Genomic DNA, 72,089 nt, shown 5'->3' on the forward strand with positions numbered 1-72,089 from the left:
ATTACAAAAAATAAAAAACCCTACCATTACAAAAAAAATAACAAATGAAATTATACAAAAAATAAAAATTATTCCTATTCTAATACTCTTTTTTTTAATAACAAAACACCCCCCCCCAGAAAAAAAAAACCCTAATCTATCATAAACTACCAAGGGCCCTTAAAATGACCTTTTGGGGGCACTTAAAAGGGCTTTTTTGTAGGGCATTGCCCTAAAGTTAACAGCTCTTTTGCTACAAACCCCTGCCCCCCAAACCCACAAAATAAAAATAAAGTAAAACCTAATCTACCCATTGCCCTGAAAAGTGCATTTGTATGGGCATTTAGCTCTTTTGCTGCCCAAGTCCTAATCTAAAAATAAAAACCCACCCAAAACGAAAAAAATACATTACACAAAATAACAAATTATCAAAAATAATAAAAATATTCCTATTCTAATACCCATTTAAAAAAAAAAACACCCCAAAATAAAAAAAAAACTAATCTAGAATAAGCTACCAATAGCCCTTAAAGGGCCTTTTGTAGGGCATTGCCCTAAGTTAAACAGCTCTTTTACCTGGAAAAAAATACAAAACCCCACTAACATTACAAACCCCCACCCCCCTAAACTCACACAAAAAAACTATCTAAAAAACCTAATCTACCCATTTCCCTGAAAAGGGCATTTGTATGGGCATTGCTCTTAAAAGGGCATTTAGCTCTTTTGCTGCCCAAACCCAAATCTAAAAAAAAAAACCCCACCCAAAAAACCCTTAAAAAAACACTAACCCCCGATGATCCACTTACAATTTTTTTAAGTCCCGCTTGAAGAATCTTCATCCAGGCGGCGAGAAATCTTCATCCAGGCGGTGAGAAGTCTTCATCCAGGCGGTGAGAAGTCTTCATCCAGGCGGCCTCTTCTATCTTCATTCAGGCGGCAAAGTCCTCATCCAGGTGGCGAGAAGTCTTCATCCAGACGGCCTCTTCTGTCTTCATCCAGACGGCATCTTCTATCTTCATCCCGGCAAGGCATAGCGGGTCCATCCTTAAGACATCCGGCGCGGAGCATCCTCTTCATACGTTTGATATAGTATTTGCGATGCGGAATGGCCTTGGTTTAGGGGTTAATAGGTAGTTTAGGGGTGTTTAGTGTACTTTGTAGCAGTTTAGTTATGAGTTTTATGTAACAGTTTTTTTGCGTAAAACTCATAACTACTGCTTTTAGATTGCTGAATGGATCTTGTTGGTATAGGCTGCAACACAAGTATTTTAGCCTGACCGCAAAACTCGTTATGGCTGCGCTATGTAAGTCCCATGAAAAAATGTCATTTTTACGTGTGCGGGACTGACGTTGCGTTACAGGCTAAAAGGCTTGCTGTACAGCTATACCAACAAGAAATTACCATTTTTTTCAGCGTTAAAACACGAGCGCAAAACTTGTAATCTAGCTGACTGTAAACACAGCCAGCAGAAGAAAGTACACTCACAGTGAAAGATAGAAAAGAAAAAGATCTAAAATGTTCATTTTCAATTGTCCTTTCTAAGTAGTGTACTGAGATAAGAAAGTGATAAGATATCGAGATCTAAATTGTCAGCAAGCCAAGCCTATTTTGATGGGCTGTGGCCCCAGCTATTTCTTTTTCCAAAAAAAGCACAAATTAAAATTTCTCATGCATTTTATACTTTACAGTTGGTATAACAACTCATGTGGAACACATTCAAGGGAAAAAATATTTTACAATGAACTGTCCCTTTAAGTTTATTTAATTTTAAGTTGCTGCTTAGCTGCTCCCATGCATGGAACCTGAGCACTATTCTATACTCTAATACAAAATATTTCCAGTATTTTTCTCCTCAGAGAGCAGCTTAGGTTCATATATGCAGACCTGAATGTCACTGTTTTACTGGTGACATGACACTTGTATTTATAGGGGTTAGTCTGTCACTCAGGTTTCCAGCTTGATAAAGGTCAGTTGTTTCTCACTGAAATATTACTATTTATTCACTTTATATATCAATAAAGAAGAAACTTTATTTAAAGTGAAGGTTTATTATCTTCTCTTTCTATATACAGTATATATAAATATATATATATTGTGACCTTTGCAAAGTCATTTTATTTAGTTTTGGCTTTTAAAAACCATACCATAGTCTTCAATCAGACAACATAGGTTGTTTTCTCTAACTACGTAAAAACTATCTTTATGGAAATCTGATATATACTGTAGATGTAACTTGTTATATATTTGGGCCAAATGGATAGGAAGGCATACAAAACTCTGTATTTGTGGAGTTACAATTAAAGGGAGGTTAAAACATTTTTTTTTCTTTCTTTAATCTAAATGAGGGCATTTTACCTCCTTAAAGGGACACCCTACCCCGTCAAGAGTCCTACCGCATTTTAAAGTCAGTAGTTAAGAGTTTTATGGTACAACGCCGTAACATAAAACACATAACTAAAGTGCTAAAAAGTACACTAACACCCATAAACTACCTATTAACCCCTCCAGCATCGCAAACACTAAAATAAAATTTTTAACCCCTAATCTGCTGCTCCGGACACCGCCGCCACCTACATTATATTTATAAACCCCTAATCTGCCGCCCCCAACGTCGCCGCCACTATATTAAAGTTATTAACCCCTAAACCTAAGACTAACCCTAACACCCCCTAACTTAAATATAATTTAAATAAATCTAAATAAAATTACTATCATTAACTACATTAGTCCTATTTAAAACTAAATACTTACCTATAAAATAAATCATAAGCTAGTTAAAATATAACTAATAGTTACATTGTATCTAGCTTAGGATTTTTTTTTATTTTACAGGCAAGTTTGTATTTATTTTAACTAGGTAGAATACTTATTTAATAGCTATTAACTATTTAATAACTACCTAGCTAAAATAAAGACAAATTTACCTGTAAAATAAAACCTAACCTAAGTTACCCTAACACCTAACACTACAATATAATTAAATAAAGTAACTAAATTAAATACAATTACCTAAATTAAATTAAGGGCTAGATTTAGAGTTTTGTTGGTAAGGACCCGCGTAGCTAACGCCGGCTTTTTTCTGGCCGCACCATAAAAATAACTCTGGTATTGAGAGTCCACAGAATCGCTGCGTTAGGCTCCAAAAAAGGAGCGTAGAGCATTTTTAACGCAACTTCAACTCTCGATACCAGAGTTGCTTACGGACGCGGCCAGCCTAAAAAACGTGCTCGTGCACGATTCCCCCATAGAAAACAATGGGGCTGTTTGAGCTGTAAAAAACCTAAAACCTGCAAAAAAGCCGCGTTCAGCTCTTAACGCAGCCCCATTGTTTGCTATGCGGAAACACCTCCTACGTCTGCACCTAACACTCTAACATGTACCCCGAGTCTAAACACCCCTAACCTTACACTTATTAACCCCTAATCTGCCGCCCCCGCTATCGCTGACACCTGCATTTTATTTTTAACCCCTAATCTGCCGCTCCGTAAACCGCCGCTACTTACATTATCCCTATGTACCCCTAATCTGCTGCCCCTAACACCGCCGACCCCTATATTATATTTATTAACCCCTAATCTGCCCCCCACAACATCGCCTCCACCTGCCTACACTTATTAACCCCTAATCTGCCGAGCGGACCGCACCGCTACTATAATAAAGTTATTAACCCCTAATCCGCCTCACTAACCCTATAATAAATAGTATTAACCCCTAATCTGCCCTCCCTAACATCGCCGACACCTAACTTCAATTATTAACCCCTAATCTGCCGACCGGAGCTCACCGCTATTCTAATAAATGTATTAACCCCTAAAGCTAAGTCTAACCCTAACACTAACACCCCCATAAATTAAATATAATTTTAATCTAACTAAATAAATTAACTCTTATTAAATAACTTATTCCTATTTAAAGCTAAATACTTACCTGTAAAATAAATGCTAATATAGCTACAATATAAATTATAATTACATTGTAGCTATTTTAGGATTAATATTTATTTTACAGGCAACTTAGTAATTATTTTAACCAGGTACAATAGCTATTAAATAGTTAAGAACTATTTAATAGTTACCTAGATAAAATAATTACAAAATTACCTGTAAAATAAATCCTAACCTAAGTTACAATTAAACCTAACACTATACTATCATTAAATTCATTAAATAAAATACCTACAATTACCTACAATTAAACCTAACACTACACTATCAATAAATTAATTAAATACAATATCTACAATTATCTACAATTAAACCTAACACTACACTATCAATAAATTAATTAAATACAATTCCTACAAATAACTACAATTAAATAAACTAACTAAAGTACAAAAAATAAAAAAGAACTAAGTTACAAAAAATAAAAAAATATTTACAAACGTAAGAAAAATATTACAAAAATTTTAAACTAATTACACCTACTCTAATAAAATAACAAAGCCCACCAAAATAACAAAATGCCCTACCCTATTCTAAATTACTAAAGTTCAAAGCTCTTTTACCTTACCAGCCCTGAACAGGGCCCTTTGCGGGGCATGCCCCAAGAAGTTCAGCTCTTTTGCCTGTAAAAAAAAACATACAATACCCCCCCCAACATTACAACCCACCACCCACATACCCCTAATCTAACCCAAACCCCCCTTAAATAAACCTAACACTAAGCCCCTGAAGATCTTCCCACCTTATCTTCACCATACCAGGTTCACCGATCCGTCCTGAAGTGCTCCTCCGATGTCCTGATCCAAGCCCAAGCGGGGGGCTGAAGAGGTCCACGATCCGGCTGAAGTCTTCATCCAAGCGGGGCAGAAGAGGTCTTCCATCCGATTGAAGTCTTCATCCAGGCGGCATCTTCTATCGTCATCCATCCGGAGCGAAGCGGCAGCATCCTGAAGACCTCCGACGCGGAACATCCATCCTGCCCGACGACTGAACGACGAATGACGGTTCCTTTAAATGACGTCATCCAAGATGGCGTCCCTCGAATTCCGATTGGCTGATAGGATTCTATCAGCCAATCGGAATTAAGGTAGGAATATTCTGATTGGCTGATGGAATCAGCAAATCAGAATCAAGTTCAATCCGATTGGCTGATCCAATCAGCCAATCAGATTGAGCTCGCATTCTATTGGCTGTTCCGATCAGCCAATAGAAGCGAGCTCAATCTGATTGGCTGATTGGATCAGCCAATCGGATTGATCTTGATTCTGATTGGCTGATTCCATCAGCCAATCAGAATATTCCTACCTTAATTCCGATTGGCTGATAGAATCCTATCAGCCAATCGGAATTCGAGGGACGCCATCTTGGATGACGTCATTTAAAGGAACCGTCATTCGTCGTTCAGTCGTCGGGCAGGATGGATGTTCCGCGTCGGAGGTCTTCAGGATGCTGCCGCTTCGCTCCGGATGGATGACGATAGAAGATGCCGCCTGGATGAAGACTTCAATCGGATGGAAGACCTCTTCTGCCCCGCTTGGATGAAGACTTCAGCCGGATCATGAACCTCTTCAGCCCCCCGCTTGGGCTTGGATCAGGACATCGGAGGAGCACTTCAGGACGGATCGGTGAACCTGGTATGGTGAAGATAAGGTAGGAAGATCTTCAGGGGCTTAGTGTTAGGTTTATTTAAGGGGGGTTTGGGTTAGATTAGGGGTATGTGGGTGGTGGGTTGTAATGTTGGGGGGGGGTATTGTATGTTTTTTTTTACAGGCAAAAGAGCTGAACTTCTTGGGGCATGCCCCGCAAAGGGCCCTGTTCAGGGCTGGTAAGGTAAAAGAGCTTTGAACTTTAGTAATTTAGAATAGGGTAGGGCATTTTGTTATTTTGGGGGGCTTTGTTATTTTATTAGGGGGCTTAGAGTAGGTGTAATTAGTTTAAAATTGTTGTAATATTTTTCTTATGTTTGTAAATATTTTTTTATTTTTTGTAACTTTAGTTAGTTTATTTCATTGTAGTTATTTGTAGGAATTGTATTTAATTAATTTATTGATAGTATAGTGTTAGGTTTAATTGTAACTTAGGTTAGGATTTATTTTACAGGTAATTTAGTAATTATTTTAACTAGGTAACTATTAAATAGTTCTTAACTATTTAATAGCTATTGTACCTGGTTAAAATAATTACAAAGTTGCCTGTAAAATAAATATTAATCCTAAAATAGCTACAATGTAATTATAATTTATATTGTAGCTATATTAGGGTTTATTTTACAGGTAAGTATTTAGCTTTAAATAGGAATAAGTTATTTAATAAGAGTTAATTTATTTCGTTAGATTTAAATTATATTTAACTTAGGAGGGTGTTAGTGTTAGGGTTAGACTTAGCTTTAGGGGTTTAAAAATTGATTAGAATAGCGGTGAGCTCCGGTAGGCAGATTAGGGGTTAATGTTTGAAGTTAGGTGTCGGCGACGTTAGGGAGGGCAGATTAGGGGTTAATACTATTTATTATAGGGTTAGTGAGGCGGATTAGGGGTTAATAACTTTATTATAGTAGCGGTGCGGTCCGCTCGGCAGATTAGTGGTTAATAAGTGTAGGCAGGTGGAAGCGACGTTGAGGGGGGCAGATTAGGGGTTAATAAATATAATATAGGGGTCGGCGGTGTTAGGGGCAGCAGATTAGGGGTACATAAGGATAACTTAAGTAGCGGCGCTTTGCGGTCGGCAGATTAGGGGTTAATAAGTGTAGGTAGTTGGCGGCGACGTTGTGGGGGGCAGATTAGGGGTTAATAAATATAATACAGGGGTCGGCGGTGTTAGGGGCAGCAGATTAGGGGTACATAAGTATAACGTAGGTGGCGGTCGGTAGATTAGGGGTTAAAAAATTTAATCGAGTGGTGGCGATGTGGGGGGATCTCAGGTTAGGGGTACATAAGTAGTTTATGGGTGTTAGTGTACTTTAGAGTACAGTAGTTAAGAGCTTTATGAACCGGCGTTAGCCCACAAAGCTCTTAACTACTGACTTTTTTCTGCGGCTGGAGTTTTGTCGTTAGATTTCTAACACTCACTTCAGACACGACTCTAAATACCGGAGTTAGAAAGATCCCATTGAAAAGATAGGATACGCAATTGACGTAAGGGGATCTGCGGTATGGAAAAGTCGCAGCTGAAAAGTCAGCGTTAGACCCTTTTTTGAGTGACTCCAAATACCGGAGTTAGCCTAAAACCAGCGTTAGGAGCCTCTAACGCTGGTTTTCACGGCTACCGCCAAACTCCAAATCTAGGCCTAAATTAGCTAAAGTACAAACCCCCCCACTAAATTACAGATATTTAAACTAATTACACCTAATCAAATAGCCCTATTAAAATAAAAAAGCCCCCCAAAATAAAAAAAAACCCTAGCCTAAATAAAACTACCAATAGCCCTTAAAATGGCCTTTTGCGGGGCATTGCCCCAAAGTAATCAGCTCTTTTTTCCTGTAAAAAAAAAATACAAACAACCCCCCAACAGTAAAACCCACCACCCACACAACCAACCCCCCAAATAAAAGCCTAACTAAAAAAACCTAAGCTCTCCATTGCCCTGAAAAGGGCATTTGGATGGGCATTGCCATTAAAAGGGCATTTAGCTCTATTGCTGCCCAAAGCCCTAACCTAAAAATAAAACCCACCCAATACACACTTAAAAAATCCTAACACTAACTCCTGAAGATTCACTTACTGTGAGAAGTCTTCATCCAAGCCGGGCCGAAGTCCTCAACAAAGCCGGGAGAAGTCTTCATCGAAGGCAGGCAAAGTGGTCATCCAGACGGGCAGAAGTCTAAATCCAGATGGCATCTTCTATCTTCATCCATCCGGTGCGGAGCATCCTCTTCTTCCGAAGACTAAAGCTGAATGAATGTACCTTTAAGTGACGTCATCCAAGAAGGCGTCCCTTAGATTTCGATTGGCTGATAGAATTCTATCAGCCAATTGGAATTAAGGTAGAAAAAATCCTATTGGCTGATGCAATCAGCCAATAGGATTGAGCTCGCATTCTATTGGTTGATTGGAACAGTCAATGGAATGGAAGCTCAATCCTATTGACTCATTGACTCCCGGTAAGTCGATCTTCAGGGGGTTAGTGTTTGGGTTTTTTTAAGGGTGTATTGGGTGGGTTTTATTTTTCGGTTAGGGTTTGGGTGGTAAAAGAGTTAACTGCCCTTTTAAGGGCAATGCCCATCCAAATGCCTTTTTCAGGGCAATGGGGAGCTTAGGTTTTTTTAGATAGAATTTTATTTGGGGGGTTGGTTGTGTGGGTGGTGGGTTTTACTGTTGGGGGGGTTGTTTGTATTTTGTTTTACAGGTAAAAGAACTGATTACTTTGGGGCAATGCCCCGCAAAAGGCTAACTATTTAATAACTATTCTACCTAGTTAAAATAAATACAAACTTGCCTGTAAAATAAAAAAAAATCCTAAACTAGATACAATGTAACTATTAGTTATATTGTAGCTAGCTTAGGGTTTATTTTATAGGTAAGTATTTAGTTTTACATAGGAATAATTTAGTTAATGATAGTCATTTTATTTAGATTTATTTAAATTATATTTAAGTTAGGGGGTGTTAGGGTTAGACTTAGGTTTAGGGGTTAATAACTTTAATTTAGTGGTGGCGACATTGGGGGCGGCAGAATAGAGGTTAATAAGTGTAGGTAGGTTGCGGCGACTTTGGGGGAGGCAGATAAGGGGTTCATAACTATAATGTAGGTGGCGGCGGTGTCCGGAGCGGCAGATTAGGGGTTAATAATATAATGTAGGTGTCAGCGATGTCAGGGGCGGCAGATTAGGAGTTAATAAGTGTAAGATTAGGGGTGTTTAGACTTGGGGTTCATGTTAGGGTGTTAGGTATAGACATAACTTTTATTTCCCCAAAGGAATCAATGGGGCTGCTTTACAGAGTTTTACGCTGCTTTTTTGCAGGTGTTAGACTTTTTTCAGCCGGCTCTCCCCGTTGATACCTATGGGGAAATCGTGCACAAGCACGTACGACCAGCTCACCTCTGACTTAAGCAGCGCTGGTATTGGAGTGCGGTAATGAGCAAAATTTTGCTCAACGCTCTCTTCTTGTCTTTTAACGACGGGTTTCTGAAAACTCGTAATACCAGTGCTGTAGGTAAGTGAGTGGTGAGACAAAACTGCTCGTTAGCCCTGCATAGCCTCTAATGCAAAACTTGTAATCTAGCCGTATGATTATTAAGTTTTATATACTTCTTACAAGCTTATCGATGTTAAACCCACTGCAAGATGCTTCTGGTATGTAACTATAAGTGATAAAGAATAAGTATTGGGCCTAGACTGTCCCTTTAATGGCCAAGCATATTTTAAACATTAAAGAGCAATGTTTATATTTGGTCTTTGACATAATTGTTTTCTACAGCCTCCTTCGCTGGCTCAAATAGATGGCGTCATAATTAGGCAGGGAGTTAATTTGCTATCTGTAAATGTACCAAGGCTAGGGTTGTAACTGTGTTGAAATGTACAGTATTTTACACCACATATACTTTTTTTATTAGATTTAAAATATAAATAAAAATCTTTATTTTTTTTCATGCAAAAAACATATATTTTTAAACAGTGATCGTTCAAATTCATTATAGAACTGTTTAGAACTTAATATCCTTTTAAAGGGATATTCCAGCCAAAATTGAAAACCACATGGGTGCATTTTGGTATTGAATAAAAGCAATTTTGTAATATACATGCATTAGCAAAAATGCTTCTAATAAAAGCTATAGCTGTTTCAAAAGTGTATTTAAGTATGCACCGTGCACCAGCATTTTACACACAGCACTTGCTCAGAGAGACTAAGGTGCTTGTACCATCTGGTAATGACTCAATTTGTTAATTGCTGACATGATACAAGCCCCAGTGATGATCTGAGCAGCTACATTATTTAAAAAGTGGGTGCAGTGACAATATGTAGATATGCTTCACATGCACATGCAGAGAAAAATGCTAACACTAAAACAGTGATAACTTTTACTAGAAGCATGTTTGCTAATACATGTATATTGCAAATATCTTTCTATTCAGAGATGTAATTAATCTATGTGCATTTACATTTTGACTGAAATGTCCCTTTAAAGGGACATGAAACCCAATTTTTTTCTTTCATGATTTAGATAGAGCATACGATTTTAAACAACTTTCTAATGTACTTCTATTATCTAATTTGCTTAATTCTCTTGATATACTTTGCTGAAAAGTATATCTAGATAGGCTCAGTAGCTGCTGATTGGTTGCTGCACATAGATGCCTCGTGTCATTGGCTCACACATGTACATTGCTATTTCTTCAACAAAGAATATCTAAGGAATGAAGCAAATGAGATAATACAAGTAGATTGGAATGTTGTTTAAAATTGTATTCTCTACTTGAATCATGAAAGAACATTTTTGGGTTTAGTGTCCCTTTAAGTATGTTCCTGTGGTGAATTATAGGTGAATTATGGCCTAGCCTATGAGCCCAGCTGTTTGTAGTTCACATTCATAAGAGCTGACTACAACAGTGCAACTCTCGGCAGGGCCCTGTACCCACTTGACCCCTGTAAATGTTATTTTGTATACCACCTATGTTCATAGCGTTGCGGAATCTGTTGGCGCTCTACAATACCTGATTATAGTGCAGCAGATTCAGGAAAGAGGGGGGCATCACTTTTTGACATCACTTGCCAAAGTCCTCAATTATTGCAGGTGCCTGCTTGCCAATGACACCCTAAACATTGGATAAGGTGTTTACATTTTTTAGGTCCTATAGCCACTTAAAATATAACCACAGACTGAAGACTATACGCTGCATGCTGCACCTCTATTTTTTTTACAGTGCAGGCATATGGAAAATAATACTCAATAGTGTCAGTGGATAAAGAACAGTCGACAATTACCTTAGAGTTCCAGTCAGTATAAGCGCAGTAAACTGTGCTGATTTTCAGCACATGCTGATTCTGTTTTTGCTACTATCTGCATATAGGAATCTGGCTTCTTTCAAGTGGGCGCACTTGACTAAGCACTGATCGTTTATGTGTCTGCAAATGTTTAAACAAAATAGATACATTTAAAAAAAATGTACGTGCATATGATGTTTAAAAAATGCTATAGTGACTGTATTAGTGCCAAGTGAAAAATAAAAAAATGTCATGCTACAACCTGACGAAAAAATATTTTAGCAGCGCTGACCTAATCTAACGATGACTTTGATTTAGTTTAGTAAGTCATATTAGCAACAGCGCACTATTGGATGGTACTCACAGACAGAGTAAAGAATAAAAAAGGCTCTTTTAACAGTTTCAATTTCCTCTCTCTCTAAAATGATCCACCAAAAATAGTATGACTAAGAGGACTAAAATCTGTGGGGGGATAGGGGCAGCAGAATTTTGAGTGCCTAGGGCAGCACAAAGCCTAAATACACTACTGGTTGATGCCTATGGCTGAGCACTGGTGTTGTTAAAAGGGGCAGATGGTGGAGTTGGCTACATTTGTATAATGGATTGCTCCCTGTTGTGCCCCACTAAAAAGTGAAATTCCCTCTAAAACTGTGTGTTAAAAAATAGACAACCTAACCCTTTAGAAAAGCTTCAGAACTGCAAAAGACATATTGGGCACTATTTATCGCAACTGCTCAAGCATTAACTGCTCTAGAGTAAGCTTTTTAAAACATTGATATTGGGTCAACGTATTCACCCATAGACTTCAATAAAGCGCTAAAAGTGGGGGGAAAAAGGAATACCCTATTCTGAGGTAATCCTTCTAGCGTAAATTGTGATTACACTCACACGTTTGCATTTACTTTCAACTTGTAATACGAGCGCTCCTTCGATCGCATGCAAACAGCCGGTATAAACCCGTTATCGCTTGAGCAAATAGCACGCCACTCGTAAACTGGCCCATTATAAGTAATTTTCCTTCTTTTTAATTTTAAAAGAATTAAAACATTGTCATGCCCCACTAAAAGCATTGAGGGTCTTGGGCAATGTACGTACTGTGCATAATAAATAAGTCCTCACTGGTAATTTACAGCACCTAATTAACTACCTGTAACCCAATGCGCTCAAAATGTTCTCTATTTCTGGTTCAAAGAGTCATCCTTCTTCATATAGTTTATAAATTGTTGTCTAAGCTGTCTCTGTCTGCTTCTTGATAGGATTTAACATCATCTTCATTTTTTTAAATTTTTCTTTACAATTATAATTTTTCTCTGTCATTACAGTCAGTGGATTTATTACCACACAGATACGTTTATATCACTGATAGCTTAAAATATGCATTATTTATGCAAAGCATTGAAAACATTTGACATTTGTCCCGCACATATTTGCCACTTAATTACAAGTCTGCTCTGTTTCCACTGCAAAATGCAAATTCTCAGTACTAAAGTCTCTATGCAATATAATGCTGCACAGTATGAAGTTTGTCTAATATTGCACAGTATGACTCCCCCACATTTGGGAAATCATTTAGTAGAATTATAGGCTTTGAGAGCATAGCTACTTAAGAGCAAATCAGGTCAAAAAGGCATTAGAGTGTGTGATGAGAATACGGGGATAATTTATCAGTTCAGAAACATAAGACTACTGTGTCAAATGCTAACAGTTAAATCAAATATTTGCATAATAGTTTACTTTCAGAAGTCAGATTGTTCATAGAACACTATTTGTTTTGAACAATGTATGCAGAGGGTTATAGAGAGCAATCCATTGGGGAGATTCAGAAGGTGAGTGTGTAATTCATTTCAACTCTATAAACTGAATAAAAAAACAGTTAAGACAAACAAGAAACGCTTGTATATAACTATTTCCATATCAAGAATCATTTGTTTGAAGTTGCTAGAAAAAAAAAGTACTGAGAAATAAAAAAAAACATCTAAATTTTCTTGAAAGAGACTTAGAAGCAAAAAATGAAAGTTTCATGATTCAAATACAGCATGCAATTAAAAAAATCAGATCAGCCTTGTCTGCAGAGCAATTTGTTAAAATATAAACAAAAATATACAAAGTATGATACTTATTTGTTAAAGTTACATAGAAACTTTCAAAGTGTAATACGAATTTGTAATATCACAATCCTAAATGCACAGAATTTAAGATTGTATACAGAATCTAAATGCATTAAAATAAAAAATAGAAAGTGCATAGTTTAAATGTAACAAAAATTAAAGCACAACATATGAACAGTAAAGTAATATAAAATATAAAGCACAAAGTTAACAAAACTCTAATGTCATGCAGTGGTATATTGCACTGAGCTTGTCTCATTCACACACAGAAATGAAGGGAACACCCCTTATATAAGTATATCTAAATGTGATTTTCTAGAATCTTGTCAGAGATCTTGCAGTTCTGGAGGATCATTTCAGAACATCTCATATGAACAGAGAGCTTTGGACCATAAGGATTTCTGTCTGAATGATGAAACTTTAATTTGAACTTCCTTTTCTTTTGAATGTATGTAAAAATGTGTATGCATGAATGCATATGTGTGCATTGTGGGTCTAAAAAAAAAATAATAATAATCATATGCTTAGAGGCATTAATGCACCCTTCTCCAGAATAAAGTCAGAAGCTTAAAAGGATATTTCAGCCAAAATTGGAATCCATATGGATGCATTTCAGTTTAGAATAAAAGCATTTTTATATACATGTATTAGCAAAAATGCTTCTAATTAAAAATAAGGTTGTTTCAAAAGTGTATTTAAAGGGACACTGAACCCAATTTTTTTCTTTTGTGATTCAGATAGAGCATGAAATTGTAAGCAACTTTCTAATTTACTCAGAGGAGTATTTATGCCTAATCCAACAAGGCCGGTGCCTATGGCGACAGATTTGGGGGGGCGGCACAGTGGCACTTATATGTTGGCAACTGCATATCTTTATTTTTTTCGCTAAAACTTCGCAAAACCGACTTTTGCCAAGGTCACGTGACGTCACGTGACGTTTCCTTAGTTCCGCCCGCCTTCCTGTCCGCCCGCCTTCCTGTCTGCTCACTCACAGTTGCAGCACTTGGGTGGAGGAAGACACGGACGTGATCTCCCTCCCAAGGCAGTGAGGAGCGGCTGTGAGTGGGATCGCAGTGAGAAGGATCGCATTGGACTGGACCAGAGAGGACCCAGCGGGCAGGCAATAATAGTAAAAACACTCACTTTGCTCAGCTCACTCATCATGCCTGTGACTGTCCTGCTGTTATAGTATTGTGCAGCATATTGTGCAGCAGCTTTATTGACAGTTAAGTCTGTCAGACAGTCACAGTTATTATTAGAACTACATGTGGAGTCCATTTTTTATTTTAAAGTCCACTAGAGTAAGACTGATTGATTCCCAAAGCCAAAGCAAAATAATAGCTCTTAATGTTTAAAACTTCTGAATGCTGATTAAATGCAGTGTACTGTATTTTCTTATATATACTACATACACACAATTCACTGTATGTATTCTATTAAAAGATGAAAGTTATACACATGTCCTGCGCTTTAGTAGCAGGGGGTAAGTATGTGTCTTCATATGTGTGTGATTTAAAGCAAGGCAAATAATATGTATGTAGTTGTGTTGTACCCAGATATGCATGTGCTTTAAGAGCAGGCTCTAGGTAAGTGCCCTGATATGCTTGGGTTTTAACTGTGCAAAGGATAGGTATGTGCTCTCTGATGTGTGCATTTTAGGAGCAGATAATAGGTATGTATGTGCCCTCCTATGTGTGTACTTTAGGAGCACGAGGGCAGCAGGATTCTGAGTGCCTAGGGCAGCACAAAACCTAAATACGCCCCTGAATTTGCTCCTATTATCACATTTTCTTCATTCTCTTGGTATCTTTATTTCAAAAGCAAGAATGTAAGTTTCGATGCCGGCCCATTTTTCGTGAACAACCTAGGTTGTCCTTGCTGATAGGTGGATAAATTAATCCACCAATACAAAAGTGCTGTCCAGTGTTCTAAAAAAAAAATCTTAAATGCCTTCTTTTTCAAATAAAGATAGCAAGAGAATGAAGAAAAATTGATTATAGGAATAAATTAGAAAGTTGCTTAAAATTGCATGCTCTATCTGTATCACCATGCACCAACATTTTAAACACAGCACTTGCTCATAGAGCCCAAGGGGCTTGTGCCATCTGGTAATGAATCCGTTTCTTAATTGCTGACATGATACAACCCCTGGTTTTCTAAGCAGCTGCAGTATTTAAAATTCTTGTGCATTGAGAATATCTAGCAATGCTTGCTAATACATGTATATTGCAAATATGTTTCTATATACATATGTGATTCATCTATGTGCATTTAAATTTTGGCACGGAATATCCCTTTAATAGTGTTGTAACAATAAATCCAATACTGATTTACACGTCTAAACTGATATTTGTTATTGAGAGAGGATAGGGGTATTTGCTATGCTGTAATTTACTACACATACATTTTAAATTAATTTTTAGAAAATGTGGACATTCTGTGTATTTTTTTCCAAGTAAATATATATATATATATATATATATATATATATATATATATATATACAGGGAGTGCAGAATTATTAGGCAAGTTGTATTTTTGAGGATTAATTTTATTATTGAACAACAACCATGTTCTCAATGAACCCAAAAAACTCATTAATATCAAAGCTGAATAGTTTTGGAAGTAGTTTTTAGTTTGTTTTTAGTTATAGCTATTTTAGGGGGATATCTGTGTGTGCAGGTGACTATTACTGTGCATAATTATTAGGCAACTTAACAAAAAACAAATATATACCCATTTCAATTATTTATTTTTACCAGTGAAACCAATATAACATCTCAACATTCACAAATATACATTTCTGACATTAAAAAACAAAACAAAAACAAATCAGTGACCAATATAGCCACCTTTCTTTGCAAGGACACTCAAAAGCCTGCCATCCATGGATTCTGTCAGTGTTTTGATCTGTTCACCATCAACATTGCGTGCAGCAGCAACCACAGCCTCCCAGACACTGTTCAGAGAGGTGTACTGTTTTCCCTCCTTGTAAATCTCACATTTGATGATGAACCACAGGTTCTCAATGGGGTTCAGATCAGGTGAACAAGGAGGCCATGTCATTAGATTTTCTTCTTTTATACCCTTTCTTGCCAGCCACGCTGTGGAGTACTTGGACGCGTGTGATGGAGCATTGTCCTGCATGAAAATCATGTTTTTCTTGAAGGATGCAGACTTCTTCCTGTACCACTGCTTGAAGAAGGTGTCTTCCAGAAACTGGCAGTAGGACTGGAAGTTGAGCTTGACTCCATCCTCAACCCGAAAAGGCCCCACAAGCTCATCTTTGATGATACCAGCCCAAACCAGTACTCCACCTCCACCTTGCTGGCGTCTGAGTCGGACTGGAGCTCTCTGCCCTTTACCAATCCAGCCACGGGCCCATCCATCTGGCCCATCAAGACTCACTCTCATTTCATCAGTCCATAAAACTTTAGAAAAATCAGTCTTGAGATATTTCTTGGCCCAGTCTTGACGTTTCAGCTTGTGTGTCTTGTTCAGTGGTGGTCGTCTTTCAGCCTTTCTTACCTTGGCCATGTCTCTAAGTATTGCACACCTTGTGCTTTTGGGCACTCCAGTGATGTTGCAGCTCTGAAATATGGCCAAACTGGTGGCAAGTGGCACCTTGGCAGCTGCACGCTTGACTTTTCTCAGTTCATGGGCAGTTATTTTGCGCCTTGGTTTTTCCACACGCCCTTTTGCGACCCTGTTGACTATTTTGAATGAAACGCTTGATTGTTCGATGATCACGCTTCAGAAGCTTTGCAATTTTAAGAGTGCTGCATCCCTCTGCAAGATATCTCACTATTTTTGACTTTTCTGAGCCTGTCAAGTCCTTCTTTTGACCCATTTTGCCAAAGGAAAGGAAGTTGCCTAATAATTATGCACACCTGATATAGGGTGTTGATGTCATTAGACCACACCCCTTCTCATTACAGAGATGCACATCACCTAATATGCTTAGTTGGTAGTAGACTTTCGAGCCTATACAGCTTGGAGTAAGACAACATGCATAAAGAGGATGATGTGGTCAAAATACTCATTTGCCTAATAATTCTGCACTCCCTGTAATTTATATTTATATTTTTTTATTTATATTTATAAAACAATAACTACTTCACTACAAAAGCTCTGCATATAAAGTAACAGTTTTAAAAAACTTAGAAAACTGCCAGTTTCTTAATAATATTTGCATTGCTTTGCAGTCCTGGGTCACACCCTTTGAGGGCCTTCTCATTTTTATCTTATCTCAGATATAATGAGGTCTTTAGGGCTCTGAATTCCATGGGATGCACTCCAGCTTTTTTTTTTATTTAATTTTTTTGGGGGGAACCTACAATATTTAGGGTTACATCCTATATAATAAATGGCCAAGTATGTTTTTCAGATGCAGTCATGTGCAGTAGAGACTGCACGTGACAAACATACCTGACATTTGGATCCTGACACTCAGCACTCAGCACAGAGCAAGGCTGAAGCGGAGTGTCAGGGAGCGTGGCCGGGCGTCGTGAGGGGCGTGGCCGGGCGTCACGAGGGGCGTGGGCAGGTGGGTGTCGCCATGATGGGGCGTGGCCGGACGGGGTGCCGCGATGGGGGCGTGGCCAGAGAAGCAAAGGCTTTCAATGAAGACAGAGGAGAGCCAGAGAGGGAGCGAGAAGGGCCAAAGAGGGGGGAGAGAGAGAGAGAGCCAAAGAGGAAAGAGAGCCAAAGAGGAGAGAGAGACAAAGAGGGGGGGGGGAAGAGAGCCAAGGGGGGGGCAGAGCCAAAGGGGGGGAGAGCCAAAGAGGGGGGAGAGAGAGAGCCAAAGAGGAAAGAGAGCCAAAGAGGGGAGAGAGCCAAAGAGGGGGGAGAGAGAGCCCCAAGAGGGGGGAGAGAGAGCCAAAGAGGGGGGGGGAGAGAGCCAAAGAGGGGGGGGAGAGAGCCAAAGAGGGGGGGGGAGAGCCAAAGAGGGGGGGGGGGAGAGCCAAAGGGGGGGGCAAAGAGGGGGGAGAGAGCCAAAGAGGAAAGAGAGCCAAAGAGGAGAGAGAGCCAAAGAGGGGAGAGAGCCAAAGAGGGGGGGAGAGAGAGCCAAAGAGGGGGGGGAGAGCCAAAGAGGGGGGGGGAGAGCCAAAGAGGGGGGGAGAGAACAAAAGAGGGGGGAGAGAGCCAAAGAGGAGAGAGAGAGCCAAAGAGGGGGGGAGAGAGCCAAAGGGGGGGGGGAGAGAGCCAAAGGGGGGGAGAGCCAAAGGAGGGGGGAGAGAACCAAAGAGGGGGAGAGAGCCAAAGAGGAAAGAGAGCCAAAGAGGAGAGAGAGCCATAGAGGGGGGGAGAGAGAGACAAAGAGGGGGGAGAGAGAGATAAAGACGGGGGGAGAGAGCCAAAGAGGGGGGGAGAGAGCCAAAGAGGGGGGGGAGAGAGCCAAAGGTGGGGGGAGAGAGTCAAAGGGGGGGAGAGAACCAAAGGGGGGGGAAGAGAGCCAAAGGGGGGGGGGAGAGAGCCAAGGGGGGGGAAGAGCCAAAGGGGGGGAGAGTCAAAGAGGGGGGAGAGAGAGAGCCAAAGAGTAGAGAGAGCAAAAGAGGGGAGAGAGCCAAAAAGGGGGAGAGAGAGCCAAAGAGGGGGGAGAGAAAGAGCCAAAGAGGGGGGGGGAGAGAGCCAAAGAGGGGGGGGCAGAGCCAAAGAGGGGGAGAGAGAACAAAAGAGTGGGGAGAGAGAGCAAAAGAAAGGAGGGAGAGAGCCAAAGAGGGGAGAGAGAGAGAGCAAAAGAGGCGAGAGAGAGAGCAAAAGAGGGGAGAGAGAGAGCAAAGGAGAGGGGAGAGAGAGAGCAAAGGAGAGGGGGGAGAGAAAGCAAAAGAGAGGGGGGAGAGAAAGCAAAAGAGAGGGGGGAAGAGAGATCAAAAGAGAGGGGGGAGAGAGCAAGGGGTGGGACCGCTATACTGCAAAAAATGGCCCTTGTACACGGGCTTTAGTACTAGTTACAATAATAAATAAATAATGGAAGTACATCACAAAGTTTTTGTCATTATGCATAATGAATAATGGTGTACAGATAGCCCTCAGTTTACGCTGGGATAAGGTTCCAGGAGGAATGATTATTAATTGAAACTGTTGTAAATTGAAGCCCAGTTTATAATGTAAGTTAATGGGAAGTGAGGGAGTTAGGTTCTAGGCCCCTCTCAAAATTGTCATAAGCCACACCTAATATATTATTTTTAAAGGTTTGAAAGGAAGACTGCTAAACAGCATTATAAACCTAATAATATAGATTGTATCATCATCAAACTAAGTTTAATGAACAAAAACATTTGCTAAACATCACCTAATAAAATAATTACACAACAGACTGCATCATCATCAAACTAAGTTTTATGAACAAAAACATTTTTTTACTTGCTTTTTTCTGCAATCAGTTCTCTGCATTGTTAGCATGTTAGATAATATTGGGTCTGAACCTATTCTATGCATTTCAATCTGCAGTGATTAATAGGCAGTTAGGCACCCTCACCTCAAGCAGCTGGACAGGAAGATAATAGGGAAGTGCCTGCAAGATCTTGCTCGATAGGTCTTGACTGATCTGTGTACACAGATCCATTTCAGGCTGTTAAACTAGCTTAACTTTGCTGAAACACAAGCGGACAGCTCCACCTACTGGCTATTTTAATTAGTGCACTGATTTTTAATACATTTCAATAGCAGTCTCATGACTGAAAAAAAAGGTTGTTATTCTGAAACGGCGCAAATTAAACCGGCGTAAACCGAGGGCTACCTGTATTACAAAGTGAAAAAGGTAGCTCAAATGACATTAAATATCTGAAAAGTGATTATAAAAGTTACACTAGATGTAATAATGAATAGGGTTACAATTTATCCTCTACAAATAAAGGGACAATACTTTTTTTACCAGCTGCAAAATTTATACCAGCTGCAAAATATATGAGATTTGCTTTTTAAGGCTTATTTATGTATATAAATTAGCTGATTTTGTGTTTTGAAGCCACAACCTAATAAAATGGGTTGAGCTTGTAGGTATAATCAGATCTCATTACTTTATCACATTGTGTACATATACCTGCTTCCTTATCTTATATCTGTCCATAAGCCAGTCACCAATACTTGGAGAGAACAATGGGAAATTAATATTTTATTACCTGATCTCTTCTATAACCCACTGGGAGTGTAATTTCTTCTACTGGCTGTGTTAATACAGCTAGGCCTCATGGTCAAAAACTTTCAGGATGGGTGAGGATACCACAGGCTAAATAAACTAATTCAAATGCCAATATAAGGTAATGGAAATACTTGTAAACAATTTAATTACACTCCAGCAGGTAAAGGGGATCATTGGGAACAAATTAAAGGGGAGAAAAATTTTGAGTATACTGTCCCTTTAACTGGATAATCAGTTTTTGGAGGAACCAGCAGGTGGGGCTGTGATGAAACCTTAGAAAAAAATTATTTGCTTAGCTACTACAGTCAGTCATAAACAGTCAGCCATAAGCCCACATCAGAACTCAGATCAGACCGATTACTTGCAACCCATGAAAGTTATGCTGTACCAGAGCGCCATGCCAGATATATACCCAAATCCAACCTCAGATCAGACAGTAACAAGTAAGTGCCCAGTGACCAAAAACTCGCAGGTACAGAGATAAATCATGCAAAATCTTATTCTTAGTTTTCATGTAGCATTATATTCTAATGTCTGTGAGTTTTCACATTCAGAACTCCTCGATAAATAGCTCTAAAGCTAAAATTTACCTTTCTAAAATTATTTGAGGGACCTCACAGTATTAATGAGATGTCTTAGATAATCTCACTAAGCCAGAGAGCTTTAGAGAATCAGGCCCTTAGTCTCCAGATTTTTACATATATTTTACTGGACAGACAACTGAAATACTAAACTGTGCATTAAACACCAGGGGCGAGATTACATATGCGGGCACAAAACCAGGTGTCGCCTATTTTTAGTCGCATCGAACCATCACATATACGGCGCCGCATACAAGTTTGGAGCTTATATTTCACCCGTCGCCCCCTGTTTTTACTCCCATAAACTAACATAGAACCAGGTTCCCAAGTCGGTGTCATGGCAAAGACTTACACCCAATAATAGAGAAATGTTACTCCATTTTCACCTCGCCACACATAGGCAGGCGCAGCAAGCCTTGCGCTGAGTATATAAGTACCGTAACTCCCTAGAAGCCTTATCAAACACCTAACACATGCGCAATATACACCCCTAATCTTCCATCCCCCCACCGCAATAAATAAATATATTAACCTCTAAACCGCCAACCCCCCACAACGCCTACCTATTAAAACTATTAACCCCTAACCCCCACATCACAAACTACCTAATAAAGTTATTAACCCCTAATCCGCCTACCCCTACAACACAAAGTACCAAATTACACTATTAACCCCTAAACCGCCAACCCCCCACAACACAAAAAAACAAATTAAACTATTAACTCCTAAACCGCCAACCCCCACATCGCAAAGTATTAATTTAATAACTAAGCAATTAAAATACACTGACATAAAATAAAAAAGACTATCTACCTTAAAAATTAATTAAAAATTACCAAAAATAAAAAAGTCCTATCTTTACATTAAAATAAAAAATCCTAACATTACATGAAAATAAAAAATAGTTACATTACCTGAAAATAAAAAAAAAATAGGATGACATAAAAATAAAAAAAACTAAGATTAAATTGAAATAAAAAAATCTAAGATTACAAAAATAAAAAAAGCTAAGAAAAAAAACAAACTACATTATCTGAAAGAAAAACAATTATTCCTAATAGAATACCCCATTAAAAACAAAAAAGCCACTCCAAAATAAAAACACCCCCTAATCTAATAATAAACTACCAATATCCCTTCCAGATGGAGAAAAGTCTTCATCCAGGTGGCGAAGGTTTTTTTCAAGCGCCGGACCATCTTCCATCTTCATCCTGGTGTCGCGGAGCGGAGGCGAATATGCGGAGGCACTGTCATCCGACATGGAGGTCCTCTTCATGCGATCGTCTGCCGCACACTGATGATTGAATGCAAGGTACCCCTTTTATATAAGGGTACCTTGCATTCCTATTGGCTGAAAATGTCAAATCCTCCAATAGGATGAGAGCTGCTTACATCCTATTGGCTGATTTAAACAGAAGAGGACCTCCACTATGGAAGACCGCGTCCCCGCCAATCCGCCTCTGCTCCACGCCACTTTTGCTCAGCTCCACTAGGATCAAGATGGAAGATGGTGCCGTGCTTGAAGAAGACCTTCGCCGCCTGGATGAAGACTTTTTTCTGCTTGGAAGACTGGAAGAAAATGGATGTCCGAACTTCAGAAATGGTAAGTACATTTTTTGGGGTTAGTGTAAGTTTTTTGTTTGTTTTTTTGGAGTGTTATTTTTTTTTAGATTAGGGATTTTTCTATTTTCATGGGACCTAAAAGAGCAATGCCCATACAAATTGGATTAACATTAAAATTTGCCATAAAATATTCTATCGCTCATTTCCATTGTATTTATTGGACCTTTAAAGGGACAGTAAAGTAAAATAGAACTTTCATGATTCAGACAGAGCATGAAGTTCCAAACAACTTTCTAGTTAATTTCTACAAAACATTTGCTTTGGTTCTATTGGATACCATTGTTGTAGAGTAGGTATAGGGGCAACAATGTATTACTAGGAGCTAGGTGAAAATATCTGCTGAGCCAATGGCAATAGGCTTATTAGTGCATCTACCAATTACCAGCTAGCTCTTAGCAATGCATTGATGCTCCTGATCCTGTCTAGGTATGCTCTTCTTGAAACAAAGGATACTAAAACAAAGAGGCAAATTTAATAATAGACGTAAATTGGAAAGTTGTTTAACCCCTTAAGGACTGGGCATTTTAGACTAAAACTTCCCCAAAAGACCAGAGCATTTTTAGCATTTTTGCCATCACTACATTTAAACAGAAATAGAGCCTTTTTTATATTTACCTATCAAAACTATATATATATATATATATATATATATATATATATTTAGTAGACAACTCAAAGTATTGATCTAGGCCCATTTTGGTATATTTCATGCCACCATTTCATCGCCAAATGCAATCAAATAAAAAAACTGTTAACTTTTTCACAAACTTTAGGTTTCTCACTTAAATTATTTACAAACAACTTGTGCAATCATGGCACAAATGGTTGTAAATGCCTCTCAGGGATCCCCTTTGTTCAGAAATAGCAGACATTTATGGCTTTGGCATTGCTTTTTGGTAATTAGAAGGCTGCTAATTGCAGCTGCGCACCACACGTTTATTATTCCCAGCAGTGAAGGGGTTAATCAGGTAGCTTGTAAGTATAATTTTAGCTTTAATGTAGAGATTACCCTCCCACCTGAAACCTCCCACCCCCTAATCCCTACCTGACACCTCTCAAGCAGCTCTCTTCCCTCCTCCACCCCCAGTGGTCACCTCAATCTTAAGTACTGGCAAAAAGTCTGCCAGTATGAAAAATTAGGCTTTTTTTAGTAATTTTTTTTAAATTATTTTTCTATTTTCTGCAGTGTAGGATCCCACTTTACCCCCCCCCCCAACCTCCAGGATTCCCCTCCAAACAGCTCTCTAAACCTCCCGTCTCTACTTATTAGCAGCCATCTTAGGTACTGGCAGCTGTCTGCTATAATTTTTATTTCTTTTAAAAAAACTAAAAACATTTTTCTGTAGTGTAGCTGCCCCCTCTAATTACCCTACCCCCTCCCAGATTACTTTCCCACCCTTTTATCCCATTTCCACTATAGAAGCCCCCTCTTCCTCCTTCCCCCTCCTCCCCCTCCCTCCTTCCCACTCACCCAGGGTACAGGGTACGGCAATGGTTGTTGAGGGGTTAAAATTGCATGCTCTATATGAATCATGATAATTTCATTGTGATTTTAATGTCCCTTTAAAGGGACAGTCTAGACAAAATTAAACTTTCATGATTTAGATAGGGCATTCCATTTTAAACAACTTTCCAATTTAAAATCCCTACCTGACCCCTCTCAAGCAGCTCTCTTCCCTCCTCCACCCCCAGTGGTCACCTCAATCTTAAGTACTGGCAAAAAGTCTGCCAGTATGAAAAAATTAGGCATTTTTTTAGTATTTTTTTTTAATTATATTTCTATTTTCTGCAGTGTAGGATCCCACTTTACCCCCCCCCCAACCTCCAGGATTCCCCTCCAAACAGCTCTCTAAACCTCCCCTCTCTACTTATTAGCAGCCATCTTAGGTACTGGCAGCTGTCTGCTATAATTTTTATTTCTTTTAAAAAACTAAAAACGTTTTTCTGTAGTGTAGCTGCCCCCTCTAATTACCCTACCCCCTCCCAGATCACTTTCCCACCCTTTTATCCCATTTCCACTATAGAAGCCCCCTCTTCCTCCTTCCCCCTCCTCCCCCCCTCCCTCCTTCCCACTCACTGAATCAATGAACTTTTTTTCCTGTAGCGTATCGGTCCCAGGGTACAGGGTCATTGAGCGGTTAAAATGGCATGCTCTATATGAATCATGATAGTTTAATTGTGATTTTAATGTCCCTTTAAAGGGACAGTCTAGACAAAATTAAACTTTCATGATTCAGATAGGGCATTCCATTTTAAACAACTTTCCAATTTACTTTTATCATCAAATTTGCTTTGTTCTCTTTGTATAATTTGTTGAAAGCTAAACCTAGGTAGACTCATATGATAATATCTAAGCCCTTTCAGGCCGCCTCTTATCTCAGTGCATTTTGCCAGTTTTTCACAGCTAGCGAGCGCTAGTTCATGTGTGCCATATAGATAACGTGCTTACTCTCATGGAACTAATGAGTCAGCACTGATTGGCTAAAATGCATTTCTGTCAAAAGAACTGAAATAAGGGGGCAGTCTGCAAAGTTTAGATGCAAGGTAATCATAGAGGTAAAAAGTATATTAATATAACTGTGTTGGTTATGCAAAACTGGGGAATGGGTAAATAAGGGATTATCTTTTTAAACAATAACAATTCTGGAATAGACTTTAGCACAATTAAACAATTAGCTCGTCTGTACATTTAAACCATTTATGTTCAGACATGACAATGAGGTCACATGGGATGTGTCTTTTTAACCATTTATAAGATGAACAAAAAAAAATAAGGAATTAGCATGCATAAAGCAAAATAAAGTAAAGGCAAGCTGTAAGTGTTTTATTCTCTATATATTTTTTTATTTTTTTTCTCCTTTTCTTTAAACTTCTTCCGTATTATGGTGCACATCACCATGTAATCACTTATATTTCATTCATTTCCCTAAACGTTTTTTAAATGTAGATAATCCCCTTTTTCTGATTCCGCAAGTACCGTTAAGATAATGGGCTTTGTTTGTACATTTATGAATAATTCTTTTTCTTGCAATTTTAATGCATAAAAATTATAGCAATTTATCGCTAGGGTGTTGTCCTGCCCGAATATATTTGATCAAGAGATGAATTTCTGCCCTATTGCCTTTCAGTGCTGTATAACTGTCCTTGTCATTTCCCCATTTACTATTAAGTAAATTTAATAGCAGAAGAAAGTGGATGAAAATAAATATAAGGTTCTTGTCTCCAAATCCTAATGATAACATCAATCAAATAGTTTCACGGTATAATGAAACAGACATTGTGATGTTCACTACAGACAAAAGCAATGTCAGGCTTTGCTGATTCAATACTACACAATAAGATCTATGTACTAATGGAAGCTAAAACAACTGCCCAATTTATAGTTCACAAAAGATTATATCCATAAAATTACTTTTTATGTTAAAACTGTTAACTTCCCTGATCATTTTATAATGAGGACTTTTTTTTTTTTTTAAACAAAACAAGGTTGCAAGTTTGAGTGGAGAAACTCCTAATACAGGAAAAATAGACATAATAATCTCAACACAATGCATAGTTTTTTTAATGCCTACATTTATCAAAGCTTCAACTGTGAAGTCCCCAAATTTCGTGTCAAATTCCACACATATTTCACAATGCTTAGTCATAAAGCTGTCAAGTAATGAAAAATGTAAAGGAATTTAATGCAATTGAATATTCATCGCCAAGCCTTGTTCTCCGGCTTATTTCAGCATATTTTGCACGTAAGGATTGACAATCCGACAAATTTCAAAGCTATCAAGCCTTCAACTTGCTCGTCCACATCGCGAACGACGCGCACATGACTCCTTAGAGAATAATGGTAAAAGAGATACCTCCCACAAAGTTGGCTATAAAAAGCTAGCATCGCACCTTTTATTCTCAGATTTCAGCTATACAGCTATCTACAGTTAAACCAGTCTTCAACATTAATATTTTCATGCTGTTTTTTTTTTTTTTTCATGGATCCTTCGGAGACGCAGGAGAAGGGGACTTAAAAGAGACAACCAGAACATGGTGATTAGCCAACAAGAAGGCATCTATGGGTACCCTGTGCCATTTATCTGTCTTACAGCTTAGTCATATATGATTACTACTACAATGAGAAATCTGAAATGAAGAAGGTCTTATAATTAATAAAAGTTATATTCAATATATACCGCTGAGCATATCGCACACTCTTTGATTTATAAACAGTCTTGACAAAGGTCCCTGCGAGGACCGAAACGTTGACTGATCCACATTGATGTTACTTGAATAAAACTAATACTTATTAAGCCCTGTGCGTGCCTCTTCTTTCCTTGAAGTTTCTACCTATCTACCATAGAGAGCAGCCAGGCAATCTGCTAATACAGTGAGTGCGTGGATCCCAGAACAATATATATATATATATATATATATATATATATATCTCAAAATAACAAGAGTATTGCATCAATGATACTTTTTTATTGGACTAACTATACATTTATAAGATGACAAGCTTTCGGAAGAGTGTCTTCCTTTTTCAAGTCTGAAGCAATACTGACCAATTTGATGAAATTTACAGATTATATCTTAAAACACAGGCTAAAAAGACAAAGTGTTGCAGAGGCCTGAATGCAGGGGGAGGAGGGGTGTCGTAAAAGTGAAGTGTGAAGTGGGATGTTATATTGGAGAAACAAGCCAAAAACTGCACCTTCAGATGAACTTACACAGACACTCAATCAAAAACCACTGTGAAACAAAATGCTGTACCCCTGTTGGTCACCATTTCACCCAACCTGACCACTCCATCCAAAACCTCAAAATCAAGATTCTCAGAGGCAACTTCAAAAACACCATGGAAAGAAAAACCTTTGAAATGAAAATGATAATGCACTTCAGCTTGCTAAATTCTGGATTAAATGTGGACTTTGGTTTCTTAACCCATTATCAATTTTTTTTGTAATGTACTTTCATATACTGTAGTCAATTACATTGTATATTATACACTCTCTATGCATAGGTACACAGGTAAGCCTATGTCCACACTTTTGTCATTATTATTATCCCCCTTTTTTTTCTTTCTTTCCTTTCTCCTTTTTTGATTATTTTATATTCCCCTGTATACCTAATTTCCCATCTTTATTCTTATGGATTCTATGTTGATATATAACTTTATGTCAGTATATGCTTTGTGTATTACCATATATTTCCCCTGCCTGTAATCTTTTACTGACACTATCTGCCTGTCTCCTAAACCCCCATCATGATTTTTACTGCACTTAGACCTCTGTAACACTTTGTCTTTTTAGCCTGTGTTTTAAGATATAATCTGTAAATTCCATCAAATTGGTCAGTATTGCTTCAGACTTGAGAAAGGAAGACGCTCTTCCGAAAGCTTGTCATCTTATAAATGTATAGTTAGTCCAATAACAAAGTATCATTGCTCAATGCAATACTCTTGTTATTTTGATATCTAAATCTCTGGACTAACACAGCTACTCCAATCAATATATATATATTTATATATAATTACCTTAAAGATTGAGACAAAAGATGCTGCATGCATTTGCATTCAGGATAAACATTACAATATATATGATATAACTAAAAATACATGTCACATAGTAGATGTCCAATTAATTTAGAATGTAGCATTAAAAAAATAGGTATATTGTGGAATCAATGTAACCAAAGTTATCAAGACATTGCTGCTTTTCAGGATGGAATTGATGCAAGGTGCCAAACAGGTGCACGCTTGCCGCAAATAACGGCAGATAATCTTTATCTCAACGTTCGTTTAAATTTGACGCTTTAATAAATAAGTGCCATAGTCTTCAGTTTTAATGGTATTGAATAAATTCTATATTGATGTTCTTATAAAATATTCTTTCCTTTAATGTGTTTCAAATAATCCATTTTACTTGCTGGAGTCCATTAAATTGTTTACAAATATCCCCTTTAACTTTATTTCAGCATTTGAATTAGCTGATTTTGCCTGGGGCATCCCCACCTACACTGAAAGTTTCTTTACTTAAAGTTACAGTTACAGTTCTAGTCAGAATTAAACTTTCATTAATCAGATAGGGTATGCCATTTTAAACAACTTTCCAATTTACTTGTATCATCAATTTTGCTTTGTTTTCTTGTTATTCTTTGTTAAAAGCTAAACCTAGGTAGGCTTGTATGCTAATTTCTAAGACCTTGAAGGCCACTTCTTATCTCAGTGCATTTTGACAGTTTTTACACATAGACAGTGCTAGTTCATGTGTGCCAAATAGGTAATAATGTTCTCACTCCTGTGGAGTTAACTTGGATTCAACACTGATTGGTTGAAATGCAGTCTGTCAAAAGATCTGAAATAAGACGCAGTCTGCAGAGGCTTAGATACAAGGTAATAACAGAGGAAAAAAAGTATATTAATATAACTGTGTTGGTTATGCAAAACTGGGGAATGGGTAACAAAGGGCTTATCTATCTTTTAAAACAATAACAATTCTAGAGCAGACTGTCCTTTTAAATGGTCTAATAATCTTTTGTTAAAGAGAAATAAAAGCATAACCTTTTATTAACAAAAAACTAAAAATGTAAAGAAAAGTTGAGGGTGTCTCTATTTTATTAGTGTTACTGTATTAATACACTATTATCACAGTATATGTCTAAATGTGGTAGAAATAATAACAAATGTGTGTAGCCATCAACCACCAGCTATCTCCCAGTAGTTTTGTATATGTACAACAAACAATACTGAAGAGAACAAAGTAAATTTGATAATAAAAGATAATTATGTGTTTAAAAATTGCATGTTCTATCTGAATCATAAAAGTTTAATTTTTACTTTATTATCCCTTTAACACCACTTGTAAAAAATACCTCCATGCTCCTATGACTGAGAATGTCACACAGAATTAATTAAATGAAAAGGAAGCTTATGACATCTTGTTATATGTGTCTTGATGGTTTGTAATGAAATAAATACATATACTGAATATGAATACATGTATTTTTTTTTGGGGGGGGGGGCTTTCCATCTGTTCAATTAAAGGGACAGTCTACTCTAAAAATCTTATTGTTTATCTTGGTATGCTTTATTGAAGGAGCAGCAATTAACTACTGGGAGCTAGCTCAACACATCAGTAAGCCAATGAAAAGAGCCATATATGTGCAGCCACCTATCAGCAGATAGATCCCGGCTCCAGAGCCTACCTAGGTATGAGTTTCAACAAAGGATACCAAATAGAACAAAACAAATTAGATAGAAGTACATTGAAAATATGTTTAACATTGTATGAGCTATCTGAATCATGAAAGAAAAAAAATGGGTTGCATGTCTTTTTAAGGTGAAGCCAACGTTACAGTGCAGTGTCCCTTTAACTCACTTGCACTCACATTACATTTTAATCACTCAAACTCACTTGAGTGATCCCTAGAAAGAAACGTAATTAGCTTCACTCTTGATAATTCTAGTCATTTTATGAGGCTGTTGGACTAGCATACAACTTCAATGCCTATTTTTATGACAATAACAATGAATATTTCATTAGTGGAATTAGACGATGAAGAATATTCTGTCTGTTTCTTTTCTCTAGATAAGCTAATACAATTGCATGAATTCTCATTTCAGGACACTGTTTTACTTTGGAAATTCTGTATATAATTTATTTATTTATTTTTTGGTGCATTTCCAGATGGGCAATTAATTTTATATTTTGTTAAAATGTAAAAAATATATCTATAATTATTATGTTCTTATGATCACTGTTTAAATGGCAAATGCAGGAGACACAAATTAAAACGATGAAAAATGATGTTCACTGCACGTGTCTCAAATTTGAAAGTGAATTTGCAAAAGGAAAAAAAAGAAGTATATTAGAAAATGTAATTGCCAGGCAGACCTCTTAATATTTGTCAGAAAGGGTATTAAAATGTCAATGGGCTGCATTCTTCCTCAATGTAATCTGAATCATTATAGCTTTGCTATTTCACAAATAGCTATACTCTTAAAAATACCAGAGAGATTTGAGGATGTTGTTGTTAAAACCAATTACAGACTCATTATTTCTGGATATATTTCACATATTGCAATGTAATTTGCATCTTTACCTAAAATGTCATATTTTTCTTTATGTTGGTGAATCAATCTTTTGCAAGTTTATTTAAAGTGAAATGGAAGTTCCTAATTTTCTTTCATGCATTTAATGAGACATAAATATAGAGTTTTACACTTTCAGTTTATTGCAGTAGAACATTATTTTCTAAGCGTCTACACTTTAAAGGGACATAAAACCTCCAAAAATGTATTTCATGATTCAGATAGAGCAGGCAATTTTAATTATCTTTCCATTTTACTTCTATTATCTAATTTGTTTTGTTCTATTGGTATCCTTTTTTGAAAAGCATACCTACAGTTGCTAGGTCCAGGAGCTGCAATGCACTACTGAGAACTAGCTGCTGATTGGTTGCTGCACTTATATGTAATTGGTTCAGCTGATATGTTCAGCAAGCTCTGAGTAATGCATTGATGTATCTTCAACAAAGGATACAAAAAGAATGAAGCAAAGTAAATTGGAAAGGTGTTAAAAATTATATGCTCTATCTGAATTATGAAATTAAAAAAATTGATTTATGTCCCTTTATATACAGTTAATAAACTTCATAAACGTATAGCTACATATAAGCCTCAATTCTAATATTATTAGTGGACACATCTGTTAAAGAGACTTGTAAGTCTTGAAAGAGGTAGGTGTGTTCATGATCAGACCTAGATTTGATGGCATTGGTCTGTTATGCATATGTACACGTGAAAGAGGTAGGTGTGTTCATGATCAGACCTACATTTGATGGCATTGGTCTGTTATGCATTTGTCCATGTTAAAGAGGTAGGTGTTTTCATGATCAGACTTACATTTGATGGCATTGGTCTTTTATGCATATGTCCATGTGAAAGAGGTAGGTGTGTTAATGATCAGACCTAGATTTGATGACATTGGTCTGTTATGCATATGTCCACATGAAAGAGCTAGGTGTGTTCATGATCAGACCTAGATTTGATGACATTGGCCTGTTATGCATATGTCCACGTGAAAGAGGTAGGTGTGCTCATGATCAGACCTAGATTTGATGGCATTGGTCTGTTATGCATATGTCCACGTGAAAGAGGTAGGTGTGTTCATGATCAGACCTACATTTGATGGCATTGGTCTGTTATGCATTTGTCCATGTTAAAGAGGTAGGTGTGTTCATGATCAGACTTACATTTGATGGCATTGGTCTTTTATGCATATGTCCACGTGAAAGAGGTAGGTGTGTTAATGATCAGACCTAGATTTGATGACATTGGTCTGTTATGCATATGTCCACATGAAAGAGGTAGGTGTGTTCATGATCAGACCTAGATTTGATGACATTGGGCTGTTATGCATTTGTCCACGTGAAAGAGGTAGGTGTGTTCATGATCAGACCTAGATTTGATGACATTGGCCTGTTATGCATATGTCCACGTGAAAGAGGTAGGTGTGTTCCTGATCAGACCTAGATTTGATGACATTGGTCTGTTATGCGTATGTCCACGTGAAAGAGATAGGTGTGTTCATGATCAGACTTAGATTTGATGACATTGGTCTGTTATGCATTGTCCATGTGAAAGAGGTAGGTGTGCTCATGATCAGACCTAGATTTGATGACATTGGCCTGTTATGCATATGTCCACGTGAAAGAGGTAGGTGTGTTCCTGATCAGACCTAGATTTGATGACATTGGTCTGTTATGCATATGTCCACGTGAAAGAGATAGGTGTGTTCATGATCAGACTTAGATTTGATGACATTGGTCTCTTATGCATATGTCCACATGGAACTTTAATTGGTAATGTATTTTTGATGTGTTTTGTGACACTATTTTGTTTTGCGAACAGTTAACCAGAGCTCTGAGACCATGCTATCCCAACACGTGTTAACTTCAGTTGCGCTCAATTAATTGCACTTGCTTTCAACTTTTAGGGGCCGAATTATCAAGCTCAGAATTGAGCTTGATGCCCTGTTTCCGCACGAGCCTTCAGGCTCGCCAGAAACAGAAGTTACGAAGCAGTGATCTAAAGACCACTGCTTCATAATTTGTCCGCTGCCTCTGAGGCTGCAGTCTTCAATCTGCCCGGTCCTATACGACCGGGCTGATTGACATCCCCTGCTAGCGGCCGATATGCTACATCGTATCATGTCCGCTCGCAGTATGATAAATTGGCCCCTTAATATGAACACTACATCCGACAAGCGCAAGCACTCGCAAACAACCCGATATCGCTCGAGCATAACTGTTAGCACGCCACTTGTAATCTGGTCCAAAGTGTAGCCCTCCTCAATTTTACATAACATGGTTTAAAAGTAAACAACTGGATAACCTACATAAAGCATACAGTTTTAAAATGTTACAATTTATATCTCTTTGTCTTAGTATCTAAACATAGTGCTTTTCCATGAAAGCACAGTGAGACTAATGTGTAAGGGCCTGAAATTCAAAAGCTTTCCGCTCAGGTGAGATGGTCTAAGACGTCTCGTCAGTACAGACAGGTCCCTAAAAATGTTTTAGGAACCCTATGCAGGGTTTTGTATGTGAGAGACGCCTACATTAGCGTATAAGGTCTAGAAATCCCAAAGATTGTTTATGATTTCTCTTCATGCCAGTGAGCTTTAAATATCAGGCCCTCAAAGTTATAAACATTGCTGCTTAAGACTCATGCACACATGTGAGCCTACTTCATTATGCTCTCATGCAAAGTAGCTATGTTACAATAAAGGATAAAAGAGAACGAGGAACATTTTATAATATCAATTAAATCAGCAGCTACTGAGCCTATCTAGATATGCTTTTCAAAAAAGGATATCAAGAGAATTTATCATATTAGATCATAGAAGTAAATTGAAAATTTCTTTAAATCACATGTTCTTTCTAAACCATGAAAGAAAAAATGTAGGTTTCATGTCCCAAAGCATTATTATATATCTAACACTTGCTCAGCCATCAGCTACAAAATTCCCTTACAACTGTTAATTCTCACACAATTTGAGTCATAAATTATTCAGCATATACCAATCCAAAAATTTGTAGTTTACTTTGCTTTTTGTTAGGCTGTTCAAATTTTTGGTTATAACAGGTTTGCTTCTTACATCATTAATTTTACCCGTAGGTCTTTATGTACTTAGCAGGAGAGGATTCTTTATAGTCATTGCAATACAGGCTCACTCATGTGAACCTACTTATCACAAGTTAAAGGGAGGTGTCTATTTGATTTTTATTGTTTGAAAAGATAGATAATGCCTTTACTATTAACCCCCTGCTTTGCACAACCAACATTGTTATATTAATATACTTTATAATGTCTAAAATTCTAAATTTCTGCCCTATTCTAAGCCCCTATAGGCTGATGAAATGGCATGTCTGCCGAGAAATGCGTTGCTAAATATTTTTAAATATGTATTATTAAGGTTTTTATCACTTTATCCGTACTCTGTATGATCCTTTCTGCAAGGGGGAATAATTGCACGTTAGGTTCTGTGTAGTCAGTTGGCGTTCCAGAGCTCTACATGGTTTCTGTGGTGTGAATGATCTTCCCTGTTTCTATAGCTGAGATCGAGACTCTGTCTGTGGCTGGTGACATCATCTTCGTTGTAGTACTAGAACTCCAGACATGGAGACTTAAAAAGAATATAAGAGAAAGAAATTAAGTGAAATCACAAAACAACCTCCTCTAGGGGTCGCTCTCCAAATAGCAAAAAAAAAAAAAAACACATATAATTTACACACAAAAAATAAAAAATAACAATAATTCAAAAATCAAACATCAAAGTCCAAGAAGAATGAGAGGCAGCTCTCTGTCCTAGGATGGTCAGGATTCTGATGATGAAAACAATCTGGAAGAAGAGAAAAACACAGAGGCGCCAAAATGGCCTAGTACCTTCAGGTAACAAAAAGATAATGGTAACAAAAGGGTACTCACAAATGAAAAGAACCCAGGGAGTGCTGACAGCGCAGGCTGGTACTTCACAGCCGTCCAGCTGACTGATGACAAGGCATACTGCTGCAGAGGATAATCCAAAAGGCCACCGGTAAGGATTCCTATAGAGATGAAAATAGAGGAACCACAATAGCCCAGCACAGTTTGACTGTGGTAAATGTAATCATACAAAGTGCACTTACATCTACAGCGCACCTCCAGGTGCAATCCAAACAGGCTTAAGCCTCTCAGCCACCTAACTGACTGATCTCCAGTTATGCACGGACACTTCACTCAGCATATGCAACAGGAACAAAAAGTAGTCCAGAAAACCAACAAGTGTATAATATAAAAATCCAAAGATTTATTAAAATGCATTAAAAAAAAGCACAGTGTTTCTTAGCCTACACAAGGCTGTTTCCTCAGGCTATTACAAACCAATCTAAAAATACACTTGCTATTTAAAACCCATAGGGAGCTGTGATTGGAGGGTTGTAAATGAGTCAATGGGACTTAAAAGGAAATAAAACACAATTTCATGATTCAGACAAAGCATACAATTCTAAACAACAATTTATGTCTATTATCAATGTTGCTTCATTCTCTTGGTATCCTTAATTGAAAGAGCCAGAAACGCACTACTGAGAGCAAGCTAAACACAATAGTAAGCCAATGAAAAGAGGCATTTGTGTGCAGCCACAAACTAGGTATGCCTTTCAACAAAGGATATCAGATAATAGAAGTAAATTGAAAAGTTGTTTAAAATTGTATGCTTTTTCTGAATCATGAAAGAAAACATTTGGGTTTTGTGTCCCTTTAAAATAGGGGGCAAAATAGTTGTTAGAAAGAAATTGCAAATAATTTTTTACTACACATAATTACACACTTTATATTATAATCTGTTTGTTGGCCTTTTAAGTAACACACTGAACTGTAAAAGCTTGTTTGTTTCAGATGGGATATATTTGTTGACTATCATAAACAGGTTGAAAGCTGACAGTTACAGCAAAATGCAGTTTGCTGTTGATACTAATTGCAGTTCACCCCACAAGAATGCAAAATATAGTGAAAGGGATCCACTATCATTAAAGGGACATGAAACCCAAAAAAAATATTTCATGATTTAGACAGAATATACAATGTTAAACAACTTTCCAATTTACTTCTATTATTTAATTTGCTTCCTTCTCTTGTTATCCTTTGCTGAAAGGTTTATCTAGGAAAGTTCAGGAGCAGCAAAGAACTTAGGTTCTAGCTGCTGATTGGTGGCTGCATATACAGTATATACCGATTGTGATTGGCTCACCCATGTGTTCAGTTAGAAACCAGTAGTGCATTGCTGCTCCTTCAACAAAGCATTTGCACAGCTCAGTGGCTTGTTCTATGGTGATTTACCACCCGGAAGCAGCCTCTTTTAGACCAGTGTGCTTTTCACAGAAGAAAACTTTCCTGAAGTATATCAGTCTGATCCTGCCAAGTAAGGTCAGTCCAGCCCCAAAATACCAGGCAATTCTCCTCTGAACAAGGAACATGACAACCCCAGACAATGGTTTCGGCCTCCTATGGGCCTCGTCAGTGAGGTGCAGCCACATTCCTCTAAGCACACTGGGCAAGGAGTCCACGTCTGGTTTCCCCCATCACCCATAGGGAGACTTCCCCAGGGTCATAATAATTTGCATACGAAGAGAGAAGCACTCTACCAGGAACGAACAACAGCTCAGTGGCTTGTTCTATGGCGATTTACCACCCGGAAGCAGCCTCTTTTAGACCAGTGTGCTTTTCACAGAAGAAAACTTTCCTGAAGTATATCAGTCTGATCCTGCCAAGTAAGGTCAGTCCAGCCCCGAAATACCAGGCAATTCTCCTCTGAACAAGGAACATGACAACCCCAGACGATCGTTTCGTAATTCTTTTATTAGAAAAATAATCATATATGCATATATACAAAATAAAATCATAATAACAAATGCAAACAAAATAACTCTTGTTAAAAAACTGAAATATTGACCCAAATTTTTGTCATCAGAAAAAAACCAAAATGCAATTAAACTTAAATAATCACACAAAATAAAATTAAACATATTTCAAATACAGACAAAAACAAACTGGAGGAAAAAAAAAAAAACTTCTTTGTCTTCCAGATGCCTTCAGAATCTAATTCCCCATATCGCCTCCTATCAAAAGAAAAATACAAAAACAACTTCCCACGGATCATACCCACACAATTACCTACAGTAACTACCTCTTTCTTAAAAATCAAAATATTACGCACATCCCACAACACCTCCTTCACACAACATGCCAACAAGCATATCAATCTTGCTTTCTCCTTTTCCACACCATTTCCACACAAACCATACATCATCATATTAAAAGTAAAAAACTGCACTCCAGTCAAACCCTTAATCATCCTTTTCAAACTTCTCCAAACATCCCTAGCATACTCACAATTCCAAAACAAATGAATAACACTCTCGCTTTGAAAACAACCATCTCTAGGACACACTTCTGAAGCCACTAAATGACGCATTCTCTGAAAATCCCTTGTTGGCAAACACTTATGCACACTCATCCAACTAATATCTTTCTGCCTATTCATCAAATACTTATTACACACATTTTTCCATACCAACACACATTAATTTTCAGTCAAACCCCCAATCAACTCAAGACCTTCCTTCTTCTCCAATATTTTCAACACCATTCTGTTTGCACACCACATCTCCCTACTAACATTCTCCAAACGATATTTTTTAATCCAACATTCCACCCTTACATAAAACCACGGAACAGCAAAACATACCGGTTTCTTTCTATCAATCTCAAATAAACCATATCATCTTAAAACATTTCCACAAGCATACTTTACCATACAACCAGCCATGCTATCCTTACCACTCAGAACCACACACCTACTAACATATTTCACAGCCAAAAATCTCTCCACATTTGGAAAACCCTTACCACCAACATTCTTACTCTTAACAACAACATCTCTTTTCAAACGCTCCATACCAGAACTCCAGAAAAAAGAAAACAACACTCTCAAAATTCTCCGAAAAATCCTCTCAGGTGGCGGAAAAACTAACGCCAAATATAACATAATAGGGATCAAAACCGATTTAATAACTAACATTTTTCCTTCCAAAGATAAAGTCCTTAAAGACCAAAACTGAAGTTTTCTACTCACTTTATCAAAAACATTCTCCCAACTTTCCAAGCCTTTCAAATCCACATCAAATTTCACACCCAACACCTCAATTGCACCTTCAGTCACAGGCCATCCACAGGAATCAATCTCCCTATCATTACCAAAAACTTTAACTTTACACTTATTCCAATTAACTCTGAAACCACTTGCCATACAAAAACATTCAACTAAAGTTTTCACCCTCCTCAAACCAGCCTGAGTCTCACATACCACACTCACATCATCCATATACCCAATCACTTTTAAACAGCTTCCATTATTACCAGGAACACTCACACCTCTGACTAATTTATCCTTCCTCAAACTAGTTAATAATGGCTCAATGACACATACAAATAACACAGGAGACAAAGGACATGCTTGACGCACTCCAGATTTAACACAAAATTCCTCAGTCAAAAAACCATTAACCTGGACTTGACTCACAATATCACTATACAAACATTTAAACCATCCAATAATCTTACCAGAAAAACCTAAATGTTCTAAAACATGAAACATAAAATCATGCACTACCCTATCATACGCTTTTTCAAAATCCACAATAGCAACAGCAACAGACCTCATCCTCTCCCTCACATACCACAGTACATCACGTAGTAACAACAAACTTTCAGAAATCTGACGCCCAGGAACAGCACACACTTGCTCTTCACCCACAACCTTACCAATCACTCCACGCATTCTATTTGCCAACACCTTTGCAATAACCTTATAGTCAACATTCAACAACGTAATCGGCCTCCAATTCCTCAAATCTCTCTTATCACCCTTTTTAAATAACAAAACAATCAAACCTTTCCTCATTGAAACAGGCAAAACATTCATTCTAAAAACAAACTTACAAACATCCAACATATCCACCCCAATCAAATTCCAAAAACAAGTATAAAATTCAACAGGCAAACCATCACAACCAGGTACCTTCCCATTCTTAAAACTCCTAACAACCTCTGCAATCTCATCCAAACTTATATCCCTTTCTAACAAATCATTATCATATTTTTCCAACTTAACCTCAATGTTTTCCAACAACTCATTTTCCAATAAAACATCTCTTGTTTTTTCTTTATACAGCTCACTGTAAAACTCATGAACTTCACGCAAAACACCATCCGTACCATTAACTTCACACTCAACCTTATCAAAAACACTAACAAAACCAGTCTTTCCTTCAAAAGCTTTCTTAAAAAAATATTTACTACAAGACTCATCCTTTTCCATTTTCTCCAATCTTGCCATAAAAACAATTTTCTTTCCTTTTTCATACATACACTTTTTAATTATCTTTCTTGCTTCAGCAATTTCCTCATGCACATCAATACCACAATTTCTCAATTCATACAAATACAACAACCTCAGATACCATTTATCATACAACTCCCTTTCCATTCTAGCTTTCTCACAGCCTTTCTTAATAAAAAACCTCTTTATTTCCACCTTCAACCATTCCCACCACATAAGCACATTACTAAAATCACATTTTCTTTCACGCCACCTTTCATACATCCAAACAAACTGACGCTTAAACTTCTCATCTTCTAACAAATCCACATTCAGTTTCCAAACACCCTTACCATACTTGATCTTCAAATCACAATTCACTTAACACATTTAAAGGGCATTATCCGTAAAGGGCATCCGCTTTAAAGAAAAATCATCAACACATAAAAATTTAGATAAAAAACAAAAATCAATTCGAGATTTTATCCCACCACTATCACTAAAGAAAGTAAAACCCTCCCCTGAAAAAGAAACAGACCCGAAGGCATCCTTCAAACCGAAAGATTTAAGCAAATCAAGAAAAAACTTCCCTGAGCTATCCACCCTATAATCACTCCCACCCTCTCTGTCCCCATTCTTAATAATACAATTAAAATCCCCAACCAAAAAAGTTGGCTCTCGGCCTGGCAGAAAAAACTTTAAAGTTTCAAAATTAAGCAACCGTTCTACCCTATTTGGAGAAGCATATACATTAAACAAACGAAAAACAGTCCCACAAAAACTAAAACTAACCAAAAGTACCCGACCTGGGACAATATGAACTACATTAAGGATAGAAAAACTAAACCCCTTAAACAAAACTCCCACCCCCCATTCCTATCAGAAGAACAAGACCATACTTTAGGACCATATTCCCAGTCAGCACATTTAGGATGTTCAGAGAGACCACATTCCTGCAAACAAAAAATATTAGCAGAACATACAGATAATAATTTAAAAATTGCAGCTCTCCTTGCTATAGTTGTCATACACCTGACATTAAGGGAATAAATGGTCAGAGACATCACAAAAATAAATTAAAGAAAAACAAAAAAAGAAATAACATCAGGACTTCTTCTTTCCTTTCTTTTTCTTAGGACTCCAAGGAGATCCTTTAAATCTGCCTCTGTGATGTTCCGACCTCCTAGGCTCCCCCTTGTCAGCCTCATAACCAGTAACTTCAGCAAGTTGGTTCACATCTCTTTTATCTAGATAACCAACAGAAGAGGCATCAGAAAAGTCACCTATACACTGGCTTGAGTCAGAAGGAACGTCTTTAGTAGAGACAGAAGGAAACTCTGAAATTAAAGAGTCAGCATCACTTGTAGTATCTGGATCTGCACCCTTAACTACTGGAAGATTCAAATCAGGACTCTCCCATCCATCAGAATCCGCATCTATTTTTCACTTGGAGGCAGATTTTTTCCCTTCAGTGTCTATATCCTCCTCAGAACTAGAGGACACAACAGCAGACCAATCAATGTTCTCCCCTTCACCAAGAACAGCATCAGGAGCAGCATCACAAGATGACTCAGTGAAGGAAAAATTCTCTGTCACAGGAACAGCAACAGTATCATCCACAGAATTGGGCAACAGGGCTTCAAGAACATCTGAAGCAGCTATCACATTAGATGTAGCAAGATCCACTTCCTGAAGATGAGATTGGGCTTCCTCCACCTTCTCAGCCACAGGAACCACCACAGGAGCATCAGACACCTCTCCAACAGGGACCCCAAATGCAGATTTCTTGCATAAAAGAGGTAATATAGAGTTCAATGCCTCATCAGAGACCTCCTCCTCATTCACAGACGGCTCAGCTGCAACTGAAGATGTTTTTTTTGCAACATCAGCATAGGAAGGCTTCACTCTATCAAGCCCCTGAAACATCTTCAAAGGACACATCCTGCACAGATGACTTGAAGAACCACACAGGTCACAGGTCCGGCGTTTACTACAGTGGGCAACAAGATGATCCTCCTCACCGCAATTTTGACATCTGGCACCTGGGCAATTTTCAGCAATGTGACCAAACAGGTTGCAACTACAGCAAAAAAGAGGCATGTCATCATAGTATAGGAAACCTCTATTTCCACCAATGGCGAAAGTCTGTGGAGGGTGTTTCTTTCCACCAATACCTAATTCATCAGGCACAAACCCTCCCCTGAAAAAGAAACAGACCCGAAGGCATCCTTCAAACCGAAAGATTTAAGCAAATCAAGAAAAAACTTCCCTGAGCTATCCACCCTATAATCACTCCCACCCTCTCTGTCCCCATTCTTAATAATACAATTAAAATCCCCAACCAAAAAAGTTGGCTCTCGGCCTGGCAGAAAAAACTTTAAAGTTTCAAAATTAAGCAACCGTTCTACCCTATTTGGAGAAGCATATACATTAAACAAACGAAAAACAGTCCCACAAAAACTAAAACTAACCAAAAGTACCCGACCTGGGACAATATGAACTACATTAAGGATAGAAAAACTAAAACCCTTAAACAAAACTCCCACCCCCCATTCCTATCAGAAGAACAAGACCATACTTTAGGACCATATTCCCAGTCAGCACATTTAGGATGTTCAGAGAGACCACATTCCTGCAAACAAAAAATATTAGCAGAACATACAGATAATAATTTAAAAATTGCAGCTCTCCTTGCTATAGTTGTCATACACCTGACATTAAGGGAATAAATGGTCAGAGACATCACAAAAATAAATTAAAGAAAAACAAAAAAAGAAATAACATCAGGACTTCTTCTTTCCTTTCTTTTTCTTAGGACTCCAAGGAGATCCTTTAAATCTGCCTCTGTGATGTTCCGACCTCCTAGGCTCCCCCTTGTCAGCCTCATAACCAGTAACTTCAGCAAGTTGGTTCACATCTCTTTTATCTAGATAACCAACAGAAGAGGCATCAGAAAAGTCACCTATACACTGGCTTGAGTCAGAAGGAACGTCTTTAGTAGAGACAGAAGGAAACTCTGAAATTAAAGAGTCAGCATCACTTGTAGTATCTGGATCTGCACCCTTAACTACTGGAAGATTCAAATCAGGACTCTCCCATCCATCAGAATCCGCATCTATTTTTCGCTTGGAGGCAGATTTTTTCCCTTCAGTGTCTATATCCTCCTCAGAACTAGAGGACACAACAGCAGACCAATCAATGTTCTCCCCTTCACCAAGAACAGCATCAGGAGCAGCATCACAAGATGACTCAGTGAAGGAAAAATTCTCTGTCACAGGAACAGCAACAGTATCATCCACAGAATTGGGCAACAGGGCTTCAAGAACATCTGAAGCAGCTATCACATTAGATGTAGCAAGATCCACTTCCTGAAGATGAGATTGGGCTTCCTCCACCTTCTCAGCCACAGGAACCACCACAGGAGCATCAGACACCTCTCCAACAGGGACCCCAAATGCAGATTTCTTGCATAAAAGAGGTAATATAGAGTTCAATGCCTCATCAGAGACCTCCTCCTCATTCACAGACGGCTCAGCTGCAACTGAAGATGTTTTTTTTGCAACATCAGCATAGGAAGGCTTCACTCTATCAAGCCCCTGAAACATCTTCAAAGGACACATCCTGCACAGATTACTTGAAGAACCACACAGGTCACAGGTCCGGCGTTTACTACAGTGGGCAACAAGATGATCCTCCTCACCGCAATTTTGACATCTGGCACCTGGGCAATTTTCAGCAATGTGACCAAACAGGTTGCAAGTACAGCAAAAAAGAGGCATGTCATCATAGTATAGGAAACCTCTATTTCCACCAATGGCGAAAGTCTGTGGAGGGTGTTTCTTTCCACCAATACCTAATTCATCAGGCACAAACCGCACCCAGAACCTGCGCTTTCCATTGAAAGTCCCAAACTGATTCTTCAGCTTGCTACCTCCTTGAACATCATCAAAGTAGCGACAAAGAAACAGACAAATTTCCACATCAGTGACCCAAGGGTTGTACATATGTACTGTCACCGGGATTCTTCTCTCCCTCTGCACACAGGCAACAAATTTCATGCCAACCAACTCTGGAGCAGCAGCCATATCAATAGTCCGTTGATAGCAGGTCTGTAAATAATGCTCATCGGTGAAAGCCACATCAAAAATCCCTCTTGAAGGGAATGACTGAACACAATGCAAACTTGCTCTTGGCATCTTCAAAACACCCTCAAAAACCACCTGCTGGACATGAGCCAAACCAATATTCTCTCGAAAGTCCTCAGAGATCAACACCCGAAGTGTATGGGGAACATTTGGCACATTGGTAGCCATATTTGCCCTATTGCCTCTTTAGGCTGGATTTCAGAGAGCCCCCCCAAAAGCAGCATGTGGCTGAAGTCCAGGGACGATGCCACAAGGCCAAGGGGACGGCCCTACTACCCAGTTGCTCTACGCCTAAGGAGTAGCCACCCCCCCAATAGCAGCAGGAGCCCAAACCCCAAAGGGAAAGGACCCCAGGCCGAAGGAGCAGGTTTCCAGGCAGCAAACCAAGACCAAGACCAAGCACAGAAAACTGCACTTGATCCAAGCCAAAGGCCCGAGAAGCAACCTCAGCTGATCATTTCGGCCTATTGTGGGCCTCGTCAGTGAGGTGCAGCCACATTCCTCTAAGCACACTGGGCAAGGAGTCCACGTCTGGTTTCCCCCATCACCCATAGGGAGACTTCCCCAGGGTCATAATATTTTGCATACGAAGAGAGAAGCGCTCTACCAGGAACGAACAACAGCTCAGTGGCTTGTTCTATGGCGATTTACCACCCAGAAGCAGCCTCTTTTAGACCAGTGTGCTTTTCACAGAAGAAAACTTTCCTGAAGTATATCAGTCTGATCCTGCCAAGTAAGGTCAGTCCAGCCCCGAAATACCAGGCAATTCTCCTCTGAACAAGGAACATGACAACCCCAGACGATCGTTTCGGCCTCCTATGGGCCTCGTCAGTGAGGTGCAGCCACATTCCTCTAAGCACACTGGGCAAGGAGTCCACGTCTGGTTTCCCCCATCACCCATAGGGAGACTTCCCCAGGGTCATAATAATTTGCATACGAAGAGAGAAGCGCTCTACCAACAAAGCATACCAAGATAATTAAGGAAATTTGATAATAGAAGTAAACTGGAAAATTGTTTAAAATTGTATGTTCTACCTAATTCATGAAAGACAAATTTGGGGTTTCATGTCCATTTAAAGGGACATTAAACACTTTGAGATGGTAATATAAAATGATAAATTGTATATATAAAACAACTATGCAATATACTTTCATTATTTATTTTGTCCTCTTTGCCTGTAATTCCATTCTGAAATTGTGAGCTTTTTAGTTCCTGTTAGAAATGGAAGTGCAGAACACAGTTAAATCCAGTACAACCATTGGCTGCACACTCTAGTGACCTATTTATAACTGACCCTAATTGGCCACAGCAGAGAAGGTAACACAAGTTACAACATGGCAGCTCCCAGTGTTTTATAGACACTAAAACTTTACACTTATTTTGTCACTTTTTAAACAACTAATGAAACTTTAAAAAATACATCTACATGTTACTCATGGACTAATCTTTTCTTTGAATGCATCATTCTATCTAGCATGTATTTAGTGTTTAATGTCCCTTTAACAACAATTATATCTTGTAGCATTATAATGGTAATGCCTAAATGATGCTAACTCCTGTTAAAATACAGTGGAAAATATTACAAAAATAAATTAATAAAAACTTGCTGTGTTTTTGTTAAAATCTGAGCTATCCTGACTAAGGGGTTTAAGTATCAAAGGTCTTGCGGACCTGATCTGACAGTGCGGATAAGGTCGGCAAGACCTCGCTGAATGCGGAGAGCAATACGCTCTCTGTATTCAGCATTGCACCAGCAGCTCACAAGAGCTGCTGGTGCAACGCCACCCCCTGCAGACTCACGGCCAATGGGCCGCCAGCAGGGAGGTGTCAAGCAACCTGGTCGTACTCGATCGGGTTGAATTGTGGCGATTCCTGTCCACCTGCTTTAGACCGCTGCTCAAAACTGCTGTTTCTGGTGAGTCTGAAGACTCGCCAGAAACACGGGCCCACAAGCTCCAAACGGAGCTTGATAAATGGGCCTCTAAGTATAAAAAGAGTTTAGCACCCTTTTTTTAATAAATGTCACATGCCACTCGAGCGCTAAGTCAATAGTGCGTTAAACAGAGGGTAAGCTAAGCCAATGGTGCGCAAGTATTGTAGTTATTCATGTAATTATGCACAAGCGCAACATTTAACTCAACATTTGTAATACCAGTTCAATGAGCTTGCGAATAGAGTTCCCTGCAATATCCATTCAAAATACAAGGCGTGTTACAAAAAGTTTCAGCCTCATTAAAATGCTTTGGTTAAAATATCCAAAAATGTTCTATCATGATTCAGTTAGAGCATGCAAATTTAAACAATTTACTTCTATTATCAATATCAATATCATTTTTTGTTGTTGTTTGCTTGGTATCTTTCGTTAAAAAAGCAGGGACGTATGGCACTATATGGCAGCAATTTTGCAAGAATGTTATCCATTTACAAGAGCAAAAGATGGCAGCACTATTTCTGCCATATAGTGCTCCAGATGCCTGGGCGGAGTTGGCTACCGGAGAATATGGCCACACTTTGAGTGTCCTCCAGATGCCCTAGCCTGTATCTCGACACTGAGCAGGACCAAATGTGAGACCTGGCTAATAAAATACTGCCTAGATGAGCCTAATCTAAATAGTCTGTAATCGGAAGTCGGAAGACTTCATGTAACGCTGATATTCGGTAAAATGCCGACCAGGCCAACCACTCAAGCGGCACTATGACGCAGCAACTAAAGTGACTATGGTTGAAGTTTCTGGATCTTCATATGTATATGTGGGATACGATTTACACCTACAGCAGCTAAGTGCAGCAACCTAATTATTATTATTATTATTATCGGTTATTTGTAGAACGCCAACAGATTCCGCAGCGCTAAGCTTTATATGAACCGGCAATCGATCCATGACTAAACTCCACGCTGCAGGATTGCGGCCTACACACACAACTTCCGAGATAAGAGGAAACAGCATAGAATGTAAAGATAAGTACACTCCTCTATTTTGCTCCTTCACACAGGAAATTTAAAAAAAGGGACATAATACATTAACCACTTAAGGACCGAGCATTTCAGACAAAAACTTCCACAAAAGACCAGAGCATTTTTAGAATTTTTGCCATCACTACATTTAAACAGAAATAGAGCCATTTTTATATTTACCGATCAAAACTATATATATTTATTTTAGTAGACAACCCAAAGTATTGATCTGGGCCCATTTTGGTATATTTCATGCCACCATTTCACAGCCAAATGTGATGAAATTAAAAAATCGTTAACTTTTTCACAATTTTGGGTTTCTCACTGAAATTATTTACAAACAGCTTGTGCAATTATGGCACACATGGTTGTAAATGCTTCTCTAGGATCCCATTTGTTCAGAAATAGCAGACATATATGGCGTTGGCATTGCTTTTTTATAATTAGAAGGCCGCTAAATGCTGCTGTGCACCACACTTGTATTATGCCCAGCAGTAAAGGGGTTAATTAGGTAGCTTGTAGGGTTAATTTTAGCTTTAGTTTAGAGATCAGCCTCCCACCTGACACATCCCACCCCCTGATCCCTCCCTGACCCCTCTCAAACAGCTCTCTTCCCTCCCCCACCCCCAAAGGTCACCTCCATCCAAAGTACTGGCAAACATTCTGCCAGTACTAAAGTAAAAGGCTTCTTTTTTTTATAATTTTTTTTAGGTTTTTTACAGTGTATTATCCCCCCTTACCCCCCAACATCCTTGATCCCCCCCAAACAGCTCTCTAAGCCTCCCCCCTCTACCTATTTGTCACCATCTTAGGTACTGGCAGTACCTAGTTTGCAGCAAATTAGGCATTTAAAAAACAGAAATACCCTTTTTACTGTAGTGTAACTGCCCCCCCCTCATTACCCTCCCCCCCCTCCCAGATCCCTTTCCTTCAATGGAACCTGTGATGAGAGTGGGAAGTGATGTCACCGGATGGGGGCGGGGCTTAGGCCCATTTGTCTGTGTCGCAGTTACTAAGTGAGATCAATGCTACCAGATGTATATTTCCATGCTCTGCAATAAAATAGAGTTGTACCATCTTTGCTGTGTCCTGCATCTCATGACATGGTGTCAGAATTTCTAGCCTGCGCTTCTGTTTCCTGATTGATGACGATCTCGAAGTTTACCCCACCTGAGCCTTTTGATTTCCATCAGCCTGCAGCTTGCCCACAAGATTGCTTCCAAGCTGGACAAGGAGAGTGGTGATGTACAAGTTCATTCTCTTTTATACTCTATGGGGAAAGATGTGGAGTCAGTGTTCAATGCCTTTACTTTCCAAGAAGGGGAAGAATTTGACTTTGAAATAGTTATGAATAAAATCAGTGCCCACTTTGTGCCCAAAAGAAATGTGATTCATGAGAAGGCTTGTTTTCACAGACATGCTCAGCATGTGGGAGAATCTGTGGAGTCATTTGTGCGCAGCCTGTATGAACTAGCCGAATTCTGTGAGTTTGGTGTTGCTAAAGAAGAGCAAATCAGAGACACAATAGTCACAGGAATTGCAGATGCTGAAGACTCACTAAAGCTACAGTTGGAGGCTGAATTAACGTTAGATGGGGCTATTAGGATGGCCCGCAAGAGTGAACTGGTGAAAAAGCAAAGTGTTGATCTGAGGTCTGAGAGTATTGTGGATGAAGTGCAGCAGTTCAGGAGAGCTGCTAGTGAAAGGCACAGTGTGAGTGGTAGACCTAGGGCAACAGATAGGTCCAGAAGTAGATGGGCGCAGTATGCCCGATGCACACGGTGCAACCGTGCCCATGATCAGAGTGTCATATGCCCTGCTAAAGACAAAAGATATAGAAAATGTAACAGGATGGGCCATTTTGAAGTGGTGTGTAAGACTGTATATATTAAGGACATGCAGGGGGATAACAACCAGGAGGGTCAAGAAGTGTCCTTTGTAGGGTCTGTTGTGGAACGGCCGGGTTCAGAAGATGATTGGAGAGTTACTCTTACTATAATGGGAGCCAAAGTTGCCTTTAAGATTGACACAGGAGCAGACATCACTGTAATGTCTCTTGCAGCATTCATAAAACCGCCTCAACAGCCACAGCTGGCGAAAGTCACAACAAAAGTCCATAGTCCTGGTGGCCGCATTGATTGTGCGGGGAAATTTCTTGCCAGCTGCGAGTACAAGCAAAGGAAATTCACCATGTGGGTGCATGTGATTAGAGGTCAGTGTGTTAACAACTTATTGAGCAGAAAAGCAGCCTGTGGTTGGAGTGAATGAGATCTCAGAAGATATATTTGGTGAATTGGGCCTACTGAATTGCAACCCAGTCCGTATATCACTTAAGGGTGACGCAGTCCCATACAGCATTACCACTCCCCGTAGAATTCCGTTCCCGCTCATGCCTCAAGTGGAGAAGGAGCTTCTGCGTATGAAGAATATGGGGATCATTGAAGAGTTTGTTGTGCTGCCGACACTTGAAGACATAGCTCCAAAATTGACTTGGGCAAAGTTCTTCTCTACATTGGATGCTTCTAGCGGCTTCTGGCAGATACCTCTAGATCCAGGGTGCCGCAGGCTGACTACCTTCATCACACCGGTAGGTCGGTTTTGCTTCTGCAGACTCCCCTTCAGGATATCCTCTGCTCCTGAAATCTTTCAAAGATAAATGAGTTCTCTCCTAAGAGACCACGTGGGCACGGCAGTCGTCATGGACAACATCTTAGTGTATGGGTCTACATTAGAGGAACATGATCAGCGATTGAGCTGTGTGCTGCAAACGATCAGAGAGTCCAGGCTGAAGCTAAATAAAGAGAAATGCCATTTTAGGAAAGCTGAGTTATGTTATTTGGGCATATCATCAATGGGGATGGCATCAAGCCAGACCCCGAGAACATTTGTGCTATTGAGCAAATGAAAAGTCCTTCTGATGTACATGAGCTGAGACAAATATTGGGCCTTGTAAATTATGTGGGAAGGTTCCTTCCAGATTTATCCACAATACTACCCCTATCACAGTGTTGCTAAAGAAAGATGTTGCCTGGGTCTGGGAACCTTCAGAAGAAGAATCTTTTATGCAGGTCAAGTCCCTGCTGGGGTCTGCTCCAGTGTTGGGATTCTATGACCCTTCTAAAAAGATTGTGGTTAGTGCTGATGCGAGCAGTTATGGGTTAGGGGCTGCCCTTCTGCAGTTGAATGAAAACAAACTACAGCCCATTGCCTACTGTTCCCATACACTGACGGCTGCTGAGTCAAAATATGCCCAAATTGAGAAAGAGTGCCTGGCTGCAGTTTGGGCCTGTGAGCGCTTTCAGCGTTACCTAGTGGGTTTAGAGAAAATTAGTCTGGAAACTGACCATAAACCGCTAGTCCCTCTAATCAACTCCTATGATATTGACAAAACACCCCTAAGATGCCAGAGAATTCTAGTGAGGCTGCTCAGGTTCAACGTTCAGGCAGTGCATGTGCCGGGGAAACAACTGGTTGTGGCAGATACACTATCCAGGCTCCCGCTGGCTGCTGCTGAAGAGTCTTCAACGGAATCAGATGTGAAAGTGTATGTAGATTCAGTTCTGGCCTCCAAATCCATCTCTTCAGAGAAGCTAGAACAAATAAAGAAAGAGACATATTTAGATACAGACCTTCAAGAAGTTATAAATTACATAAAAGAAGGTTGGCCCGAGAGTTGGGCAGCCTGGATGTCTTTAAGTTCTTACCAGTCAGAAAGGTTGCAGCTCACGGAGCTGGATGGGTTGGTGCTGTTCCAGGACCGCATTGTTATTCCTGTTAGCATGCAGCGGGAGATGTTAAGCAGGATTCACGATGGCCACTTAGGCATTACAAAGTGCAGAGAAAGGGCAGCTATGGCAGTATGGTGGCCTGGGATCAGTTCCGACATTGCAAGCCATGTGTCTAAATGTGCTTTTTGCTGGGAACGCCGGCCTACTCAGAGAAGGGAGCTCTTGATTTCTACTCCTCTGCTTGCAGGCCTGTGGCAGAAAATAGCTGTTGATTTGTGCGAACTGCACGGGAAAAAGTTCCTAGTTGTGATCAACTACTATTCCAGGTATTTGGAAATTGCACCTTTGAATGAAATCACAAGTCAAGACGTTATCATTCGTCATAAGAGCTTGTTTGCCCAGTGGGGCATACCAGTGGATACCAGTGGAGTTGGTGAGTGATAACGGAATGCAGTTCGCTTCCACAGAATTTATTTCTTTCAGCAGAGAATATGATTTTGTACATTCCACGTCAAGTCCACATTACCCGCAGGCCAACGGAATGGCTGAAAGGGCAGTTCAAACAACAAAGTTCATTTTGAAGCAATCTGAGTCGTACCTGGCCCTCTTGTCCTATAGGGCGACTCCCATTCAAGCCATGGGGTTTAGCCCGGCACAGTTGATGCTAAGACACCAGATTTGCACCACCTTACCCTCTGTGGGTGTCTTCCAGCCAACCAGCTCTATTCCTTGGGACAAAGTTCTTAGGAGGGATGAAGAGGCAAAAAGGGGCTATCGATTCTTCTACAACAGGAGACATTCTGTGAGACCCTTGCAGGAGCTGAATGCGGGGCAAAGTGTCAGAATTAAACTAGATGATGAGAAGAAATGGAGGACGCCTGCTACAGTAATTGGATGCTCTCCAGAGCCAAGGTCTTATGTAGTCCTTACTGATGGAGGGACAGTCACACGTCAAAATCGAAAACATCTTCAGCTTATACCTGAAAGTTTGTAACTGGATGCCTCAGTACCACCGCCGGTGGGATCCCCTTTTTAAAGAGGGGTGCATTCCCCTCAGCAAGATCACAGCAGGGATATGTCTTTGCCTCCAGCAGACTCTCAATTACCTTCTTCTGTATCAGAGGACAGTTCATGTAGAGTTACATCAAGCGGAAGAGTGGTGAAACTTCCAGCCCGATATCAGGATTAACATTAGTTAGAGCAGTGTGAACATCCGATGTTCAAGTCAGGATGTAATTCATGTTGTTTATACAGATATTCTCGTTAACTTTATTATTATTATATACTGTTAAAAATTGTTGTGTATGCTTTTTGTATACTTTGTTATTTGTTGTATTCAAATGAAAAAAAAAATGTTTGCCTTGTCCTTTGAAAAGGGGGAAGATGTGATGAGAGTGGGAAGTGACGTCACCGGATGGGGGCGGGGCTTATGCCCGTTTGTCTGTGTCGCAGTTACTAAGTGAGATCAATGCTACCAGATGTATATTTCCATGCTCTGCAATAAAATAGAGTTGTACCATCTTTGCTGTGTCCTGCATCTCATGACAGAACCAACATAGGATCCCCCTCATTGTCCTTCCTCTCTCTTTCCCTCTCACTTCCCGGTGTAACTGTCACTTTTGTTTTTCTTCCCTAACGTGTTGCGTGACGTAACGGTCCCACCCACTTCCGCCCTCCTCCAGCGATGGGCCGCCCTCCTGCCTCCCTCATTACACTCCCACCCACCAACGATTGGCACCACCATTGTGCAATGCCAACTGCCGACAAAGTCCTCATCCAGACAGCAAGAAGTCTTCAGCCAGACGGCATCTTCTATCTTCATCCATCCGGCGTGGAGCAGGTCCATCTTCAAGACATCCGCCGCGGAGCATCCTCTTCTTACAATGGTAGCTGAAGAATGAAGTTTCCCTTTAAGTGACGTCATCCAAGATGGCGTCCCTTACATTCCTATTGACTGAAAGATTTCTATATAAAACACGTGAACTAGTACTATCTAACTGTGAAAAAAATTCAAAATGCTCTGAGCTAAGAAGCAGTTTTCAGTGGTTTAGAAATCAGTTTGAGCCTACCTAGGTTTAGCTTTTGAAAAATACCACCAAAGGAACAAAGCAAATTTAATGATAAAAGTCAATTGGAAAGTTGAATTTCATGCCCTATCTGATTTATGAAGGTTTAATTTTGACTAGACTGCCCCTTTAAGGAAGAAATTTCTACTCTAAGAAAAGATATCAATGAATTTGGAAATAAAGTGGAATACTTAAAAGAGGTTCAAGAAAGTAACCAAAAAAAATCTCTATACTACATCAATTAGTCAGACGACAAGAGCCTCCATTATGCAGCTCCATGACAAGTTAGAAGACTTGGAAAATAGAGAAAGAAAACAAAACCTCAGAGTAAGAGGTATTCCAGAAGACATTCTAACTTCCTCACTAACTGAATACTTAATAGACGTCTTCACTAACATCAAAGGATCTCCCTTTGAACTTGCGCTCTCCTTTGACAGAGCCCATAGGACACTATGCCCAGAAATGAACAGGAAGAGCAAACCAAAGGGATGTTATCATAAAATTCAAAGAATATCACCAAAAAGAAGAAATAATGCAAATATCCAGAAAACTTAGACAAATTACGTTTCAAAACCATAAAATCGAGATCTTTGTTGATCTGGCACCTAGAACTTTGCAAAGACAACAAGAGTTTCAAGAAATCACAGCACATTTGAGATCAAATAATATCCCCTACAGATGGGGATTTAAATGTTCCCTCCAAGTTATCCGACAAGGTCAAAGATTTACTTGCAAGGATCCACAAGAAGCATAATCTTTCTACACAGATCTCAATAAAGTTCCTCCTCCAACTACTAAAACTTCAAAAACGCAAGCAGAGGAACCACCACTTAAAGACCAACCACATATGCAGAGATCCAAGTGGCATCAGTGGCAGAAACCCACTGACACTTGATCCTACTCTTTGCCCAGTTTCCACTTTACCACAGGGAACTCTACCATGACAGTGAGCTTAAATCTAAGGAATTTACAAGAGGTGACCATGTTTCCTGACAAAAGCCTCACTCTACCATCTAACTGGTTTGTTCAAAGAAACAATGTATTGTTTTTACAATTAGAAGGTACCTTATATCTAAATAGCTGCTCATTCATTAATATTTTAGTCTAGCTTGTCTAATTAAAATCCTAATTACACCTAATCTAAGAGCCCTATCAAAATAAAAAAAGCCCCCCAAAAATAAAAGAAAACCCATAGCCTAAACTAAACTACCAATAGCCCTTAAAGGGGCCTTTTGCTGGGCATTGCCCCAAAGAAATCAGATCTTTTACCTGTAAAAAAAAAATACACACAACCCCCAACAGTAAAACCCACCACCCACACAACCAACCCCCAAATAAAACCCTAACTGAAAAACCTAAGCTCCCCTTTGCCCTGAAAAAGGCATTTGGATTGGCATTGCCCTTAAAAGGGCATTTAGCTCTATTGCTGCCCAAGCCCTAACCTAAATATAAACCCACCCAATACACCCTTAAAAAATCCAAAAATTATATCACTTACCGAGAGAATTCTTCATCCAAGCGGCAAGATGTCCTCAACAAAGTCAGCAGAAGTGGTCCTCTACAAGACATCCGGTGCGGAGCATATAAGTGTAAGATTAGGGTTGTTTAAACTCAGGGTTTATGTTATCAATGGGGCTGCGTTACTGAGTTTTAGGCTGCTTTTTGGCAGGTGTTAGATTTTTTCTCAGCCGGCTCTCCCCATTGATGATGGGGAAATTGTGCATGAGAACATACGACCAGCTCACTGCTGACTTAAGCAGCGCTGGTATTGAAGTGCAGTGTGGAACTCAATTTTGCTCTAAACTCACTTCTTGCCTTTTAACGCTGGTTTTGTAAAAACCTGTAATACCAGCGCTGCAGGGAAGTGAGCGGTGAGAAAAAACTACTCGTTAGCACCGCACAGCTCATAATGCAAAACTCGTAATCTAGGCGCATGATTCTACTTGCTCATTATGACTGACTCTAACATACCTCCATTAACATTTTTAACCCAAAATGTAAAGGGCTAAAATGCCCCCCAAAAAAGATCAATGGCCCTTACATATTTCAAATGCTCACATAATGCAATTCTCTTTTTACAGGAGACTCACTTTAAGAAAAGCTCTGAACCTTCCTACTTTTCTTCACAATACCCTTTACATTTCCATAATAGTATTCCCAAAAACATTAATGGGGTTAGTATATTTTTCCATAAATCTATTCCCTTTAGAGTTCAACATACAGAAAAAGATAAGGAAGGCAGATTATTGGGCCTACAGGGTCTTCTTTTTGGTAGACCAATCACATTGATTAACATCTACACCCCAAACACACGCCAATCTACCTTCTTCAAATCTATAACTAAACTAACAATCCCCTTAACTAATGGAGCACTTCTAATAGCAGGCAACATTAATACACCCCTAAACCCATCCCAAGATAGTTCCAATCCTTCAATTAACATCTCCAAAAAATAGCTTAAGTCTATATGGACTAATATTCACCTATTATCTTTACATGACCCTGGGGACACCTTAACCCCGATACAAAAGACTACACCTTTTTTTCTAATCCTAATAGATCCCACTCACAATTAGACTATATCTTTGTAGACCACCTTTTCTTGTCCCATTTAAAACCCTCACGTATAAAACCAACAACTTCGTCTGATCACTCAGCAATCACCAGCAGGTTCAGTTGGCCCTCTCAACCTGTAAAACCTTTTACCTGGCGACTAGATCAGACAGTTCTGATAGATCCACTTAATAAAACCTACATAGAAAAGGCTATTACAAATTCTTCCAAGAGAACATAACTGACAACATGAAAATGGGACTGATCTGGGAAGCACACATATGTACAATTAGGGGGGAATTAATAAAACTCAAAGCAAACAAATTAAAGCTACATAGAGAACAATGTTCCCCACTAACACAAGATCTCCTCAGACTAGATCACTTACACAAATTGAACCCCAGAGACGACTCAACCCCAAAAGCTTTACAACTAGTGATGTCGCGAACCTAAAATTTTGCGTTTGCGAACGGCGAACGCGAACTTCCGCAAAAGTTCGCGAACCGGGTGAACCGCCATAGACTTCAATAAGCAGGCGAATTTTAAAACCCACAGGGATTCTTTCTGGCCACAAAAGTGATGGAAAAGTTGTTTCAAGGGGACTAACACCTGGACTGTGGTATGCCGGAGGGGGATCCATGGCAAACTCCCATGGAAAATCACATAGTTGATGCAGAGTCTGGTTTTAATCCATAAAGGGCATAAATCACCTAACATTCCTAAATTGTTTGGAATAACGTGCTTTAAAACATCAGGTATGATGTTGTATCGTTCAGGTAGTGTAAGGGTTTTTTTTTTTTTAAATGTACACTACTGTTTTAGCAGATATGACTTGCATTGGTGTGACACTGTGTCCTGGCAGGACCTGGAGCGCACACGTGTGAGGGAAACTGACTGCTATTATTTCACAATAAAAAATTTTTTTTTTTAAATGTATGTACACTACTGTTTTAGCAGATGACTTGCACTGGTGTGACACTGTGCCCTGGCAGGACCTGGAACGCACACGTGTGTGGGAAACTGACTGCTATTATTTCACAGAAAAAAAAAGTTTTTTTTTTTTTTTTTTTAAATGTACACTACTGTTTTAGTAGATATGACTTGCACTGGTGTGACACTGTGCCCTGGCAGGACCTGGAACGCACACGTGTGAAGGAAACTGACTGCTATTATTTCAAATTAAAAAAAGTTTTTTGTTTTTTTTTTAAATGTACACTACTGTTTTAGCAGATATGACTTGCACTGGTGTCACACTGTGCCCTGGCAGGACCTCAAACGCACACGTGTGAAGGAAAATGACTGCTATTATTTCAAATTAAAAAAGTTTTTTTTTTATTTTAAATGTACACTACTTTTTTTTTAGCAGATATGACTTGCACTGGTGTCACACTGTGCCCTGGCAGGACCTCAAACGCACACGTGTGAAGGAAAATTACTGCTATTATTTCAACTTAAAAAAAGTTTTTTTTTGTTTTTTTTAAATGTACACTACTGTTACACCAGATATGAGTGGTGGCACTGGGCAAGTGGGCACAGTATACGCTGTGAGCCTGAGCTGGCAGGCAGGCTGCAATTAGATTACACAGGGAAAAAAAAAAAAAAAGCAGACTGATGTTCTAACCCTAAAAAGGGCTTTTTGGGGTGCTGTCCTTACAGCAGAGATCAGATGAGTCCTTCAGGACTGTAGTGGACACTGAATGCACTAGCCTAGCTATCAATTTCCCTATTAAATCAGCAGCAGCTACACTGTCCCTCCTCTCACTAAGAATGCAGGCTCCGAATGAATCTAAAATGGATGCTGTCCAGGAGGTGGGAGGGTCTGGGAGGGAGTGTCTGCTGCTGATTGGCTGGAATGTGTCTTGTGACTGTGAGCTACAGGGTCAAAGTTTACTCAATGATGACGAATAGGGGGCGGATCGAACATCGCATATGTTCGCCATCCGCTGCGAACATGCTTTGTTCGCTGCGAACTATTCGCGGCAGAACTGTTCGCGACATCACTATTTACAACATACAAGATCCCAATTGAATAACATACTCTTAATAAAAACCCAACAACAATCCTTTTATCTAAAACAAAAATTCTTCATAGAAGCCAACAAAGCCGGCAAATTTATGGCTAAAGTTCTTAAACAACAACTAAATTCCTTATACATACAAAGTATCAAAAACAACCAATTCAACACCTTAGAAGACTCCTTAAAGGGACACTGTACCCAATTTTTTTCTTTCGTGATTCAGATAGAGCGTGCAATTTTAAGCAACTTTCTAATTTACTCCTATTATCAATTGTTCTTCATTTTCTTGGTATCATTATTTGAAAATCAAGAATTTAAATTTAGATGCCGGCCCATTTTTGGTGAACAACCTGGGTTGTCTTTGCTGATTGAACAGCACCAATAAACAACTGCTGTCCATGGTTCTGAACCACAAATTGGCTGGTTCCTTAGCTTAGATGCCTTCTTTTTCAAATAAAGAAAGCAAGAGAATAAAGAAAAATTGATAATAGGAGTAAATTAGAAAGTTGCTTAAAATTGCTTGCTCTATATGAATCACAAAAGAAAAAAATTGGGTTCAGTGTCCCTTTAAGTATTGCCAAAACATTTAGAGATTATTATGTACACCTATACAATCTTTTACCCTCAAGATCAATTGAGACACATACTTCAATTTGTCAGGATTATCTAAAAGATATACCAACTCAAAACTGCCACCTGAAATGGCAGAATTTTTAAAACAACCAATAACAGGTCAAGAAATTCACATAGCGATACAAGCTTTAAAAACAGGTAAGAGTCCTGGCACAGACGGGTTCAATGGATCTTATTATAAAACCAACAAAAATCTGCTTATCCCTCATTTACATTCTGTTTTCCAATCAGTCAACTAGACACATCCCATGCCACAAAGGATGCTAGAGGCCCATATCTCAGAAATCCCTAATCTAATTATAGGTCTATCTCTCTACTTAATGTAGATCTAAAGTTATTTGTGAAGATTCCAGTGAATAGGCTGAATCAAGTTCTACCTTCTCTAATACATTCGAACCAGGTGGGATTCGTACCACAACGTGAAGCGAGGGACAATACCACCAGAATTCTCCATCTTATTCAATACGCAAAAATTCACCAATTTCCTTCAGTCCCCCTGTCGACGGATGCTGAAAAGGCCTTCGACAGGTTGGACTGGACATTCCTACACCTCACCTTACAAAAATTTGGCATTCCTGATGAATTTATTATAGCAAGAATTTTCACCCTTTATTCCAAACCAATAGCTAAGATAATGGTTAATGGTATCCTTTCAGATTCATTCTCCATTAGAAATGGACTAGGCAGGGTTGTCCCTTATCCCCTCTATTATTCATTTTATCTATGGAAATTCTACCCATTAAACTTAGAATGTGCTCTGACGTCTCTGGCCTCCAAATAGGTCATCACCACTACAAATTGACACTATTCATGGACTACCTACTGTTATCCCTGACTAACCACACAACATCGATACCAGCAGCACAAACCTTACTAGATGAATATAGTACAGTATCCAACTACTCTGTCAATGCTTCTAAATCAGAATTGCTCTCACTGGACCTACCTGCCCAAGAAATCATTGACCTACGATGTAACACCCTCATAGTTCCCCAAAAATCAACCAATACCCAATAATTAAAGAAACCTTTGACACTTGGGAATTAATCTTAAAAGTTCCCCACCCTTTCTTCAAATCCCTCTCTCTAACCCCAATACTTCAAAATCCTGATTTTATATCAGGACAGAACCACCTAAAGATGACAAACCCAGATTTACATGACCTTATCCAAATTTACCTACTAACAGAATCACCAATATCACCAACTAGCACATTTAAAAAAAAAACCTCATAAGCATTAAAATTAACTCACAAGACCCCGCACAGCTTTTGAACTTCTTTGTAGTGCCTTACATCCACCTAAACATGCTATCTCATTGCTTTACATGATTCTGATAAACCCCTTACAAGACTCTTTACCTTCATATACTCAAAAATGGCAAAGAGAACTGCCAGTGCAAATTTCTTGCAAAGAATGGAATACAATATTCTCTAAAATGATTAAATCTTCTCACGCTAGCTCACTTTTGGAAATTAACTATAAACTTCTCACAAGGTGGTATCTTACACCTCAAAGACTCAAACATATGTTCCCACAGGCAACAGATTGCTGTTGGCGACAATGCAAACAAATAGGCTCATTATACCACATATGGTGGTCATGTCCATTAATTCAACAATTCTGAGAGTCAATAACATTAACCTAATTTTAGAATGTGATCTGCCACTAGACCCCTTATTTTTTTATTGCATGCCATTCCTAAATTACAGTCTAAATTGCACTCAACCCTATTACACCTTGCAATAAGCAGTGCAAAACAACTGATCTCAAGATTGTGGAAACAAACACGAGTACCCACACTATCAGATTGGATAACACGACAGACATCGCTGAATGCCAACAGCATACGTTGTCAGCATTTATCATTACACAAGCAGCAATGTGCAATGCCGCCCCCTGCAGATTTGCGGCCAATCGGACGAACCCTCAGAGGCAGCGGACAAGTTATGCTTCATAACTGCTGTTTCCGGTGAGCCTGAAGACTCTCGCGGGAACAAGGGCCATTCGGGCCTTGTTAAATCTACCCCTACAACTCTTTATGAAAGTTTAAACTATATTGGTAACATTTAATATGATTATCTTCAAAAGTACATCTGAGACGGTCTTTCTTATATATCATGTTGTTTTTCATTCATTTATTTGTTGTTTTTTTCTCCATTTATTTACTTCCTTGGTCACAACATGGCAAAGCACAAAACAGATATTTGTATATTTTTGTTTATATATATATTGCCAACTGTAACTGATTATTGCAACTTTAATGACTTTGTTGATGTGCAATTATTGGAAAAAAAAGTAAATCAGAAACTTTTTAAAAATGGTATGCGCTTTCTGAATCACAAAATAACATGTTGCGTTTCATATCCCTTTAACATTTGCCTGTAATACAGGTACAAATCCCTTTATCCAAATTGCTTAAAAATGGAAAAGGTTTGAATTTTGGCATAGTATGGATTATGGAATGTTTGTATATTTGCATCTGAAAAATGAAGAGGGGATGGGACCAATTGTAAACAACAATATCTAATGTTATTTAGGCAAAATGTACCTGTAATAACACAGCTTATACATACAAACTATGTCTATTTCATATCCTTTATATAACTTTTTATATTTTTGTCTACATAGTACCATTAGACATATAGTACAGTACTGTAATCAGAAAGCTTATAGTTGCTGTTTTTAAAAAATACAGGTATACCCCGCTCATACAGCGGGTTAGGGACCGGAGCCCCGCTGTAAAGTGAAAACCGACTTAAAGTGAGTCAAGGCATTTTTCACTTGTTTTTGACTTGCCAGTGTGTTTAAAAGCTTAAAAACATGTTTGAAATAACATATATAGGTGTGCAATAGTGCTAAGTTTAGTTTAACACTAGCACAAGACAGTACACTACAGTACTAAAGTAGGTTATGTTTTATGGTATGGTACTGTATATGAGATGGAGGCATATGAAATGCTTACCTTTACTATTCAAGGTAAGCACAAAGGTATTATGACAATAATACTGTATACAGTACAGTACATACAGTAACACTGCATATACTGGTACTTGTACTGTACTGTACCTTTATTGGCCAAAAAATACTAGACTTGTGTGTACGGTACAATTACTGTATGGACTTAACAAATAATCCTGTACAGTACTGTACCTTTAATGGACAAAAAATACTGTAATGCTTATGAAGACCGGTATAAATATGGACTTACCAAATTATCTGGTACAGTACAATACTGTACTGCACAGTTTTAGCAACCCTAAAGTCTTGCCAACGTACTCTGTAAAACCGCATGCAATTTTTCTCCTTACTTGCGATGTCTAAGTCCTGCGCTGTGCCGCGCTGAGAAACTACTTCCGGGTTTGCTGCGGCGACGTATTAGCGAATCGACGTAAAGCGAATCGACGTAAAGCGGGGTATACCTGTATAGACAAGCACAAAAATCAAACCTTTGGACTTACTGGTAAAGAAAAATGACAATTTTTAATAATTTAAAAAAAATATTAATGAAAAAGTGTGGATTTTAGAATAATTCCGGATTTTAGGATTTGTAAATGTGCCTGTAACAGATTGTGTGTTAGTGTTTGTGCCCAAAATTTTCAGGGTTTGCTTTTAGCAGCATTTATACCAGTTGGTTCAAAGAAATAACTGCGTTTCACAAATGTATTTAATACTGTTCGGGTGACTGCAACCCGAGCATTTTACATATGCCTAAACAAATAGATATTTAACTGACGATAAACAATGCTGAATAAAATGCATGCTTGTTTTATGGGATAGTTCCCATTCAGGGTGCAGGGTCTTTTTAGCTCCCTATGGGGCCGAATTATCAAGCTCCGAATGGAGCTTGATGCCCCTGATTCCGCCTGAGCCTTTAGACCCGCCAGAAACAGTAGTTATGAAGCAGCGGTCTAAAGACCACTGCTCCATAACTTGTCCACTGCTTCTGAGGCTGCGGTCTTCAATACGCCCCATCCTATACAATCGGGCTGATTAACACCCCCTGCTAGTGGCCATATGGCTGTGAATCTGCAGGGGGCGGCATTGCACAAGCAGTTCACAAGAACTTCTTGTGCAATGAGAAATGCCGACAGTGTATGCTGTCAGCATTTATTGATGTACGGTGGACATGATACTATACATCGTATCATGTCCGCTCGCACTTTTTTTATAGAGAAGAAATATCAAAGTTTATTAAACATCTCAAGGATTTGATTATGAAAACCTCACAGACAAGGAGAGAAATTTCACACAAAAATTGGAGCCTTTTTTTTACATAATAGGCCAGATTACAAGTGGAGTGGTTTGCACGCAAGCGATAAGGGGTTTATCGCTGGAATTTGCACTCGTCGGGTTTCCTAAATGTCACAAAACACATTGGTAATACATTACAAGTACATTTACAATCATAATATCACCATCTAATAAAAATTTGTCAAATAACATTTTGTACAGAAAAGATTTAAAGGCTCAAATATATGAGATCTCAGGTATTAGAAAATAAAAGGAAGGCAAAGGGTTTTAACTATATACATGTCTAAAAATGTATGTATATATATATATATATATATATATATATATATATATATATATATATATATATATATATATATACATGTCTACACAAATATATAAATGTTTTTTCATGTTTTCGTCTACTTACCAGGTTTCTACTTATACAGGGTTCAGGGATGTCTCTTTTAAAACGTGTTTATAAGTTTCTTGTTTGAAAAAATAAAATAAAGTCTGTTCTTAGAAGCTTGCTGGTCAAACTGTGTGATTTGAGTCTGAGTTTTGGCACACCGAGATTTCACCATGTCCAATAGTCATAGGTAGGTGGTTCTTGAATAGATCCAGGGAGTAGTGCAGTGAGGGAGTAGTTAGATGCAGACCAATTTTGGAATGACATTCACAGTGATAGACGTCAAACCATTAACGTTGTATATACAAACTAAATGATAATATTGTTAAATATAGTTTACTATAAAAAAAAAGTTGGAGCCCTAATATTTAAGCATTTCAATGGACAAAGGACCATTATTTTGAGTGTTTATTATATAAACCATTTATAAACCATTTAAGGATACAGGCATAATCCATGATATATACAGCACCTAGAGCCAGTACTGTGATTTTTATATTGAATTTATGCAACAGTCTGAAAATATTTTAAAAAAACATACTAAAAGCACAAAGGACCCAGTTATGGAGTGACTGCATTCTTTACTAAAGACTACAATAAAAATGCAAAGGGATTTATAGTTAGTGAAACTTAACAAATTCCCCTTTTACAGCCAGAAGGTATAGACTTTTAGAATTGTGGAAAATACAATCTTACTGGATATATCATTTAGAAACCTAAGAGATATTCCAGCCAAAACTGAAATGTACACCAATGCATTTATATTTTGAATTGATGCATTTTTTATTATACTTGAATTAGTAAAAATGCTTCTAATAAATGCTATCACTGTTTTCAGTCATAGCTTTTATTGGGCACGTGCAACATATCCAAACATGCTTCATGCACCAACATTTCTGTTAATGTGCCTGCTCAGAGATATGTTGGAATCTTGTATTGCATTGGTATTGACTCAGTTTGCATGATACTTAGAGCATGAAGTTATTACCAGCTCTCTAAGCAAAAAAATAAAATGCTGGTGCATGAAGCATATTTAAATATGATTTAAAGGGACATTAATCACTTTGAGATGGTAATATAAAATGATAATATAAAATTATATATATATATATATATACACACTCTACAATATATTTTCAATATTTATTTTGTCCCCTTTTCCTCCTGAGCTTTTCACTGTTTCATTCCACACAGTTATTGGCTGCACACCTTAGTGACCTATGTATCCCTAATTGGCCATAGCGGAGAAGGTAACCTAAGTTACAACATGACAGCTTCCATCATTTTATAGACACTAAAACTTTACACTTGTTTTGTCTATATTTAAACAGCTGATTGAATTTAAAAGAATAAAACCGCTCCCCGAAAAAATAAAAACCTACCCCAAAATAAAAAATAAACCCTATATTAACACTAAACTACAAACTGTGGCCTAGATTTAGAGTTTGGCGTTAGCCGTGAAAACCAGCGTTAGAGGCTCCTAACGCTGGTTTTAGGCTACCGCCGGTATTTGGAGTCACTCAAAATAGGGTCTAACACTCACTTTTCAGCCGCGACTTTTCCATACCGCAGATCCCCTTACGTAAATTGCGTATCCTATCTTTTCAATGGGATTTCTCTAACTCCGGTATTTAGAGTCGTTTCTGAAGTGAGCGTTAGACATCTAACGACAAAACTCCAGCCGCAGGAAAAAAGTCAGTAGTTAAGAGCTTTCTGGGCTAACGCCGGTTTCTAAAGCTCTTAACTACTGTGCCCTAAAGTACACTAACACCCATAAACTACCTATGTACCCCTAAACCAAGGTCCCCCCACATCGCCGACACTCTAAAATTTTTTTTTTAACCCCTAATCTGCCGACCGCCACCTACGTTATCCTTATGTACCCCTAATCTGCTGCCCCTAACACCGCCGACCCCTGTATTATATTTATTAACCCCTAATCTGCCCCCTCAACGTCGCCTCCACCTGCCTACATTTATTAACCCCTAATCTGCCGACCACAAAGCGCCGCCACCTACGTTATCCTTATGTACCCCTAATCTGCTGCCCCTAACACCGCCAACCCCTGTATTATATTTATTAACCCCTAATCTGCCCCCCTCAACGTCGCCTCCACCTGCCTACACTTATTAACCCCTAGTCTGCCCTCCCTAACATCGCCGACACCTAACTTCAATTATTAACCCCTAATCTGCCGACCGAATCTCGCCGCTATTCTAATAAATGTATTAACCCCTAAAGCTAAGTCTAACCCTAACACTAACACCCCCCTAAATTAAATATAATTTTAATCTAACGAAATTAATTAACTCTTATTAAATAAATTATTCCTATTTAAAGCTAAATACTTACCTGTAAAATAAATCCTAATATAGCTACAATATAAATTATAATTATATTAGAGCTATTTTAGGATTTATATTTATTTTACAGGTAACTTTGTATTTATTTTAACCAGGTACAATAGCTATTAAATAGTTAAGAACTATTTAATAGCTAAAATAGTTAAAATAATTACAAATTTACCTGTAAAAGAAATCCTAACCTAAGTTTCAAATAAACCTAACACTAGACTATCAATAAATTAATTAAATAAACTACCTACAATTACCTACAATTAACCTAACACTACACTATCAATAAATTAATTAAATACAATTGCTACAAATAAATACAATTAAATAAACTACCTAAAGTACAAAAAATAAAAAAGAACTAAGTTACAAAAAATAAAAAAATATTTACAAACATAAGAAAAATATTACAACAATTTTAAACTAATTACACCTACTCTAAGCCCCCTAATAAAATAACAAAGCCCCCCAAAATAAAAAAATGCCCTACCCTATTCTAAATTACTAAAGTTCAAAGCTCTTTTACCTTACCAGCCCTGAACAGGGCCCTTTGCGGGGCATGCCCCAAGAAATTCAGCTCTTTTGCCTGTAAAAAAAAAACATACAATACCCCCCCCAACATTACAACCCACCACCCACATACCCCTAATCTAACCCAAACCCCCCTTAAATAAACCTAACACTAAGCCCCTGAAGATCATCCTACCTTGTCTTCACCATACCAGGTTCACCGATCGGTCCAGAAGAGCTCCTCCGATGTCCTGATCCAAGCCCAAGCGGGGGGCTGAAGAGGTCCATGATCCGGCTGAAGTCTTCATCCAAGCGGGCCAGAAGAGGTCTTCCATCCGATTGAAGTCTTCATCCAAGCGGCATCCATCCGGAGCGTAGCGGCAGCATCCTGAAGACCTCCACCGCGGAACATCCATCCTGGCCGACAACTGAACGACGAATGACGGTTCCTTTAAATGACGTCATCCAAGATGGCGTCCCTCGAATTCCGATTGGCTGATAGGATTCTATCAGCCAATCGGAATAAAGGTAGGAATATTCTGATTGGCTGATGGAATCAGCCAATCAGAATCAAGTTCAATCCGATTGGCTGATCCAATCAGCCAATCAGATTGAGCTTGCATTCTATTGGCTGTTTCGATCAGCCAATAGAATGCGAGCTCAATCTGATTGGCTGATTGGATCAGCCAATCGGATTGAACTTGATTCTGATTGGCTGATTCCATCAGCCAATCAGAATATTCCTACCTTAATTCCGATTGGCTGATAGAATCCTATCAGCCAATCGGAATTCGAGGGACGCCATCTTGGATGACGTCATTTAAAGGAACCGTCATTCGTCGTTCAGTCGTCGGCCAGGATGGATGTTCCGCGGTGGAGGTCTTCAGGATGCTGCCGCTTCGCTCCGGATGGATGCCGCTTGGATGAAGACTTCAATCGGATGGAAGACCTCTTCTGGCCCGCTTGGATGAAGACTTCAGCCGGATCATGGACCTCTTCAGCCCCCCGCTTGGGCTTGGATCAGGACATCGGAGGAGCTCTTCTGGACCGATCGGTGAACCTGGTATGGTGAAGACAAGGTAGGATGATCTTCAGGGGCTTAGTGTTAGGTTTATTTAAGGGGGGTTTGGGTTAGATTAGGGGTATGTGGGTGGTGGGTTGTAATGTTGGGGGGGTATTGTATGTTTTTTTTTACAGGCAAAAGAGCTGAATTTCTTGGGGCATGCCCCGCAAAGGGCCCTGTTCAGGGCTGGTAAGGTAAAAGAGCTTTGAACTTTAGTAATTTAGAATAGGGTAGGGCATTTTTTTTATTTTGGGGGGCTTTGTTATTTTATTAGGGGGCTTAGAGTAGGTGTAATTAGTTTAAAATTGTTGTAATATTTTTCTTATGTTTGTAAATATTTTTTTATTTTTTGTAACTTAGTTCTTTTTTATTTTTTGTACTTTAGGTAGTTTATTTAATTGTATTTATTTGTAGCAATTGTATTTAATTAATTTATTGATAGTGTAGTGTTAGGTTAATTGTAGGTAATTGTATGTAGTTTATTTAATTAATTTATTGATAGTCTAGTGTTAGGTTTATTTGTAACTTAGGTTAGGATTTCTTTTACAGGTAAATTTGTAATTATTTTAACTATTTTAGCTATTAAATAGTTCTTAACTATTTAATAGCTATTGTACCTGGTTAAAATAAATACAAAGTTACCTGTAAAATAAATATAAATCCTAAAATAGCTCTAATATAATTATAATTTATATTGTAGCTATATTAGGATTTATTTTACAGGTAAGTATTTAGCTTTAAATAGGAATAAGTTATTTAATAAGAGTTAATTAATTTCGTTAGATTAAAATTATATTTAACTTAGGGGGGTGTTAGTGTTAGGGTTAGACTTAGCTTTAGGGGTTAATACATTTATTAGAATAGCGGCGAGATTCGGTCGGCAGATTAGGGGTTAATAATTGAAGTTAGGTTTCGGCGATGTTAGGGAGGGCAGATTAGGGGTTAATACTATTTATTATAGGGTTAGTGAGGCGGATTAGGGGTTAATAACTTTATTATAGTAGCGCTCAGGTCCGGTCGGGCAGATTAGGGGTTAATAAGTGTAGGCAGGTGGAGGCGACGTTGTGGGGGGCAGATTAGGGGTTAATAAATATAATATAGGGGTCGGCAATGTTAGGGCAGCAGATTAGGGGTACATAGGGATAATGTAAGTAGCGGCGGTTTACGGAGCGGCAGATTAGGGGTTAATAATAATATGCAGGGGTCAGCGATAGCGGGGGCGGCAGATTAGGGGTTAATAAGTGTAAGGTTAGGGGTGTTTAGACTCGGGGTACATGTTAGAGTGTTAAGTGCAGACGTAGGAAGGGTTACCGCATAGCAAACAATGGGGCTGCGTTAGGAGCTGAACGCGGCTTTTTTGCAGGTGTTTGTTTTTTTTTCAGCTCAAACAGCCCCATTGTTTCCTATGGGGGAATCGTGCACGAGCACGTTTTTGAGGCTGGCCGCGTCCGTAAGCAACTCTGGTATCGAGAGTTGAAGCTGCGTTAAATATGCTCTATGCTCCTTTTTTGGAGCCTAACGCAGCCTTTATGTGGACTCTCGATACCAGAGTTATTTTTATGGTGCGGCCAGAAAAAAGCCGGCGTTAGTTTTTCGGGTCGTTACCGACAAAACTCCAAATCTAGGCCATAGTCTTTAAAAGAGCCTTTTCTAGGGCATTGCTTTTGTAGCTTGTGAAAAAAAAACAGTAGAAATTCTAACATTAACCCCCCCTCAAAATTAAAAACTACTTTAAAAAGTGCCCTTAAAAGGACATTTGGCTGGGCATTGCCCTTAAAATGGTATTTAGCTCCTTTGCTGCCTAGAAAAAAACTAAAAACCCTAATCTAAAAAAAACACCAAAAAAACCTAACAATAAACCCCAGAAATGGTACTCACCAAAGATTAATCCCAGCGGTGATGCTCCATCATCATCCTGGGGGGGGGGGGGCGATCTTCTTATCTTCTTCCTGGCTGTGGTCCATCTTCATTCCAGCGGCACTCCATTTTCTTATCTTCATTGCAGCGGTCCAACTTCAGATCTCCATCACAGATGATCCTCTTCATTCACCAGCCGCACACTGAATTTTGAATGTGAGGTAAATCTTTTTATATAGGGGTATCCTTGCATTCCTATTATCTGATCTTCATGTTTGTTACAGAAGCATTAGTTATTTTGTTGTGAAGAGCTTATTTCCCAGCAGCAATGCCTGAACCAGCAAGCCAGCGCCTAAGAAGGGCTCCAAGAAAACCGTAACAAGTATCATTTCATAAAGAGTTAACTCTTTTTTTCAGCTTTTAGAAACTATTGCCTAAATACACGTTTGCTGGCCTCAGCTCTATGTTTAGTGATAACAAATCCCATTGTCTAATCACCTCTGGAGCCAGACTGCTAATTGATAAGATGAACTTGTAAACTTGTTATCTTAAGTACTGTAATCCTATTGTGGCCTGTCAAGGGACAGTGCTCTCTATCTAAATGTGTGATGGGGGATTTTGTGCTTCCCCCCCTCTCCCCCTGGGAGTGCCCTGTGTGCATGTAACCTTAATAAAAAGCAGGCTGGGCATCCCAGTCCTGAGTTCTTGTTTGACCCTCAATCGCAGCGTTGACTCGTTTTTGTGGGCAGAAGGGTATCCTAGCTGTACTGCAGCTAAGGGAGATTATTCTATATTTGCGAGACTCATATAGAATACTATGGAAAGCAGCTTCTCCCCTCTTTAGCAATAGGGATCCAGGCTACTAAGCGGTCCATCTCTCAGCGAGACTAAGGGTAACCGTAACATTTGGCGGCAGCGGCTGGATTTTCCTGGATTTCCTAGGAGAGGTACAGAACGGATGGAGAGCGCTTACGAAAAATTGAAGCGTACAACCCTAAAGGATTTACTTGAAAGCAGAGGGCGGTACGCCAGCAACCGGCCGAGGAGAGAGCTGATCGCAGAATTGACCGAACTGGATCAGAGCTTCACAATGGCGGAAACACCGACCACGATTAGTGACGAAAAAACCAGGATTGTTCGGGAAAGGCTCTCATTATACGGGCCGAACCCCTCCATGGAATTGGTACAGCAGTTGATGGGGGAGGCGGACGAGGATATACGAGAGACTCGAGCCCACGAACTCAACCTAGCGAACGCACACCACAATGCTGAAGCCCCGCAGGTAATCATCCCTGTCGAAAATGCTGGGAGGCCCAAGATACCCTATGCGGCATTTCGACCCTTCCTAGAGAGCGAGACAGGGATTGATGAATATTTGGCGGACTTCGAAAAGGCAATGTGCCCTGCACCAGATTCCCAACAGAGAGTGGCCCACGATATTGTCTGGGAAACTATCCGGGCGAGCCCTGGAAGCCTTTCGTACTCTGGGTGCTGAGGAAGTGACACAGTATGAGCTAGTTAAGGAGACACTGTTGCGACGGTACGCTGTAACTCCGGACACGTATCGCCGACAGTTTCGGGGCACGGAAAAAAAGCCTAACGATACCCATATGGAATGGGCGCACCGAATGCGGAGAGCGGCAAATCACTGGCTGAGCGGAAGTAAAGCGGTGACTGGGGAGGAAATTTTACAATTGTTTCTCTTAGAACATTTTTATAATGGCATGGAACAGCAAGGGAAGGAATGGCTGTGAGACAGGCGGCCTTCTACCTTAGAAGAAGCAGCCAAATTGGTCGATGAACATTATGACTCCCGTCTTCACGAACCCATGAACTACCGAGCTCCAGCACGGGTCGAACCCAGAGAGGTTTACCGTGCACCCCCTCGTGCTGAATTCCGAGCCCCAGTGCCCACAGGGCCCGTCCGACACTCAGGACCACCCAATAACAGCTCTGAGCGTCTCAGACCGACTTGCCACCGATGCAAGCAACCAGGGCATTTCATGGCTAGCTGCCCCCTTAATACGCACCAGACACCCAGGAATTACAATTACCCCTCTGGGTCCTATTGTCCGGCCCGGGCCCTCTGTGTTAACCAAGAGGCCACTATGGAGGGATATGTGGGGCCGCTTCACGAGGCAGACCCTGTATATGCTGCCTCAGATAACCGCCAGCACCATCGGCAGAGGGTATGGCTCGAGGGGTGATCTACCGAGGGATTGCGAGACACAGGGGCTACTATCACGCTGGTACAGAGTCATTTGGTGCCAGAGCACAAGCGATCCGGACAGACTGTGGCCTTTAGAGTGGCGGGGGGGGATGAGTACAAAATTCCAACAGCTAAAGTGCATCTTGATTGGGGAGCGGGAAAGGGGGCTGTGAACGTGGGCCTAATGGATAATTTACTTGCCGAAGTACTACTGGGCAACGATTTGGGCCCCATGACTTCTGCCTATGCTCCAGTATGCAACAACGAGGCGGACCCAGTGACTACACGGGCCCAAGCCCGGACGGAGCGAGAGCTCTCACCAGTGCGGGAGACACAGGTAAGACCTACCCCGACCTTGCCTGACAGGTTAGGCCCCATACCCTGGGACACCCCAGATGCTTTTGAGGCAGAGTCTAAGACTGACCCAACCTTACAAAAGTACCGGGAACGAGCAGAGACCGGAGGGGGCGGGCAGATAACGAAACATTCTTATGGGAAAAAGGGAAACTATACCGCTGGACAGAGAAAAGGGGACAGCGTAGGCGACAGCTGGTAGTGCCCCACAAATACCGTCAAGAAATCCTCAAAATAGGCCACGACATCCCCTTAGCAGGCCACCTAGCCGTTACCCGTACCCTACACCGCATTACTCACACGTTCTTTTGGCCAGGGGTGCACGCTGACGTTAGAACTTACTGTAACACCTGCGATGTGTGTCAACGAGTAGGAAGGCGAGGCGATCACCCTAAAGCCCAGCTAGTAAATATGCCCATTGTAGAGGAACCCTTCAGCCGGGTTGCTATTGACCTAGTGGGACCACTGGCTACCCCTAGTCCCTCCGGTAAGCGATACATTCTTACCGTAGTGGACTACGCTACCAGGTACCCAGAGGCTGTCGCCCTATCCAACATACAAGCGGATACGGTAGCGAATGCACTAGTACAGGTGTTCTCCCGGGTAGGATTTCCAAAAGAAATCCTATCCGACCGAGGCACCCAATTTACGGCTGAATTGACCCAACAACTCTGGCAGGTTTGCAAAATTAAGTCCCTCCTGAGCTCCCCATACCACCCCCAGACGAACGGGCTGTGTGAGAGGTTCAATGGGACCCTCAAGCAAATGCTCAAGACGTTCACTCAGGAATACCGAGACTGGGAACGCTTCCTGCCGCACCTCCTATTTGCTTATCGGGAGGTGCCCCAGGAAACGACAGGGTTCTCTCCCTTCGAGTTGCTCTACGGAAGAAAGGTACGGGGACCCCTAAACCTGATCCGGGAGCACTGGGAGGGAGAGATGGAGGCTGACGGTGTCCCCATTGTGCCATACGTGCTGGAACTCAGGGACCGAATGGAGCAATTAGCCAAATCCGTGCGGGCTAATCTCCAGTTGGCCCAGAGAAGACAGAAAGTATGGTACTATCGGGGGGCCCGAAAGAGAATCTTCACCATAGGACAAAAGGTGTTAGTACTTAAGCCGGTGAAGACAGACAAATTGCAGGCGTCTTGGCAGGGTCCCTACCAGATCGTAGAGAAAAGGGGAGACACCACTTATGTGATAGCTAGCTGCCAAGACAACAATCTTAGAAAGACATTCCATGTAAACATGCTCAAGGAATATTTTGAGCGACCAGAGAACGTGACGGCCGTATGTTGTTCCCCTCAGGAAGACCCTGACAGTTTACCCATTCCAGACCTATTAGAAAAGAGCCTCCCCACAGGTATAGTGGCGCAGGTTCAGATAGGGGACCGACTTAGCCCCACTGAAAGGGAGCAGCTCAACCAACTCCTCCAGTCCAAACACCTCACCTTCTCCCCGAAGCCAGGGTACACTACTTTAACCACCCACCAGGTAGATACTCCGGGACAAGCTCCCTTGCGCCAGGCTCCATACCGAATCCCCGAAGCAGTTAGGACAGGAATGAAGAAGGAGATCGATGAGATGCTCCAGCTCAGGGTAATTGAGCCCTCCGATAGTCCCTGGGCCTCCCCAGTTGTCTTGGTGCCCAAGAAAGATGGGACCACCCGGTTCTGCGTAGACTATCGGAGGCTCAATGAAAATACCGTGATGGACGCTTACCCTATGCCCAGGGTAGACGAGCTACTCGATCGTATAGCCAGGGGAAATTACCTGACCACTATTGACCTCTGCAAAGGTTACTGGCAGATTCCCCTGGCCCCGGAGGCTATCCCCAAGTCGGCATTCGTCACCCCATTCGGCTTATATCAGTTTAGGGTAATGCCGTTTGGGATGAAGAATGCCCCAGCTACATTCCAGCGCTTGGTGGATAGGCTCCTGGATGGCTTCCAGAGTTTTGCTTGCGCCTACCTGGACGACATAGCGATCCACAGTGAGTCCTGGGAGGACGACTTAGCTCATGTGGGAATGGTTCTGGATCAGATCCGGGCTGCTGGCCTGACTCTGAAGCCAGAAAAATGCCACTTTGGGATGGCCGAGGTACAGTACCTGGGTCACCGGGTGGGGTGTGGAAAGCAGCGACCAGAGCCGGCCAAAATAGAAGCTGTCGCCAACTGGCCCACCCCCATCACTAAGACTCAGGTCCTAGCCTTCCTGGGCACGGCAGGGTACTATAGACGGTTCGTACCAGACTACAGCACACTTGCCAAACCCCTGACTGACTTGACCAAGAAG

Source organism: Bombina bombina, chromosome 10, assembly GCF_027579735.1.
Source record: "Bombina bombina isolate aBomBom1 chromosome 10, aBomBom1.pri, whole genome shotgun sequence".
Classification (NCBI taxonomy): domain Eukaryota; kingdom Metazoa; phylum Chordata; class Amphibia; order Anura; family Bombinatoridae; genus Bombina; species Bombina bombina.